We start from the raw sequence: 70,430 nt of genomic DNA on the forward strand, positions 1-70,430 counted from the left end.
TTAGATTGGGTCACATTCCGGGGGCTTGGAGGCAGGTTAGAGTTACGTTCATTCCCAAGGCTGGAAAGAGCTCGCATGTCGCGGCCAAGGATTTCAGGCCTATCAGTCTCTCCTCTTTCTTATTGAAAACTTTGGAGCGGCTGATTGATCGGTATATCAAGGGAAGGATACCAGTAGATCTTTTATCTAGCACGCAGCACGCTTACTGTAAAGGCAGGTCAGTAGACACCGCCCTACACACTGTGGTTACTTGGATAGAAAAGTCTATCGCACACAAACACTTTGCCGTGGGAACCTTTCTTGATATCGAGGGGGCTTTCAATAATGTTCTGCCGGAAGCGGTAATTGGAGCCCTGAATAGGTTCGGGGTTGAATCCAACCTTAAGCATCTCGTTTTCAGTCTGCTCTGCGAAAGAACGATCGTAGCGGACTGGGGCAGCGCGCGTGTACACCGTGCCGTTAATAGGGGAACCCCTCAAGGAGGAGTTCTCTCGCCTCTTCTCTGGATCATGGTCGTTAACGACCTGCTAGAGAAGCTTGCAGAGAGGGGCTGCCGGGTGGTAGCCTACGCTGACGACGTAGCTCTCATGGTCGAGGGGAAATTCCTAGGCACTGTGTACGAACTTACACAAAGTTATCTTGGCGTGGTATCGAAATGGGCTGCGGAATGTGGCCTTTCAGTAAATCCAAGCAAAACTGAAATGGTTCTGTTCACAAGACGGTACAAAATACCGGAAGCGCCCTTGCCATCGATGGGTGGAACTTGTCTCCGTCCAGCGGACAGAGTCAAGTACCTGGGGCTCATCCTGGATAGAAAGCTCTCATGGAAAGCTAATATAGAGGAGAGAGCTAAGAAGGCCTCGGTTGCCTTATATTGCTGCAGAGGCGCCATCGGAAAAAGATGGGGTCTCTCACCTAAGGTGGTTCTTTGGCTATATGAAACTATAGTCAAACCAATAATGTTCTATGGGATACTCGTGTGGTGGAAGTCTTTGGAAAAGACTTCACTAGTCAAAAGACTAGTAAGTGTTCAACGAGCGGCTCTCGTAAGTATGAGTGGCGCGCTCCGTACGACACCAACCTTGGCACTTAACGCCTTACTGCACATAGTACCCGTGGATATAGCTGGACGGTACTTGGCTGCGAAAGCGGCTGCTAGACTTGGGGAATCCGAGTTTTCAGGCGAGTGCGTGCCTGGGCACTCAAGTATCCTCACACACTTCAGCTTCATTCCGAGATCTCTGGATCACCTCCATGCCACCGAGCTCAGCCCGGGCAACAATTTCACTACTCTTATTCCCTCAAGGGACTTTTGGGCGGGAAGGAGTCGCTGGAGGCGAGGCGCGGTGAGCTTCTTCACGGATGGGTCGAAGTTGGCGAGAAAGGTTGGCGGGGGAGTTCACTGTCGTGAGCTCCGCATCAACCTTAGTTTCAGGCTTCCCGATTACTGCAGCGTTTTTCAAGCGGAAGTGGCTGCTATTAAAGCAGCGACGGACATATTGCTTCGAAGTGCAACAACCTTTAGGGAGGTGGAGATCCACTCGGATAGTAGAGCGGCGATACTATCTCTGAGTTCAGTGAACATGCGCTCAGGGTTGGTTAAGGAATGCCTGTCCTCACTATCGGTGGCATCGCTATACTTTTCAATCAGACTAGTCTGGGTTCCTGGCCACTGCGGAATCGCGGGGAATTGTAAGACTGATGAGCTTGCAAGGTCAGGGACGACGGACTCACTATTGGAAGCATGTAGGAGCGCCATTGTCCTACTGCGGTCTGCTATTTGACAGATGGGCTTCGGCTGAGCTGGGTAGGCGCTGGTCAGCTGCCAACACATGCGTAGTCGCAAGATCCTTCTGGCCTAAGGTTAACCGCGGTAGGTCTGCTGAACTTTTCGCCTTAAGTAAACCTCACCTCTCCTTAGTCGTAGGGATTCTTACTGGCCATTGCCCTATTGGGATCCACGCTGTAAGGTTAAAAATCTTACCGGATGCTAGCTGTAGAAGCTGCATGGAAGAGGATGAGATGGAATCGTCTCATCACTTTCTTCTGGAATGTCCCGCCTTTGCGATATCAAGAAAGAGATTTCTTGGCTCTCACTTTTTGGAGCATGCTCGCGAAATAGCGAATATAGAGGTTAAGAATCTCTGCAGATTTGTAGTAGGTTCAGGGCGCTTCGTCGACTCCTAATTTTGTTAATCTAAGGGGGATCCAGGCTTCACAAAGGACTACTTTTTAAAGTCTACGTGTGTTTTTCCATTTGGGAAACAGCCTTGCAACCTAACCTAACCTAACCTATACTATTCAATAATGTTTTTATATTAAAAACTAAATCTTTTCAGCAAAACCAAGAACACTGTACAATACTTGAACCGTCGTTTGACTCCGGTGTCAATGATCTATCATTAATGAAAACGTCTTTCGTTGAGCAAACATCTGAGGAATTGCCAATATGTTCGAAGAAAACGAAACAACCCAAAAATAATAAAACAAAATTAGATGATGCCTTGGACAAATTTATAGACATAAATAAAAGCAGCGATGTATTTGATACATTTGGCGAAATTGTTGCCTAACAAATAAGGGAATTTCCTGAAGAAGATGCCTATCAACTTATGGCGGATATTCAAGTATTATTGTCAAATCGAAAAATGGAAGTGTTGAGGAACAATAGGTTGGAAAAAGATATGCTAAAATTAAATGCTTAAATTAATAATAACAAATGCTTCTAACGTATTATTATTTATTGAGTGATTAAATATTTGAATATTTTTATATGAACATTGAATGCTTTTTTTTGTTATATATGTATATATATTTAATTAAAGCAATTGTTAAAATAACCTCTGAAATAATAAACTGAAATATTTTTAATTCAATATGTGTCCTTACCTATAAATAAACTGGTTGACTTTATATTGCTTCCAACACTTCAGGTAAGAATAAACCTATAGTGCTTCTGGAAACTATGGATAAAAACTCCATTAATTTAAAGGAATCTCCAGTAGTTTATAAACATGAATATTCTTGTTATTTTGTTAAACTGCAGTTAATTATTCTTAATTCACCACCATTTGGAATAACTTCTCAAACTTATTTAGTCATCGTCCCACACCAAATTGTCAAGTAAATGCGCCTCCAAATCGTGTTCCACCCTTTTACATAAAAAAATAGTAATACATATGTATATACAAACCTTAATAACGGTTTCGTCCAGTAAATAAAAATAACAAGTATATATAAATAAAAAAATTGTTATGTGTTTACAAACCTTGTTACTAGTAACGGTTTCAACCAGTATTTTCTTTCAACTCTTCTTTTTTCATTAAATAAATTATGTATTTCTTCTAAAACTTTCAAGGAAGGGAGTATTTTGAGCAGTTTTTTTGACGACGGCATATCTGAAAGTACATATAATATAATAAACAGCACATGTCTTTGCTTTCAATTTATGTCAATTTTGACTTGAAAGCATTTTCTTTCCCGTGTAATGGCAGTGTTAATGGCTATGCACTATTCTTTTTTCTACAAATGGCACCAGAAAAAACTAGAATTGACAATCGAAATCGATGACTTGCCAGAATGTTCGAGTGCTGAGTACAGTTAACTAATTAATAAATTTTTGGTACATTTAACTGCTTTTGTAATCAACGTACCCAAAATTATCGTAAACGCAACTAAAATTGATACTGTGATCACTGAACAGTGATTGTTACTTTCGAACTGATGTTGCTACCGAACAGTGATTGTTACTTTCGAACTGCTATTGCTACTGAACAGTGATTGTTACTTTCGAACTGATATTGCTACTGAACTGTGATTGCTACTTTCGAACTGATATTGGTACTGAACTGTTATTGCTACTTTTCGAACTGCTATTGTTACAGTGATCGAATTAGAAGAACTGAACTGCTATTGCTACAGTGATCGAATTAGAATTACTGAACTCCTATATGTACTGTGATCGAACAAAAGCACTGAATTTCTCTATAGTTACTGTGATCGAACTCAAATTACTGATCTGCAATTGCGATTATAAATCACTGCTAAAGGGTGATTTTTTAAGAGCTTGATAACTTTTTAAAAAAAAAAAACGCATAAAATTTGCAAAATCTCATCGGTTCTTTATTTGAAACGTTAGATTGGTTCATGACATTTACTTTTTGAAGATAATTTCATTTAAATGTTGACCGCGGCTGCGTCTTAGGTGGTCCATTCGGAAAGTCCAATTTTGGGCAACTTTTTCGAGCATTTCGGCCGGAATAGCCCGAATTTCTTCGGAAATGTTGTCTTCCAAAGCTGGAATAGTTGCTGGCTTATTTCTGTAGACTTTAGACTTGACGTAGCCCCACAAAAAATAGTCTAAAGGCGTTAAATCGCATGATCTTGGTGGCCAACTTACGGGTCCATTTCTTGAGATGAATTGTTCTCCGAAGTTTTCCCTCAAAATGGCCATAGAATCGCGAGCTGTGTGGCATGTAGCGCCATCTTGTTGAAACCACATGTCAACCAAGTTCAGTTCTTCCATTTTTGGCAACAAAAAGTTTGTTAGCATCGAACGATAGCGATCGCCATTCACCGTAACGTTGCGTCCAACAGCATCTTTGAAAAAATACGGTCCAATGATTCCACCAGCGTACAAACCACACCAAACAGTGCATTTTTCGGGATGCATGGGCAGTTCTTGAACGGCTTCTGGTTGCTCTTCACCCCAAATGCGGCAATTTTGCTTATTTACGTAGCCATTCAACCAGAAATGAGCCTCATCGCTGAACAAAATTTGTCGATAAAAAAGCGGATTTTCTGCCAACTTTTCTAGGGCCCATTCACTGAAAATTCGACGTTGTGGCAGATCGTTCGGCTTCAGTTCTTGCACGAGCTGTATTTTATACGGTTTTACACCAAGATCTTTGCGTAAAATCTTCCATGTGGTCGAATAACACAAACCCAATTGCTGCGAACGGCGACGAATCGACATTTCACGGTCTTCAGCCACACTCTCAGAAACAGACGCAATATTCTCTTCTGTACGCACTGTACGCATTCGTGTGGTTGGTTTAATGTCCAATAAAGTAAACTGAGTGCGAAACTTGGTCACAATCGCATTAATTGTTTGCTCACTTGGTCGATTATGTAGACCATAAATCGGACGTAAAGCGCGAAACACATTTCGAACCGAACACTGATTTTGGTAATAAAATTCAATGATTTGCAAGCGTTGCTCGTTAGTAAGTCTATTCATGATGAAATGTCAAAGCATACTGAGCATCTTTCTCTTTGACACCATGTCTGAAATCCCACGTGATCTGTCAAATACTAATGCATGAAAATCCTAACCTCAAAAAAATCACCCGTTATTTACAAAAATTGATCGCAGTTGCTATATGCGATTTTTCAATCACAGTGAAAAAATCACCGGTAGTGAAATATCGCTCATCACTAGTGCGCATCATGGCGCGAGACGATATTTCGAAAATGTAAAAAGCGATTTTGTTCAAATTTTGCACTCTTCTTTGCAATAACATTCAGCTTTATTCTAAACTTCATGTGAAACGATATTCCGAATGAAAAAACTCACACTTTTTTGTTTTTTGTATGATGAATTTTTATTTCCAAACGAAAGAAAATTTTGGTATCATGAATTTCGTGTGAATGAAAACTTATATTCGAATTTCGGCATTGTGTCACAAATAATTTTGTTTTGATATTTTGATTACTCGTATGGTAACTATAAATTAAGATTCCGATAAAGCCAATTACGCGACTGTTTTAGCATAAAGGCAAAAATTATCCACATAAAAATTTTCAGTGCTGGCCCGACTTGCATTCCCCACCACGGAAAAAGATATATATTTGAAGTGACAATTTAATAAAATAACTTGAACGGACACACATTGGACAGCTTAACAATCCCGTTCAATTTTGTAATCGATTTCGATGGTGGCCCCATGATATCCAGGGGAAGTATGTAAAAGCCTATGATTCCTCCGTGACCAGGCACCTAATAACTGGTATCGACTGAAACTAAGGATAGAAACTTTTTACCAGCCTCGGGCGCGTAGTCAGCGAGCACTTACTACCAGAGTGAATCGTCACTTCACAGAAGGATGCTACGCTTCGAAGTAATAGATCCAGTGCTATTTTTTAGCAGCCACTTGCGCTTTAAAAACAATAAAATAGTCGTGAAGCATTTTGAAGCCTCCACCACAAAAGAATCCCGCCGAATATCAATTTCACTTTGGGTTCATATAGCCAAAGAACTACTTAATATACGTAGAATTTAGTTAAAGGTTTTAATTAATTTGTTAATTTGATACTTGTTCCCAACAATTTAGTTTAGGAGTGCGCAGTCTTCAAGTCTATTTTAGCGTTTTTAAAGTGAAAGCGGCTGCTTTAAACGTAGCAGTAGATCTAATGCTTCGAAGTGTAGCGTCCTTCAGATTAATGATAATTCAGGAAATTGTAAAACTACACATGTCAGTCTTATCGATAGGAAATGGAAACAAGTAGGAGCACTACCTATCCTATTGTGATTTTCTACTGGACAGTTGGGTTTCAGCTGAGCTGCACAAACGCTAGTCAGTATCAAGATCCTTCTGACCCAAGGAAAATCTCGACATTTTACGAGTTCCTTTTTTTATTGAAACGTAATTATATATATTTTTTTACATTTCTTATGATTGTAACTAGTGAAACAAAACAAAATTGTGCTAACAAGAAATATTTTTCTAATTTTAAAAGATAAATACAATATAAGCGTTTTTTTTCAGAAACTAAATATTACGTATAATACTTTTTATTTTCGTATAAGTTCGTAGAATGTTGTTCGCTTTAGTCTACGCCTGCTATTTCTAATCTCTCCTAGTCGTCGGGCTTCTGCGTTTACGTGATTCTGCAACTTCGCTGAATGTTTCAATGCCGTTTCGTGAATAACTTCCCGGACCATTATTATATGAAGATCACGGTGTAGATCTGAATTACATGTATACCACGGGGCATTTACAAATTTGCGTAGGACAGTTGAATTCCGTATGTCCAAATAGGTTTCAACGTTTGATTATATACGAGGATTTTGTTTGATGTTGTTAGCTGCGATTAATTACCGATTAACCAGCTTATTTTGTTATATCTTAGGTTTAGTTCTACTTTTTTTGTATGTGCTCTTTCCATTTCAACTTTGCATCTAGCGTTATGCCTAGATATTTCCCATAGGTGGAGTATGGGATTACCACATTACCAATATGTAAGAGAATATATCTAGCACTTTTGTTCGTGTAGTTTACGTGTATTGATTTCGTCTCGTTTAAAGTAATGAACCATCTCTGTGTCCATTCCACTATTTTTTTAATTGAAGATTGCATTCTGTTGGCCGATTCCACTTCGTTTTTGCCTGTCGTTATGATGCAGGTATCATCAGCAAATGTGGCAATTGTACAGTTTGTGGGCGTAGGCATATCGCAAGTGAACAAGATATATAAAAGTGATCGCAGGATACTACCTTGGGGTACTCCTATTTTTATTGGTTGCAATGTGGTATGCGATTGTCCCTGCTTGATTCTGAAGTAGCGGTTGCTCAAGTAAGATTCAAGTAAGTCAAGTAGTTAGATATTGTGGTAAGAAACGTCTTAATTTATAAAGTAAACCATGGTGCCATACTCTATCGAATGCCTAAGATACGTCTAGAAAGACAGCTGTGCAAATTAGTTTATTTTCCATCGCATCTTCTATTATGTTTGTTATGCGATGTACTTGATCGATTGTGGAATGCTGAGTCCTAAAACCGAATTGATGAATTGGTATGATAACTTTTTCTTCAATTATGTTCTCAAGTCTTTTGATAATGACAGCTTCGAGTAGCTTAGACAAAATAGGCAACAATGAGATTGGACATGTGCACTTTTCCCAGGTTTTTGTACCATAATGATTTCGGATACCTTCCATGACATTGGGACGTATTTAAGATTTAAGAAGGTAATCAATGTAAGCTTTGTTAATGCTCTGGGTGTTAAATGTTTCAATACATCACTTGTAATAAAGTCGAAGCCGGGAGCCTTTTTAGGCTTTAATCTAATTTTGATGATATTTTCCACTTCTTTTTTTGTAGTTGGTTGAATTTCGCTTACGTATTGCGTTGCTTCTCGCTGCATGGTATCATGGAACGAAAATGGACTAAACGTATTAGTTAATTTCTCTGAAAAAGCTTCCACTTTTTCTTCGTCGCTTTTAGCCCAGGATCCGTTGGGCTTTCTGAGAGGAGTATTAGACAACATCGGTTTCCTGGAATTTTTACAGCTTTCCAAAGAGAATAGCCTGTATTTTTGTTTGGCGTTAATTTCTTAATATAGCTCGAAATGTTTTGATTTTCAATTTGTTTTATTTTAATATTGAGAAGCTTGATTAAATTGTTCAGCTCTTCTTTATATTGAGGAAATCGCGTGTTTTGCTTTTTTTACGCATTTTTCTCTTTTTACTTATGAGATCCAAAATATCTGCCGGGTATTTAGTATAAAATTTTTTTGCTTTAAAACAGGAGTGCTTTTCCATGCCGATTCTTGAATAACTTTCGTAAATTCATAGAGTTCATATTCCAGGATATCAGGTGTTGTTATATTTTCTGTAAGATCAATATGTTTGCCAAGCATATCTTTAAAATACTCCCAATCCATATGTTTATTAGAGATATATGGTGGTAGCTCGATTTCTTCTGATTGTCATTTAGAATGAAATACACTGGTGAGTGGTCCGAATTTATGTCTAAGCCATTGTCTACGGTAATGAAGTCCTTCGATATTTGACGAATGATAAAAAAGTCGGTCAAGTCAAGGTAATTTTCTTGTATCGGTAGGCCAGTAAGTCGGTTTACCAGTAGACACGAAATCACATCTAGTGGCCATAGCGGCTTTAAAGAGCTCTCTACCCTTTGATGTCGTAATTCTTGAGCCACATTGCGAGTGTTTAGCGTTAAAGTCAGCACCCATAATGAATTTTCCATGATGCTTTAAAATAAGCTCTGTATATAAATCATATTTAATATTATGCCTAGGTGGGCTATGTATTGCGGTAACATGTATTTTTCCAATCCCAGAGTCAACCGATATAGTCGTAGTTTGGAATTCAGGAATGCTTATATTCATTTCTTCAAAGTGGTGAATGTTACCTCGATCAATTATTGGACTCCCCCCTCTAGTGTTATTATTTGGGGGATTAGAGCAATACGTCTTGTAGTTTTTAATCTTAACAAAAGTCTGATTTGTGAAATGAGTTTCAGATATAAGACATATATGAATCTTTTCAAGATGAAGCAATGTCTCTAATTAGTCCCTATGTTTGAGTAAGCCATTAGCATTCCAGGTTATAATTTTTAGAGGTTTCATTTTTGCTTCCTATTTCCATTTTGCAGTCGCTCTAGTTGTTTAAGACGTTCGTGAATAATTTTTTTTGCTCTTCTAGCTTAATAAGCTTGTTGAGAATCAACGAAAGATTGTCGGTTACATCATCAACTACTTTCGGATTTATTTGATTTTCAGGCATTTATTGTTGCAATTTGTTCTAAGATGTCGGGAGCTCTTTGTCTTCAGTAATATTTAAGTCCCTTCGTCAAACGCTGGTCAACTACCAGTACTTGTGCAGTGGCGAGGTCCTTTTGGCCCTCTGTGGAGCGTGAGCGGTCCTTTCAACTGCTTTCTCTGGGCAAGGTCCATCTCAGCGCGATCAATGGTGTACTTACTGGAGATTGTCCAATAGGTACCCATGCGGTGAAACTTGGGATCGTGGCAGATGCAAGTTATCAAAGCTGTATGGAGGAAGGCAAGATGGAATCATCTGAGCATTTCCTTCTTCATTGTCCAGCTTTTGCCAGACTGAGGTTGAAACACCTCGAAAGGCCCTTTTTCGGCGATCCTAGAGAATTGGCAAGAATCGATATTAGCCGTCTTAAGAAATTTGTAACGGATTCTAAGCGTTTTGCTGAACCTTAAAGTCCTTTGATCCACAGGGAGTTTTATTGGTGCCGAACATTTGAGAAATTTTTGTTAAATATCTGTCAAAAATTAAAATTTTAATATTATTTTGTTCTTTCGTTCATTGACTAGATTTATTCATTTATCATCGAACTATTTTTTACTATCGAAGCAAAATTTTAAAATTATTCCTATATCGTATGGAGACGAACACATGAAAGACCACTTTCAGACATGTCAACTCCTATTGTTAATTCTCGGGCGATTCTCTTTTGCTGTCGCCCATTAAGTTCACACGAGCAATTCTTGTTCGACAACTCTGTTCGCGTCTTTCTCTCATTCTCTTTCATATCATTTTCTCAACTTCTTGTACGCATCGTTTCCAAACAAAAAAATATATTTCATTAACTATTTTTTATCGTCATTCTCCATTTTCTAACATATTTTAATTATATTATGCATATTCCTATACGTCATATATATAGTCGTCAAGAGCCAAACAATAGCAAACTGCTACAAATCGAAGTCTCTCTAATACCCGAGACACACATGTAGGAACAATACTATACTACGTACGAATACCAGATGTGTGTCACCAAATACCAGCACTTTAACATGTGATCAATGTAGTATTTTGATGGTAACAATATCAGCATTTTTTGTGGTATTTCACTAAACTCAGCTGAAAATAGGTTTGAAACCTCGGAAAGAGCTCATATACAAAGGCTTTTCAAAATATTTTGTCAAAATTACTTTTCAAAAAGAAATAAAAATGAAGAAAAAATGTTCCGTTTTGGTTTGTTACACGATTCAGAGATATAATTTAATTACTTCTGTGTTTTGTAGAGAAAAAAAGTTTTTTTCTCTTATTTTGCAATAATAAATATTAATTTCTCGGGTATAACTCGATTTTTTTTGTGGATTATTGTGATTAGAGTTAAGGAAGTTTAACTGTATTTAAAAAAAAAATTAAAAATTCCCCTGTTGTCAGCCTATTTTATTTTAGCGAAACCAACCTAACCCTTAATGGCATATAAAACTCCTACAGGAGAGAATTAAGTAAAAATCTCTATAAAATTGCGTCAAATGCGTTGCTTTCGTTTTTGTGCTTTTCATTTTTAGCGCATACATAATTACAAGCAGCGCCAAAATATCATCATCGGACGCCATGACGTCCGCTCACTTCAAAGATTGCAACGAAATGATGTATGAACAACTTGTCGCATAAGTGTATAGTGAACCGACTTGCGACTTGAAAAGCCGAATCAAAATCAGAGCATGCCTGACGAGAAGTTACGTGTACAGGCATACATATATCCAGAGTTATAACTGCAAAACCGACTTCTGCAAGCTTTTGGTCGGGTGAAACTTAAACGGCGCACTCAACAAAGCGAACTTTGCTGATATAATTGCAAACTCCGTGTGTCGGCTGTAGAAAACCAAAACGTGTGCGTGTTATTAGAGCGGAAGAATGGAGCATCTGTCTGAATCAATGCATTTTGATATCCACTTCAGAAAACGGATTCTGTTGAGCGCAAAAATGTTCATGCACAAACAATACCCGAACTATCAGCCCATTCGGCTCAAGCGCTCAAAATGGCATTCGTGAATGTTGTCGCTACTGAGCTAAATTCAGCTTAATTGCGGTAAATTCGTTTGCTTGCTGAGTTTATTCACGCTCGTGTTGAAACAGCTCTACCCAGGCGTTCGCTCATTCGGCTCAACAATGATCGTGTTGAATGAAAACAAACACACAAAAGAGCAAACTCAACGCCTATGAGCAAACTCAACACATATGAATAAACTCACTGTGCTTGAATAAATGCGCAACCAGCAGCGCTACTGGTTTTGTAAAATCCGTTGGCACACACACATGCATATATATATATAATATATATATATATACGTACATATATAATTGTACGAGTATATGTATATCAGAGAACTGCAAAACTCACTTTTTCCTTGAATCAGCTCATACGCAAAAGTCTCTATTCAATTCCAATCACTGAAGTGCTGAACACATAGACGACGACAAGCGACGAGCGACATCTGTCAAATATTAATATACACGCGTTCTTATCGGCACAGATTTTTTGACAACAGCACGACTTCACGACAAAAGGGTTGTAGTCTTCGCTGTCGCCAAATTAGAAATGTTTCTAATTTTGCCGACGACAATGGCCGCTGTAGAGCTGCCACTAACATGTGAAATGTAAAATTATTCAAAGTTCTAACAAGTATGAAGTTATTTTGCCAGCAGAAACGTAAAATAACTTTGATATATCATTTATAATAACAATCGATTATTTAAAACAAATAAATCGACAATTTTTACATTTTTTTCACAAATAATTTCACTTTAAACTAAATATGTAAATTTTATTGAAATGAAAGGTTTTAGTACGGCAACAATGAAATTGCTGTTTGATATGTCGCTGCCGTCTTCAAAATGTTCAAGACGCTGGCTTCAAAGCGACATTTGTGATCAGCCGTCGCTACGTCGTGTCGTGTCGTCGTTTTTGTGTTCAGCACTTGAGCGAAAGTGAGCTAAACATTTCGTGAAGTGAGCAAACGTGAGCAAATCATTTCGGATCGAAGGCTCACATTGTACGCGAATGAGCGGTTCGGCAACATGAGCTGATTTTTACTCAACGCTGTGCTTCGCTCAGTGATTGGAATTGAATAGAAATAGAAATGAGTTTTGCAGTTCTCTGATTCACTTGTTCGTGGTTACCCATGCGTCTATGGGATAAGATGTACATAGTTTTAAGCAAAGATTTGGTCAAAACAATTAAATTCATTTTGTTTCGAAAGATCTAATCAAAATTTTGCAAATTGTAATGTAATGGTTGTAAATCAATAGAGCAAACTAAATTTAGTGATGAAACACAAAACAATAGAACAGAATTGAATAGTTCACAAGGTTCAGAAGAAAGAACCAAGAGCAAAAACACAACGCTTGTACTCAGTTTTGCACCTTCCGTTATACGCACTTACTTTCGCTCGCCCTACTTTACTATCAGCAATAGACTTGCAGATTTACCACTATATGTTTTTTGTTCATTATTCATTGTCATAAATAGTTCAAAGTTAATTTCTTAAATTTGGAAATTAGTCTCCCACATTCCTCCTAAAAAATAAAGAAGCTATCGCCAAATACAGTAAATAATATTGTTAGCTTAACTAAAAGTGGCTATGCGAACGCATTATCACTAAGAAACTGCAATTAGTCAGTCAGTGGAGGTAAAGGTGCAAAAACAAAAAGAAACTTATGATGTCGAATATGAGGAAAGATAAGCTTTTAACACAAAAACACAATAAATGGAAATTAATAAAAACTTGAGTCGGTGGACAACTCGAAGGGCACTTGGTAGTATTGAATATGTCGCATATGTAAACAAAAATAAACCAGGTCTATCGGAGAAAAATGCTAAGGCTAGTTTAAAATTTGCAAAGGTACGTAAAAACTGGACAGTAGAAGACTGAAAACGCGTTATATGGTTTGACGAATCTAAGTTAAATCGTTTTCAGTTGGATGGAAAGCAATATTGTTGGCGCAGGCCCTGCGAAAAAATTCAAAGATAATAATGATGGTATTATGCGAAACGAAAATTATTTACATATTTTGCAAACCTATCTTCCCAATTTGTTTGGAAAAGAGTGCGTACGCCAAAAGGAAAGTCACTTTTCAACAAGATCCTAAGCATACTGCGAAAATTGTTCGCGAATGGCTGGGAATCGAAACATTTAAGTTGATGAAGTGGCCAATTGTTAAACGACGGCGGGGCAGTGTCAATTTTCCCAATCCAACCTTGACAACGTTTGGATATAAGTAAAAGTGAAGTGGAATCAAATTCCAAAAAATCGCATAAAAAATGTAATAAATAATAAGGGCCATTCGACAAAATATTAATAATATGTATATCACTTTTCTCTTTTTTCATACATAAAGTGCTTAACACAAAGACAACTCCCACAGCAGCCGGTTCTACCCACCGAAGTTGACCCGGATTTTATCCGGTCAAGGGCTGCCCTTTCGGAGATCTAACCCTGTTTGGATCGATTAGTTTTAAGTTTAGTTGTACGTCATTGGAGCAACGCCTTGCAGCAGGGTTGTTCCATATCCTCTTACTCCGGGCTGGCATCGAGTCCAATCCAGGGCCTGCGGTATTTTTCTGCAGCGTATGCGCTAAAAGGCCCCATCCAAATTCCACCTCGGTTAGGTGCAACACATGCAATGGATGGAGCCATCTTAAGACCTGTTCAGGCCTTAAGACCCATAGGGAGTGGACCACACTTTATGTGGCCCGTTGCTGTCAACGCAATACTGCGACTGTTGCCTCTACGGCAGTGCAACCTGCAACGCGCCGCCACCCTCAGGGAGTGGCCAACTTAGGGCCCCCAGGAGCTCAAGTAGACAGCATGACTCCCAGTCAGACCAATCTGACCAATCTACACAACACCGTGCAATATCGTCTTATCGAAGGTGACGAGCTCGACATATTTAATATATACATCCCCCCAGTTACAAGTTGCCCAACAGGATATCACCCGAATATTAGTGCGCTACTTCGTGGTGAAAACCGACTGGTACTTGGCGACTTTAACGCGCACCACGATCTTTGGCATTCTTGCCTGTCAAATGATCGGAGAGGGATGGAGCTGGCAGAACAGATAGATGATTCGACATTCTGCACAATGAATGACGAAGCTCCCACCAGAATTATGAGCACCTGCAGCAGCTCGCCAGACATCACCATTGCTAGCGGTGGTCTGATAAACAGCATAACATGACCTATGCATAATTATCTCTATTGAAAAACCTCCTGACTTTATTTCTGCGGACAACCGCACCTATGTCAACTTTAATAAAGCTAACTGGGACGGCTTCACGGAATTCACCGATAATGCCTTCGCCGCTCTTCCCATTCCTACGGACGTAATCGTTGGCGAACGTCAATTCCGCAAGGTGATCACCGACCGATCACGGGATCTCAATTTGGAGATTCGACAACTGGTAAATAACTATAAGCGGACGAAATGGGTAGAGCACTTGAAGTCCTATAATCTTTCCACTGGCGTGAGCAAGCTCTGGTCAACCGTCAAATCCCTGTCAAACCCGAGGAGACATGACGACAGAGTTGAAATTCAATTCGGTAGCCATGCCTCCTCGGACCCGGAGAGCTGCGCGAGCTATTTTAGCCGACAACTCATACTGCACCCCCAGGTTGACAAGGCTAAAAGACGTGTCACCAGACGGCTGCGCAAAATGCGAAATAACGGCGCACAACTTGTTTTCACCAGTGGGGAGGTTCAGAAGGTCATCAGGAAGACCAAGTCCTCCAAAGCCATTGGCCCTGACGGAATAAATTCTTTAATGTTAAAACACCTATGTAGGTTCAACGGGTTTCTCGCCAAGGTACTCAATCTGTCGCTAACCACTCTTCAAATACCCGATATGTGGAAAATCGGTAGAGTGGTTCCACTACTGAAACCTGGGAAACCCGCCAACCAAGGGGAGTCCTATCGCCCGATAACTCTCCTTTCCCCAGTAGTGAAGACACTTGCGGCCTTACTGCTCCCGACACTCACATACCACCTGAACCTATCTAAACATCAACATGGCTTCCGTAAAGTGCATAGTACCACCACAGCACTTAGCGTCATAAACGCCCAGATAGTTCATGGTCTAAATCAGAAACCACCCTGTAAGAGAAAAGTCCTAGTAGCGTCGGACCTGTCAAAAGCTTTTGACACGGTCAACCTAACAACGCTTCTAGAAGACGTCGAACAAACAACACTTTCTCCGGGGCTGAAGAGATGAATTATGAACTACTTGAGCGGTCGACAATCATCGGTACTATTTCGAGGTAAAACATCGAAACTTAGGAAAATTAAACAAGGGGTTCCACAGGGCGGTGTCCTCTCCCCGTTACTGTTTAATTTCTATATCTTCAGACTTCCTCAACCACCAGAGGGAATTTCCGTTACCTCCTACGCAGATGATTGTACGATAATGACGTCGGGCACTGACATCGATGACATGTGTTCGAAAGTGAACACTACCTCCCCGAACTTTCTCGCTTCTTCTCTGCGAGGAGCCTGACACTCGCTCCCACTAAATCCACGGCGACCCTTTTTACCAATTGGACGAAGGAGTGGAGACTAAGTCTTAACATTCATGTCGAGGGCATACCAATTCCGACAGTTAATAATCCCAAAATTTTGGGATTTTTTCACTCCACACACGACTGCGATAGTCACTAAAGTACAGAGCCGCAACAAAATCCTCAAGTCGCTAGCCGTTAGCGGTCGTAAAGGTGCATCAAGAGATCACTCCGACAACACGTCGACGAACTAAACCCTTATATCGACCAAACTGCGGACGCAAACAGTTTTAGACACGCTCTAAACGCCGTTCACAGTGGAGCTATCAACACATTCATTGACTCCCTTCCAGTGAATGGCGTCCTTGGAACCAAACCACCACCTATAGCAGAGGAAGAGCTCGAGTTGCCACGTGAAACCAGAGTGACCCTTGCGCAACTTCGATCAGGATATTGTAGCAGGTTAAACTCCTACTTATCCAGACTGAACCCCGACATACAAAATACATGTCCCGCATGCAACGAGTCCCCGCATGAATCTAACCACCTCTTTGTATGCCCAATGAACCCTACTCATCTAACACCCCTTTTCCTTTGGTCCAACCCTGTCGAAACAGCACGTTTCCTGGGCCGTTAGATGATTTCGACGACAACTACACTTATGCTCTTCTTTTCATGCAGGGATAGATAACCGCTACAACAACAACGACGACACACGAACTCTACAGATACCCATTGCCGTCGCCAAAATTAGAAAAAACTTTAATTTAGCAACAACGACCACTACAAGCCTGTTGTTGCTTAGTCGTGCTGTTGTCAGAAAATCTGTGCCCATAAGTCCACTTTCACACAGGCATCTCCTGTGGCTAATTCTCGGGCGATTCTCTTTTGCTGTCGCCCATTACGTTCACACGAGCAATTCTAGTACGACAACTCTGTTCGTGTCTTTCTCTCATTCTATTTAATATAATTTCCTCATCTTCTTGTACGCATCGTTTCCAAACAAAAATATATATTTCATTAAGTAATTTTAATCGTTATTTTCCAATTTCTAACACATTTTAATTATATTATGCATGTTTCTATATGTATTCGCAAATTACATACAAAATTAAATGATTCAATTCGAAATTTCAAACATATTGTATACATTAATTTTAAAATGTGCGCAAATGCAACACTGTTACTAGCAGCGAACTGTTATGAATAAGAACACAAACCGTGTTGCCCGAACACAGCAGACTCGGCGCGATTCTCCTCTCCTCGTCGCCCCCTCTTCTATAAAACTAAGAATTGCTGCAACAGGAATTGACTGTGTGAAAGGGGTCTAAGAACGCGTGTATTTTAATATTTGACAGATGTCGCTAGTCGCTTGTCGTCTTCTATGTGTTCAGCACATTAAATATACTAAGCTGAGTACATGCCGTATGATTTTTTTAATTGAAACTATTAGATTTTTTTCTTTTTTTATTTCATTATAAATGCATATTTGTAATAAACTAAACACAGGTTTTGGAGAAAAGTTCTTTCATTTGCCTCATGCGTTTAGGTTTTATAAGCGCTCAAACATGAAAATGTTGAGTGTATAATCACATTGTACATATAATAAACATATTAATAGCTTAAACGATTAATGGCTATTGAAGGTGATACAGATGAGACCCCTGAGTTGAAAATTGATAAAGATATTTGTACGTACATATACCCACGAAAAGTTAACTGAATTGTTGAACAAATTTTATATACAAGCTAAGTTAGTTAGTATTAGAAAAAGCGAAATCGGCCTCTTCTTCGAGAATATTTGGAACTTATTTTTCCAAAACAAACAAAAAACAACAAGCGGAACCTCATATTCGCCATTGCCTTTCAGGTTGGCAAACTTTAAAATATTTGGCACTTCTTCTCTTGTCCCATCTTATTCCTAGCTCTATCCAAAAATGTAATAGGATCTCTCAAGTAAATTTTATTCATTGATTCGCTGTCAACAGAGAATTTTGATAAAGTAACTTTATTATTCTTATTGCGATTTGATCCATTGGGGGAATCAAAGGAGGAAAAACATCGCTGTAATTGAGCCATCTTCCGACTTTAATTCATGCTTGTTTGGATGCAAAGGTGCGTTGTCAATTAGAACTAAAGCATTAATTAGAAACATTTCTAATTTGGCGACAACGACAACTACAAGCCTGTTGTCGCGTAGTTGTGCTGTTGTCAAAAAATCTGTGCCAATAAGAACGCGTGTATTTTAATATTTGGCAGATGTCGCTCGTCGCTTGTCGTCTTCTATGTGTTCAGCACTTCACGTTTGAACAATGCAGCCAAATATTTCAAAATAATTGTCAAAAATGTAAACTCAGGGCTGTTTCTGCTTATTCTTGGCAACTGAGATATATGGCTTATCGTAATAAAAAATCTAGTCTTAGTAGCCATGGGTACTAAAATGGCGATTATTCGCCAGTAGCCTTACACAATTGAGGTGTTAAGTGCCTTGGAGACGATCAAATAATTGCGTCAAACACTTTAAGTGTGTTTGTGTCGTCGGCTCTCGTCGGCTACACGTACGCTACACCGACCTGTTGTCGGCTCTGTTTGATGAAAATCAAAAATTTTTGATATTTCTATTTGACGGACGATAATTTGATCGTCTCCACTCATGTTTGACAAGCATGAGCTCATTTGCAGGTAGGGATGGCAAATTCTTTGTTTTAATCGATTAAATAATCAAATGATTAATTGCAAGATATAAAAAAATAATTGCAATTAATTGCAATTAATGTAAAAAAATCGATTAATCGATTAATTACAATGTTTTCAAATAATACTAAATTGCATAAAGACCACCACCAAGTTTCAGCGCCGAATTTTGTATTATAATGCTCTATCACAGAGTCCCAGACATATCCTAAAAGAGAAAATGGCCTATATTTGAAGTTAAGTAGCACAATGGTATTAAATTTTTCAAAATATGAACAGCAATCTCAAAGTAAAATAATTGCCTCTTGGTTGAAAGACTATATTTTGCAACTTTGCGTAAAAATAAAACCAATAAAATATAGGATAAAATAATTATTTCAAACATTGAAATTATGTTGGTATATACACAAAAACAAAAACGGAAATAATTTTATTCTCTGTTCAACCAAGTTGGTACTGAGGTACCAAGTAGATGACAATACTTTTTTGAAAGTCCGCACAGTTTTGGGTAAACGGTTTTCATTTCTTCCCAAGCATCAATATTGTTTCGAAGCTGAAGGGCTTTCATTAATTGGTTTGCTGCTGCAACTCGGCATTTCAATCATGTTGTCAGTGTCATCATCACAGGGAAACATTGTCTTTACTCCTAGATTTGTATTTATATATAACTAGAAGCAATTATAATGTAATACCGATTGCTCCAACTTACCACAAATTTGCAGGCTACTGGTGCATGCTTTAATTTTAAATACTGCAACATATTTGATGTGTTATTAGAGAATTTTAAATTTTTGCAGCAAAGTTGACATTTAACGTAGTTATTGCTTATTTTATTAAAAAATGTCCACACTTCGCTTTTAAGTGGCGCCATTGCTCTTCAAACAACTGAACGTTAAATGCGTTTGACTTAACTGTAAATGCAGTGTTACCAGACATTCATTTGTTGCTATTAAACTACGTTGACATATTAGAATTTAACTATTTTTACACCGTTTCCATTCCTTAATGACTGATGCGACCAATTTCGACCCTTGTACGCTAACTTAGATGAGCATAAAATGTATTAAATTTCAAAATGCTGTTTGCGATTATTTTGCAATTACTCGAGTAATAGTCGAGTAATTAGAAAAGGTGTTTCGATGCAATTAAATCGTAAATTGAATGAAAATAATCGATTAATTTAATCAAATGATTAATCGTTGCCATCCCTATTTGCAGGGAAGATTTCAAGCTGAGAGGGCATGGATATGTGAAGTAAAGCGATGCGGAAAAAATAAAATAAAATAAAAAAATAAAATAAAATAAAATAAATAAATAAATAATATAAAATAAAATAAAATAAAATAAAAAAATAAAATAAAATAAATAAACTAAATTAAATGAAAATAAAATAAATTAATTAAATAAAAAAAAAAAAATAAAATAATATAAAATAAAATAAAAAAAATAAAATAAAATAAATAAATAAAATAAAATAAAATAAATAAATAAATAAAATAAAATAAAATTTAATTAAAATAAATTAAAATAAATTAAATTAAATTAAATTAAATAAATTAAATAAATTAAAATAAAAAAATAAATTAAATTAAATTAAATAAAATAAATAAACTAAATTAAATAAAAATAAAATAAATTAATTAAATAAAAAAAATAAAATAGAGTAAAATAAAATAAAATAAAATAAAAAAAATAAAATAATAAATAAAATAAAATAAAAAAATAAAGTAAAATAAAATAAAATAAAATAAAAAAAATAAAATAAATAAATTTAATTAAATTAAATAAAATAAAATAAAATTAAAAAAATAAAATAAAATAAAATAAATAAATAAATAATATAAAATAAAATAAAATAAAATTAAAAAATAAATAAAAACAAAATAAATAAACTAAATTAAATAAAAATAAAATAAATTAATTAAATAAATAAAAAATAAAATAAAATAAAATAAAATGAAATAAAATAAAATAAAATAAATTAAAATAAAATAAAGTAAAATAAAATATAATAAAATAAACTAAATAATATAAAATAATACAAAAATTGAGAAATTTTTTTTCATAAGAATTGCAGCACGACAACATATATGTGTTGTTTGACGCAATTATTTGATCGTCTCCAAGGCACTTTACTTGACAAGCTGTATATATGCATGTAGACATTTCACTTATGCGATTATAGGCGAATCTATATGAGCACGCCACTCATCTCTCCTTCTTTCTGTTTGGCGCCAATTGGAAATGCCTATAGAAACCAGGTCGTTTTTCATCTGGTCTTTCCATCGGAGTGGATGTCTTCTTCCTCTGCTTCCACCAGCGGGTACTGCATCGAGCACTTCCAAAACTTTGGATTTCGAGGCTGACATTGTTGGAGTTGTTGATGCTGATTACAAGATATACAAAATTGTCTACTTCTTCAAAGTTATCACTGTCAACAGTGACATGGCATTCGTGCAATCGGCGTGTTCATTATTCTGACATTTATGGAGCCGATCACAGTTTTATACCTATTGTAATCGAAAGAATCCCTGTTAATCATTTTATTAAGTGAGTTACTAACAGAGCTAACTCATAATTTATCATTAGATGACTGAAAGCAAGTACTGGTCTCTTAAACCATCTTATAGTAAATTGGCACTTCTAATGGAAAAAATTAGTTAAAACTATAACATCAGTATGTCAAACTGAAATTATTTTTTAATTCCACAAATAGCCCTTATCGGTTGATTAAGCGTATTTATTATCTTCTCAATTACTTTTATTTTGTTTAGCATAATAAATTATTATTCTGTACTACCACAAACACCTAAATCTCAAATCTCAAAGAAGTATTCATCAACATCACTTAATTGAAAATGGTAACAAATCTATTATCTATATTCGACCATCAAGTATTTTTAATTTATCATTAAATTGAATAAGAACATTTTTAGGATTACTATTAATTCCATCAGCTTACTGACTAACTGCCTTCCCTAAATAAAAGCGGCAGCGGCAAATGACTGTCAAAAAATTCTCAATGCCCATACAATTTGTATTTTCTATTTGGACAGAGCGTTCCGAAGTAAAGTTGGCTGCGAAAAACGAAGTTTCTCTGTTCAATAAAATTTCACAACAACAATTCAAGTAAACATTTTGATATTTGACGTAAAGTTGCCGCTTTTATTTATTTTCGAGATCTAAAGTCACACTGATAAGGTCTAATCAGTTCGTTTACGGCGGGCTTTAGTCTTTCACACAACACGCTTAACTGAACCTTATATTCGGTATTGAAGAGACTTATTCCACGGTAATTGGCGCAGATTGTGGGATCTCCCTTTTTATGGATTACGCAGAGCACACTGAGATTCCAATCGTCATGCTTTCGTTTTTCCGACGATATTCTGCAAAGAAGTAGATTAATGCTTTCGTCGAAATTATCGACGTAGCCATCTCATTCAAGAAGTACCGCTCCCCAGGAACATCAAGAGGTCATTCTTACGATTCGTCGACGGCATCAAGCAATATACCGTATAGACTTTGGACATAGCCAGGATTAGACATGCCTTAAATATTAATACATTCCTGAACAATTTCCCGGTGAATGGCGTCTTTGGAGTCAAACTACAGAGTATTACAGATGACAAGCTCGAGTTTCGCGCGAAGCAAGAGATCTCGCGCAATTTCGTTCTGGATGATAGGCTTCACTTTTAGCTATCCATACTAGGAACCTGTATATACGTACAGCTATGGACAGAGATTCATTGCACTTTTTAATTGAGATATAATTTTTATTTCAATCATTTCCATTGATTTATTTTAATTCGTTTGTATTTATATTTCATTTCATATTTTTATATGGAATCTTAGCAAATATCATTAATTTTATATAATATACTTTCAGTATGAAATTGTTAAGGACACATTATTTCAACGTTTTATATTTTATTTATTTCTGAGGTTTTGATGAATGGTGAAATCAGACTTATTACTATTATTATTGTTTTTCTTTCGCTATTTTAATGCCTTCATATATACCCGTGTAATAACCACTCATATACCAGGACATTAACATAGCTGATAAATGTTCCGAATCACAAATATTTTGTGTGAGCATAGGTGGTAAAGGAGGAGGAGGTGGAACAGAATCCATTGGAATTTTTTTCTTACTACTAGCAGTATTACAGTTAATATCTCCTCTTCCTTGCGTGGTCGCTTGTTGAAACTGCAAACGGCGTGACCTTTTTCCCCATGATGGTAACAAATCCTTCAGATTAACTACTTCTTCATTATCATATCCAATGTATTTAACCAAGCATGTTCCATTGGAATTGTCCTTCGACATTATCTTAGCTTCATAATCACAACCATCGTCACCATATGTGGATCTAACATAGTCGCCAATATTAAATTCAATTGAATTATTCGAATCGTTTTCTAATATTTTTGTTGCATCGGCATTGGTGTTACTAGCAACATGTTTTGCTACTTCTTCGCTTCCAAGTTTTACACATTCACCATAGGATTTAATTAGCATACTTTCATCCCAGGCCTCAGGATCCGAACAGTTTTTTTTTATGAATTCCATTGAGCTCATATTTTTATTTTGAATTAAAAACAACTAAATCGCCACTGAAACCTCACCATACCTTGCCATCTGGAGTCATTACTGCCAATAAGCAAGCCAAATATTACAACTCGTTGTGTCCACAGACAATAGTTGTTATCTATCCAATCTTATAATAGACAATATTGACAAGGCAGACTGCATAGTCAAGTGCTGAACACAAAGGCGACGACACGACACGACGTAGCGACGGCTGATAACAAATGTCGCTTTGAAGCCAGCGTCTTGAACATTTTGAAGACGGCAGCGACATATCAAACAGCAATTTCATTGTTGCCGTACTTTCATTTCAATAAAATTTACATATTTAGTTTACAGTGAAATTATTTACGCAAAAAATGTAAACATTGGCGATTTATTTGTTTTAAATAATCGATTGTTATTATAAATGATATATCAAAGCTGTTTTACGTTTCTACTGGCAAAATGACGTCATACTTGTGAGAACTTTAAATAATTTTACATTTCACATGTTAGTGGCAGCTTTACAGCGGCCATTGTCGTCGGCAAAATTAGAAACATTTCTAATTTGGCGACAACGACAACTACAAGCCTGTTGTCGCGTAGTCGTGCTGTTGTCAAAAAATCTGTGCCTATAAGAACGCGTGTATTTTAATATTTGACAGATGTCGCTCGTCGCTTGTCGTCTTCTATGTGTTCAGCACATCACTATTAAATATTCATATGCAATACTCAAAACGAAATAATTATCTGAATGTCTAATTCTAGAAATAAAATATCTTTTTTGATAGTTCGACAGCTTCTATTTCATTAGAAAAAATTATATACAAGGCTAATTGTGTGGCTGTGGGCTATTATAATTACTATTCAGCTAAATGGCAGCTTTATATGGATAACACTGTCCAATGGAGTCATGCTAACTTATCAAGAACAACGGAATGAGGCCTTGTCGGTTCTTCTCCTACTGCAATCCTATTGAACAATCCCACTACGGTATCTGATTAAGTCTTGAGTCGATTAATGTAGGTACGCTTCAGACACGTGTGTTCTCTTCCATTTCCCACACATGAGTGTAGAATGATATATGTACGTTGTCGCGCCATCAGCATCGACTACCACTGAAAATGTCAAATAGTTTCCAGGGCGTCAACTTTATGTGTGGCGAAACTGTCAGAAACGATCTACAATAGCGATGGAGAAACATGTAGTATCAAAGGTCACGAGAGTCTTCATTACAATGGTCGGAAAATAGTTGCTGAGCTGTAATAAGACCAATATTATAAAATCGAAATTATACTGGGCAGCTGACTATTTTTATTAATTATGGATCATAATCGACTTCAGCTCATTCCAGATTTTTTTCCTTTCAAATGTTCTAAGATCTTCTAAGATAATCGAAGAAACTATCCATATGTTCAAACAAACGGGGAGCACATGTTGTGCACCTCTGCGTTACGATGTCCACATACGCATTCTCAAAAGGTGCGATACTTTCTTTGGTGGACACATAAATCTGCGCAATAAGACATTTTTGTGCCCATTAATTTAAGCAGGGTTTTTTTTTTTACATGAAAGCAGCGTCAAAATATAGCGATCAGAGAAGTGACCAATCAAAGACACCTTTTGATCGGTGTGTCGAAGTTTCTTGTGCCTTGAATGCTTTAGTTTATCATCAAAAAGTTAAATATGTAGGAAAGTTAAGAAATCATTTTCGTTTGATACTTTTTATATTAATATAGTATTATTAGTATTAGAAAATATTTTTGGTAGCCATCAACCTGTACAATGGGTGTGAGTTGCGCCACAGATTTGATCGTTAATGGCTTGGTTTAAATATGAGCCACTATTTTAATTTCCGAAAGTGTGGCAATATTGTCAAATTATCTATATCTTATTGACGAGTTATTATTTGGGTGTAAGTGAGGTTCTATATTTAATAACAAAATATTAAAAGCTTTGTAAAGAGGTTATTATGGTTACGAATAAGTGACAAAAATGTTCCGGAAAGTTTTGTGATTTGAAGATTACTGCATTCGCTTTAATAGTTGTATTTCGCATTTAATGGTTAAGTGTTTCTCTACGTATTTTAAGAAATGATTAACTAGTGCTTGTTTGATTTGGCGCATACGCTTAAAATTAGCGTATGTGTGTATTTAAATATTTATGTATGTGTTAAATGAGTCCATTTGGCTATGATGTTGTCATAGAGCAATAGTTACAAGCTTTTTGATGTTGTCATAGCTCAGAGAGGTATGTACATGTATATATGTGTATGGAATTATACACTATTATCTTCATAAAAAAAAGCGGGTGGAGCCTTTAGCTTCGACAATAGAAAATTAAATTGAGTGTGGTGTTGTGAATTATTCTTAATGTTCTTTTTTGTTTTTATTAAAACAAATATGTCGTATATATATAATCAGTGATAAATATTTTTTTAGCAATATTTTAATATATGACTTATGTACAAATCAGGTTTGTGATTTTAACTTAGCTATGTATGTATAAACATACACCATTCCTTTTTTGACATATGTATGTATGTACACACGCCAAATTAAGTCATGTTTTAATTAGGCATAGCAATTGTTAGCATTAAGTGCGAGAGAAAACCTTCGATTATATAGAACTCTTAAATATTTTTTAATGTATGTTCAAATCTGAAAATGGATGTGACATCTTCTAAAAAGGAAATATGTTCAGTTAGTTGAATAGTTCTACTTACAATTTCTGGCATACTACCAAAGAGATTGCTTATAATAGTGAGTGACGAAAGTCTATGTAAAGTCCCATATTTTTAATATTATGTTAAATGTAATAGTAATAAGGAAAAACTGATGAGCAGTATTGCTTTATTTATAGCTCATAATGAATTTAGAAAAAAAGGAATTCCAATAGTAATAAAACAAACTAACCACAAAAAACTAGAAGAAAACCTTGACAAAAATCTACGTACTTCCTATATGGTATATGTATGTACTTGTTGCAAACTAGAAAGTAGCGTTTCTTTTAAATTTGTTTTCATTCTTTGCATAAGACATTTCAAGTAGTGTATAATTGTTGCAATAGGTACTCTGAAAGAAATTTCAACTAATGTGAAAAACCTTATCGTAAAATTTAAAATTGAGAATAAAACATTGTTGGAAGTGATGGAAAAACTTAAGTTCGGAAGTTCGGAGAAAAGCAGCAAGTCTCTACTGTCAATCGTGGCAATGTCATGGTTTGGGGCGTTGTTGCTGGTGTTCGAAACTAGTATTTGTGAAGGATAACATGGATCGTTATCAATATAAGAATACAAGTTATTTGGTTTCCCCGTTTAATTGAACCGTGAGAGCGGGCAAAAACATATAGCATATGAAAGCACATGTAAATTTCTCCTGATAATTGAACCCGGTCCCACTTAGTTGGTTCAAAATATATGTCAGCAAAAAAAAAATTACTTTATCTTTCCTGTTTTTTTTCCAAAATTTAGTGTTTCCGATGTTTTTGTTAGTGAGGTATCGCACGTAATTTTCAACCTAACCTTTGTATGGGGGGGTGGGCGTGGTTATTACGCGATTTCTTTCATTTTTGGACTATATTAAGAAGTGGCTAAAAGAAACGACTGCAGAAAGTTTGGTTTATATAGTTTTATTGTTTTGCGAGATATATACATGTATTTGGGGGCGGTGCCCGCCCACTTTCTCAAAAAAGGGCGAGCCTTTGTACCAAATTTTACTTTTATAACATTATTTATGGATTAGTTATGACACTTTATGTGTTTTCGGTTTTTCCATTTTGTGGGCGTGGCAGTGGTCCTATTTTGCCCATTTTCGAAACCAATTCTCTCACGGTCCCAAGGAACATATGTGCCAAGTTTCGTCAAGATATCTCAAATTTTACTAAAGTTATCCGTTGCACGGGCAGACGGACGGACACACAGACATTCGAATTTTATATAACCCTATATCTAACTCGTTTAGTTTTATGATTTACAAACAACCGTTATGTGAAAAAAACTATAATACTCTCTTAGCAACTTTTGTTGTGAGATTATAATTACTTATTTTAAAAATCACTTAACACCCTAATAGCTAAAAAGGTTTGTGTGTTTACAATTATGTGGAAACCTAGCTTTGCCACACCTTAGGAACTATATTTAAACTATTTTGCAACACTGCGTTTTATTTATTTGCATATCATAGTTTTTTGTCGTAGTACTTTCTTTTGCATCAAATTTTCGTTAAATTAACCGGGGAATCAATTAACAGATACTCGCTTAATTGCACAATTTTTTCAATTAAAAGAATCCTGTTTAAATGAACAGTTTGTTCAATTATAGGAATCACCATTAGGTTAAGTAAGCGATTGGTAAGTAAGAAAGCGATTACGTGGGAAACAAAATTTGAAAGTTTTTTGTCTTATTAAATAGTACAATATTAAAATATTATCCAAAAGTATGAAATCGATATGATTAAAATTTCAAGAATGTAAAACTTTAAATGGATTTATCTCAAAACTGGAATTTTGAAGTCAGTGGACACTATTTCTTAAAAAGTTATGAAGCGATTCTGTTGAAAAATTCCCACACATCTTTATTACAACTATTTTTCGAGTCAGTATAAAGCGAAAATTAGACCACAAAAGTTATTCAAGAATTCTATCAAGAATTCAGTTTTTAATTTTTCTTTTTTCCTTCGTTCATTAACAACATATACAGTGGCTCACAGCTTATTTCGTGTAAGCAACATTTTTGATAATACTGATATGAAATTAATATTTTTTGCTCTGAACTAAATGAACGAATGATGCAATTATATTGATAATTTAGTTTTTAATACAAAACATGTCAACAAATTTACAAAAGTATTAAAATTCAATATTTTATTAAACAAAAACCAAAAACACTCATAATTCATGGGTCACAGCTTATTTCGTGTGTTGATTTTCGTTCATGTGATACATGGAAATAACGGATGCAGAAAACTAACGGTAAATCAAAGTGTGAACTATGAATACTTAAGAAGCAGTTTATGCTCTAAAAACAATGCAGATCAGTTGCAATTACGCGGTATATCAACATGGGTCCACGCACTTCAATTGAAAAACGCGAATTAGTTATTAAACATTTTTAAAGTGGAAAAACGCAAAAACAAATTGCTGAAATGGTTGATTTAAGTTCATGTACAGTTCAATATATAATTCAGCGCTTTGTACGTGAAAATCGCGTGCATAACAAGGGTCGAAAGGCTCCTAATAAAATGTTTAATGAAACGGATGAGAGGTGGATTTCAAAAAAATTAAAAAAGAACCAATGTTAAGTGCTCCAGCAGTGACCAAAGATGTTGAAATGTTTCTCGGCAAAAAATGTGTTTCATGTTTATGGATGAACTGTGCGCAGAATATTAAGGGATTCCCATTTTCATGGGCGAACAGCACGGAATAAGCCTTTTATAAATAAGAAAAATAAAAAGCCCGTTTACAGTTCGCAAAAGACCATTTAAGCAAGGACAATGCTTTTTGGAATACGGTTATTTTCGCCGATGAGAGCAAGTTTAATCTTTTTGCGTCAGATGGTAAAGCATACGTATGGCGGAAACCAAATACTGAGCTCCAAACAAAAAATTTACGCGCAACAGTAAAACATGGTGGCGGTCATGTAATGGTTTGGGGGTGTATGTCATCTGCAGGCGTTGGTCGATTGGAGTTCATAGACTACACTATGAATAAAGAAGTGTACCTAGACTTACTGAAGCAAAATTAGCTTCAAAGTACAGAAGACCTGGGTATGCGTGACACTTTTCGCTTCTACCAGGACAACGACCCTAAACATAAATCTGGTCTTGTACAAACTTGGCTCATTTGGAATTGTCTACACCTCGTCCAAATACCTGCACAGTCACCAGATTTGAACGTTATTGAAAATGTATGGCACATTCTGGAAATTAATATTAGAAAACACCACATTTCTAGCGTCCAAACTCTAAAAGCGGCTTTGAAGGAAGAGTGGGGTAAAATATCGCCAGATTATACAAAAAAATTGGTGGAATCAATGCAAAACCGCATGAAAGCTGTAATCGAGCAAAAAGGCTTTTCCACAAAATATTGAAATTTTATTTTGGTTTACTTTTTATAACTTTTTAGTAAGAATTTTTATACCACACGAAATAAGCTGTGACCCATGAATTATGAGTGTTTTTGGTTTTTGTTTAATAAAATATTGAATTGGAATACTTTTGTAAATTTTTTTACATGTTTTGTATTTAAAACTAAATTATCAATATAATTGCATCATTCGTTCATTTAGTTCAGAGCAAAAAATATTAATTTCATATCAGTATTATCAAAATTGTTGCTTACACGAAATAAGCTGTGAGCCACTGTATTTTTGATTTGTTGATTCGGATGAACCAATAATGAGTTATGATGTCCGCGGCAAGAACCTTTTTTTGGACACTTCATGGAAGATGAGGTACCAACGGCTAAGCTTTCGGAATTTGTAAATATAAATTTCACAAAATACTGTTTAAATATGTATCTTTATTATACTAAATGAAATATATGATTGTATACATTAAAAAAACAATTTAAATATACTCATGTTTTCAACCTCTTAAACCCACCTAACCCCTTAAAGGAGACTGCATTACCATTATAGGAAAAAATGCAATAGCAATAGTATCTGTGAATCTATTTATGTAGGTACATATGTGCATATATATACATATTTGTTATTCAAATTTATTATTAAAAAAATTATACAGTGTTGATTAGAAGATTAGTTTTTTCGACAGAGTTATTTGGTGGAATTAACTGGGGAAAGTTAAAAGGAAAAAGATTTTTGATGACACATATTTTGAATCAACTAAGCGGGAAAATCAATTAATCGAGTTCAATTATCCGAGAAAATTTACATGTGCTTTCATATGCTATATTTTTTGCCCGATGACACCGTAAAATTAAACGGCGAAACCAATTAACCATAGTGTCAATTAAACGAAAAGTACTGTATATAAAAAATCTTTCCAGGGATGTCTGAATTTTTTTCGCACCTTTCTGCATTTGCGGCCTTCAGCTGCGCTTCAAAAGGAATAATCCTGGTCGAGCTAAAACCAGGGGTGTTCGAAGTTTTTTCGCGTAGAAATCCTTTCTGCACTGGCGCTTTAAAAAAATAACCCTGGTCGAGTCAACACAAGTGTTAGCAACATAAGGGATTATCCTCGATATGATTTTTAAAAATTTATTTTGTTAAATAAAAAAGAGTAAATTTAGCAAAACAAAAGTGGAATTTCCTCTTTTTGCGAAATTCTTCATATATGGTATCTACAATGTGTCAGCGCTCGTTTTCCGTGTAATTTCAATCATATAAATCTTGGGAAGTATTCGAGTGAAAATTGATTTTTAAAATCAAAAATTATTTTTGGTTAAAATCTTTAAATAAATGTAAAATTTGAATTTCATTGAATGTTAGCAATGTAATTTGAAATATTTGATGTAAAATGTTTTAAAGTGTGTGAAACTGATTTTGACATTTTTGATTTTTTTAACTTTAATGCCGAATATCTCGAAAACTATGCGTCTGCGGTACCTTAAACCCTAAATATTTTTAATCAGGAGACTTCTTTCCAACGGTACCTTCAGATAGCGGTGCCAAAGAAAGCGGTATTGTGCTGTTTTGTTCACATAACGATTGTTTATATCAACCAAAAATGAAAGAGTTCGATTAGTATAGAGTTGGCTATATATATATATAAATGATCAGTATGACAGGATTTGAAATCCCTCTGTCTGTCCGTACACATATTCTTTGGTACCCTGATGTTGGTATTGAAATTATGAATTACATCGGACTACTGCCACACCCACAAAATGCCATAAATAAACCAATGAAAATTGAATTTGGTAAAAAAGTATGAATGGGTATATTGAGACGTAATTTTTTTTGGGGAAGTGGGCCCCGACGGAAACTCTCTAGAATCGTTTCTTTTAGGTACTAAAGTAAAAACACCAGAAACCTTAAATTTCATTATAAAGATGGTACAGAATGGCTGCACTCAAAATGGTATACAACATTTTAAATGGGCGTAGATCTGCCCACTTATGGGTCAAAAACCATATTTCCGAAAATACTCGACCAATTTCAGTGAAATTCGGTTCATAATATTTTCCTGGCATCCAAATGATATGTTGTGAAAATATGCCAAATCGGTTACAAGCACGCATAATTCTTATATTCCAGGTCTGCGAAGTCAATCTGAATCATTTACTTTACAATATATACGTTAATACGTTGCTATTGAAGATATTGGAACAGAACTTTGCATAAAACTGCATTTATAGTGTGGCATCTCCCTTCTAAAAATCGCCGAAATCATACCATAAGTTTTCAAGGCCCCATATATGGAACTTGAAGACCTCAGTGCTTCTAATAAACAAAAAAAAAATGATACTGGATCATAACTTCTCCTAACTCCAATGTACCTAGTATTAGGGTTTCCAACTCTCAATGGACTTTATAACATATGCATATGTATATGTATGCCGAATATTTGGGTCAAATTGTGTGTTATATTATATTATGTATTACACATAACTCAATTTTTAATTTCATCTGATTCCTTCACTTTATAATATATTGATTAAGAACCAATGAAGATAACGGAATAAAACTTTACAACTTGTATTTGAGGAATGGCACTACTTGTGGAAAAACTGTCGAAAAGGGACTATAACTTTTGAAGACTCCGGATATCGAACATAAAGAACTCGGTGCCTATGAGTAATTTTTCTCCGGAAATATCGGTAAATCTCTCAGATATTTTAATTTAAGTTGGACAGAATCTTTTTCTTCTAATAGTGTCTCTCTGTACAAAAAATGATTAAAATTGGGTCATAACTTCCCCAAGCTCCCATATATATATATATATATATATATATATATACATATATATATTCGGATTATCAAACTTGCTGTGGGCTTTATACCGCATATATCAGTCAATATGTGAGATATCTTAACAAAATTAAGTGGCCATATATTATTGGATATAGTGTATGTACCTTGGTGGTGAAAATTGGTGAAATCGGTTTAGGAATTACCTAAGCCCTTATATACCGTATATGATGATTTTCGTTATTTTATTGGAATTTATGCCGAATATATCGGTAAAATTGTGCGTTATCTTAATAAAACTATATCAATAAATTGCGAGAGTATAAATTGTTCGGTTGAACCCGAACTTTGGCTTTCCTTACTTGTTAAAATTTTTTTAAATATATACAATCATATATTTATTTTAAACTATTTAGCATATTAAAGATACATATGTAAACAGTATTTTGTTAAATTTGTATTTACAAATTCCGAAAGCTCAGCTGGTTCCACATTTCCCATGGGAGGTCCAAAAAAAAAAGATTCTTGCCGTGGACAGCATAACTCATTATTGGTTCATCCAAATCAATAAACCAAAAATATTTCGATAGATAATAATCTACAATCATTATTAGATCCGGGATGGCCAAAATAAATATGGATAAAGTTCGATAGAATTTAAAATTTTGACTAGTTTATATTTTCATTGTCAAAGTGCTCGCTATTACCAACTTCAATTCAATATACAAGCTATGATAGCTTATGGCAAGCCAACATAATTATGTTGGCTAATTCTTCCATACAAAATAAGCTAATAGCTTAATTTGCTGGTTAAATAAAATACGCCTAATATTGTACTATTTAATAAGGCAAAAAAAGTGTCTAATTTTGAAACCCACCCAACCCCTTAATTTTCAATGTGGCCCAATTAAGATTGATTCCTGTAATTGAACAAATTGTTCAATAAGGCAAGTATCTGTTAATTGAACGAAAATTTGTGCAAATTGAATGTGCAATTAAGCGAAAAATACTGTATATGGTACTAATTTATTAGCGCCACCGCACTTACTAATTTTATGGATACCACGGAGTTTGATCGACCAGGGATCGACCGAAACTTTGAATTTGTGGAGGAGAACGTGGATCGTTATCAATATAAGAATATATCGCTCATTTAATTGAATAGTGTCACAACTCAAAGTCGATTTTTCAGGAGAGCGATTTAAAGTTTTCAATTGTCTCTTATTTAGCAAATATAGAAAAATACCATCAGTTTATTGACAAATCTAGTGGCCTGCAATATATTAAATATAATGTTGAACATAAATGGACCAAATAGAGTGTATTAATGATTTTTCTTGGTCATAAATGTGACCCACTTTGTATTATGTTGTTATTTGTGAAAAATATAAATCAATTTCGTCGTCATAAGTCAAATGAGTCGTTTTTGCTGAAAAAAGCAATATGAAAAATATAATTATTTTTTTACCAATTTCGTTGTAATACAAAATGTGTTGTTCTTTCTGAAAAGAAAATCAAATTCACCTTTTCACAATATGTGTTGGAACACAAAATATGTCGTTATTTCGTAAAAAAAATTATAACTAATTCTGTCACAACTGAGAAGTGTCGTGATTATGGTTAAAAACTAATGCAACATAACAAGTTTAAGAACGGCACATTCCCATCGGAATGAAATTTTTATACAATAAATTAATATATATATTAACCCTTTCATGCCAAATGTTGCCCATAGGCAACATTGTACTTACCGGCTTCTAACTCTCGTTATTTAAATATTTTTGACCAGCGGTTTTTTCAATTATGTAGACTTATGTGTTGTGCAAGCTTACAGTTACATTTTTTGTAATGAGCTGTGCACGTATTCATTCAGTAGGCCTTCTCCGCAGAGTGGAATTGTCAAAATCGGTTTCGCGAAAAAGTTATACTGCAGTGTTTATACAAAAAGTACTCAAAAACATAAAAAAAAAATTGTTTTATTTTAAAACAAAGTGAACTATATAAATAAGTAAAGATAAGAGAGTTATTTAAAAAAAAATTTCACTAGAAAAGTGTTTAGTTTTTTTATAATAATCTAATTTGTGCCTATAAGCAACATCCTGTAACTAATGAACCAGGATACATAGGACTTTGAAATTTTTACCACTTCATATTTGAGTTAAGACTAATATATATCTGTCCTAAAAAAAATGTTAGCTCCGCCCATTTTAATTTTGACATGAAAGGGTTAATATACAATATTAAATTACGCACATTTCTGCATACTCAACTCAAAAATTGTGTTTTTTGAGTTATGACACTATTCAAGTAAATAAGAGATATGGTACTTATATATTAGCGCCGCCGCAGATACTAGTTTTATGGATACCACAGAGTTGCATCGAACAGAGATCGACCGAAACTTACAATTTGGGGAGGAGAACATGGATTTCGTTCATTGAACGTGGCAATGCAATGTTTTGCTCTCAGCGAACAATTCAAATGTAAATACTTGCATGACTTTTTCTCACCAAGCATTGTTGCTTCAAGACATTACTGTTGGAGAAGGCATTAAAGGCAATGACAATGAAAGGCAATGAAAATCAAGCCTATGTCAACGAATGCAACAAGACATTTTCCTAATCTATGTCAACACACATTGTTGTTATTTTTATGCTAAAATGTAAATTATTTTATAAAAAACATTAGTTTTAAGAATATTTTTACACATAAAAATACTGTTTCTCTTAATTAATTTACATGTATTATTTGCATGCATAAACATGTTTTTTCTACATAGAGAACAAGCATTTAACAGCAATTTATCATTGCCTTTCTTGCAAACGAGTAAGCAATGCATTGCATTGTCGTGAATACGAACAAGTGTTGCTTGTTTATGTCTTGTGTGTTCGCGGCTATGTAGGTTCACTGCTTATATTGTTTCAAATGTCATCAAACAAATCACATGCAATAGTTCGCACATTGTTTTGGTGATTTCAAGTGCAGTTGTGAAGCAGTTTAGTACTTAAAGTATGTCAACTAATTCTAATTTTCTGGTTAGAGTACATCATAATTAAAAAGAAAAAGCGAACCTCAAAAAATGTTGAGAAAATAAAATAAAATTTTAACAGAGAATAGGGCAGAATAAATGCAACATTTCTGTAAGAAAAAAACGTTTTAAATGGAATAGATACAGTAGTTTCCCGAAATAACGAATATTCGATTTAACGAAAACCGCTTATAACGAACAAGCTATTTTTTTACATTGAGTACCTTAAATAATGAACATACTTTTAAGCGCATCTTTTGGCTGAGTTGCTCACACTTTTGATCGCCTTCTTGCCGTGGAAAAAGTTACAAACATATAAACAAACATACATACATACAAGTGAAGCTAATTAAAGCGAATTAAAACGAGTAAGGAAGAGCTAAGTTCGGGTGTCACCGAACATTTTATACTCTCGCAATTTATTGATGTAATTTTATAATGATAACACAATTCGACCCTTATGTATATATTATAAAGTGAACGAATCAGATGGAAAATTGAGTTATATGGGAAGTAGGCGTGGTTATGAACCATTCCAGGGTCATCAGGGTCTCAAGAAAGTGTTATATACCGAATTTCATTGAAATCGGTCGAGTAGTTTTTTAACCCATAATCCAATTTTGCCAATTTTGTAAAAAAATCTGAGTGCAGCTTCCATCTGCCATTTCTTATGTAAAATTTCGTGCTTCTGACGTCTTTCGTTAGTGAGTTAACGCACTTTTAGTCATTTTCAACATAACCTTTGTATTGGAGGTGGGCGTGGTTATTATCCGATTTCTTTCATTTTTGGTTTGGTTTATATAGCTTCATTGGTTTGCAAGATATATACAAAAAACCTATTTGGGGACGGGGCCACGCCCACTTAAAAAAATAACATCCAAATGTGCCCCTCCCTAATGCGATCCTGTGTTCCAAATTTTATTTTCATAACTTTATTTATGGCTTATTTTGTCCATCTTCGAAAGCAACCTCAAGTTATCATTAAGATATCTCAATTTTTACTCAAGTTATCGCTTGCACGGACAGACGGACGGACAGACATCCGGATTTCAACTCCACACGTCATCCTGATCATTTATATATATCTAACTATTTTATTTCTGGGTGAACAAAACTATAACACAACTTGTTGCGAGAGTATAAAAATCAAATAAGATCGTGGTAAAAACATAATTACAAATATTACTTGAAAAGATTTAAAAGAAATGTAGAAATTGAACAAATTAGTAAAAAACAAGTAAGGAAGGGCTAAGTTCGGGTGCATTTTATACTCTCACAATTTATATAATTTTATTAATATAACACAGAATTTGACCCGAATTTGATATATATGGTATGGTGATAAAGTCCATTTAAAGCTGGAAAACCTAATATTAGGTATATGGGAGCTAGGTGAAGTTATAACCCGATTTCACCAATTTTTGGTACGGAGTCATATTATTAGAAGAAATATCATATTATTGTAAAGTAAACGATTCAGATAGAGTTCAAAGTTCTGGTATATAGGAAACAGGCGTGGTTGTTAACCCATTTGTCATATTTTCACAACATATCATTGAAATGCCAGGAAAATATTATAAACCGAGTTTTATTGAAATTTGTCGAGCAGTTTCGGAGATAGGCCCAATTAAAATTTTGTATACCAATTCGTGTGCTGCCTTTCTGTACCTTTTTATAATGAAATTTAAGATTTCTAGTGTTTTTCCTTACTGACTTAAGGGGTTATATACAGTTAGACGGCCGAAAAAAAGTAAATTTTCCAGAATTTTTTCTGAGAAAACTTTTTAATTTATTGATCCAAAAATTTTATAAACATATTATGGTATCTTTTATCTGTATTTTAAGACTTAGTACTAGTAAAAATATTTATTTGAAAAAGAGCTACAGCTGATCTCCAGGAGCTCCTCTTAAAAAAGACGTTTTGCGGTGACCAAAATATCTCGGAACTGGATCATTTGAAATTAAAAAACCAAACAGATTTCGTTAAAATAATGTTAAATCTAGTAATTAATCGAAGGAATAAGCAAAATAAAATTTTTTGACAAAATGGCGGTTTCTCAAAAAAAAAATCGATTCTTCACCGAAATTTCAGCCTTAAATTGTTTATAAAAAAAAATATTTATCGGAGAGAAAAAATCTTCTATTAATTACTAAAAAATATATTTAATAAGGTCGTGTTAAAATTTGAGACTAATCGGTCTAGCCGTTTTCGAGTAATGTTGGTCACCGACTTTGAAAACACCATTTTGAGAAAAACGCGCGGCCGCTCGGACCTTGTACTTCCAAGCACTCTGAAACGCCTTTTCAAATTTGCTTGTAACTTTGAAAATATTCACCGGAATGATATGAAATTTTCTGTGTGTATTCTTAAATATATGTACATTAAGAAAATGAAATAAAAAAAATTGATTTTTTGAAAATTCTAACTGTATATAACCCCTTAAAGCATTTTTAACTTTTGTACGGGAGGTGGGCACGGTTATAATCCGATTTCCTTCATTTTTGGATTGTATAAGGTAGTACACTAGAGGTAGTACTCTAAATAGTTTGGTTGATATAACTTTGATAGTTTACGAGATATGTACAAAAAACTTAATAGAGAGCGAGACCCAAATACGTCCAAATATGCCCCTTTCTAGTGCGATCATTTGTACCACATTTTGCTTTTATAGCTTTATTTATGACTTAATTATGGCACGCCATTTTGTGGGCGTGTCAGTAGACCGATTTTCCCATCTTCGAAAGCAACCTTCTTATAGTGCCAGGGAATACGCGTACCAAGTTTCGTCAATATATCTCAATTTTTACCCAAGTTATCGCTTGCACAGACTGACAGACGGACGGGCAGACAGACATCCGGATTTCCAATCTACTCATCAATATGATTACTTAGCTATAAATACATACCTAACTCGATTAGTTTTAGGTGTTACAAACAGCCGTTAGGTGAACAAAACTATTATACTCTCTTAGCAACTTTGTTGCGTTTGGTTCATCTTGGCAGAATTTAGCTGATAAATTTTGTGTGTACTCTGTTGAGCGCCGGGTATAAAAAATACAGTAGTTTTCCGAAATAACGAATATTCGTTTTAACGAAAACTGCGTATAACGAACAAGCAAATTTGTTACATTGAGCACCTTAAATAACGAACATCGGGGATTTGTAAGTACTCGGTTCATGAAGAAGACATATGAAGAAAGAGAAAAATAAATAAATAACATTAAACCAGAATTAAAAATAAAACTTGAAAAAATTCAAAAGAAATGGGCAAATTGAAAAAATGTTGAATTTTATAAAAAAGCTTAAAATTATTGATCAGCACCAATTAGAAGTATAAGTGTCAGAATTGGTCCATTTTGGAAGAATTTATTGGATTTGAATTTGTTATGGTTTTTCAGTTTTTTAACAAATAATTTAATAAAACAATTTTTTTAACCTACAATTTACGGACGTTTAAATAATTTTTATTGAGAAACCGACCTTTAAGTGAGTACTCGAATTAACGAAAAATTCGATGTAACGAACAGGCCTGACAATTAATGTGTTCGTTATTTCGGAAAACTACTGTATATGTACCCATTTATACATACATACATATGTATCGCATGATTCAATTATAAAAGGTTTGGTAAATAATTACAGTAATCTTGCGCAAAATTTTCCTCTCGAAAACTCCTAGTGTCGTCTGATGTTGACATCGTCCACGCATCTGCTCCATAAAGCAGGACGGGAATGATAAGCGACTTGAAGAGTTTTGTTTTTGTTCGTCGGGAAAGGACATTACGTTTCAATTCCATAGTAGCACTCCGCGTTGGATTTCAAGTCTGACATTATTATTGGTGATGATGCTGGTTCCTAGGTATTTAAAATTATCTATAACCTCAAAGTTATGGCTGTCAATAGTGACGTGGGAGCCAAAACGCCAGTGCACTGACTGTTTGTTTGATGGACGGAGATATTTCCTCTTGTCCTCATTCAACTCCAGACCCGTTCGCTTCGCTGCTTTATCTAGACAGGGAAAATGCAGAACTAACGGCGCGGTTGTTGCTTCCGATGATATAAATATCATCGGCGTACGCCAGCAGCTATACACCCTTATAGAAGATTGTACCTTCTCTTTTTAGCTCTACAGCTCGTATTATTTTTTCCACCATCAAATTAAAGAAGTCACACGATAGTGAGTTTGGAGTTGCTCAACGTCAGCTTACACAGCCGTATTAGTTTTACGGGAATACCAAATTCAGGCATAGTGGCTTAAAGGCAGCTCCTTTTCGTGCTGTCGAAAGCTGCTTTAAAATCGACGAAAAGGTGGTGTGTGTCGATCCTCTGTTCACGGGTTTTCTCCAAGATTTGGCGCATGCTGAATATCTGGTCAGTTGTCGATTTTCCAGGTCTAAAGCCACACTGATAAGGTCCAATCAGTTAGACTGTGGGCTTTGGTCTTTCACACAGTACGCTCGATAGAACCTTATAGGCGATATTCAGGGGGCTTATACCACGGTAATTGGCGCAGATTGTGGGGTCTCCCTTTTTCTGGATCGGGCAGATCACACTGAGATTCCAATCGTCGGTCATGTTTTCTTACGACCATATATATATATATATATTTGGCGCAGGAACCGCTTTAAGCGATTATAGCCGAATCCACCAGAGCGCGCCACTCATTCCTCCTTTTTGCTTTTTGGCGCCAACTGGAAACACCAAGTGAAGCCAGGTCACTTTGCACTTGGTCTTTCCACCGGAGTGGAGGTCGTCCTCTTCCGCGGCTTCCTCCAGCGGGTACTGCATCAAATACTTTCAGAGCTGGAGTGTTTTCTTCCATCCGTACAACATGACCTAGCCAGCGTAGCCGCTGTCTTTTTATTCGCTGAACTATGTCAATGTCGTCGTATAAATCGTACAGCTCATCGTTCCATCGTCTGCGGTATTCGCCGTTGCCAATGTTTAGAGGACCATAAATCTTGCGCAAAACCTTTCTCTCGAAAACCCCAAGAGTCGTCTCATCGGATGTTGCCATCGTCCACGCTTCAGCGCCATACATCAGGACGGGAATAATGAGCGACTTATAGAGTTTGATTTTGGTTCGTCGAGAGAGGACTTTACTTTTCAATTGCCTACTCAGTCCAAAGTAGCACCTGTTGGCAAGAGTGATTCTGCGTTGGATTTCAAGGCTGACATTGTTGGTGTTGTTAATGCTGGTTCCCAGATAAACGAAATTATCTACAACTTCAAAGTTATGACTGTCAACAGTGACGTGGGAGCCAAGACGCGAGTGCGCTGACTGTTTGTTTGATGACAGGAGATATTTCGTCTTGTCCTCATTCACCACCAGACCCATACGCTTCGCTTCTTTATCTAGTCTGGAAAACGCAGAACAAACGGCGCGGTTGTTGCTTCCGATGATATCAATATCATCGGCATACGCCAGGAGCTGTACACTCTTGTAGAAGATTGTACCCTCTCTATTTAGTTCTGCAGCTCGTATTATTTTTTCCAGCAATAGATTGAAGAAGTCGCACGATAGTGAGTCACCCTGTCTGAAGCCTCGTTTGGTATCGAAAGGCTCGGAGAGGTCCTTCCCGATCCTGACGGAGCTTTTGGTGTTGCTCAACGTCAGCTTACATAGCCGTATTAGTTTTGCAGGGATACCAAATTCAGACATCGCGGCATAAAGGCAGCTCCTTTTCGTGCTATCGAAGGCAGCTTTAAAATCGATAAAAAGATGGTGGGTATCGATTCTTCTCTCTCGGCTCTTTTCCAAGATTTGGCGCATGGTGAATATCTGGTCCATTGTAGATTTTCCAGGCCTAAAGCCACACTGATAAGGTCCAATCAGTTCGTTGACGGTGGGCTTTAGTCTTTCACACAATACGCTCGACAAAACCTTATATGCGATATTGAGGAGACTTATACCACGGTAGTTGGCGCAGATTGTGGGGTCTCCCTTCTTATGGATTGGGCAGAGCACACTAAGATTCCAATCGTCAGGCATGCTTTCTTCCGACCATATTCTACAAAGAAGCTGATGCATGCACCTTATCAGTTCTTCGCCGCCGTATTTGAATAGCTCGGCCGGTAATCCATCGGCCCCCGCCGCTTTGTTGTTCTTCAAGCGGGTAATTGCTATTCGAATTTCTTCATGGTCGGGTAATGGAACATCTATTCCATCGTCATCGATTGGGGAATCGGGTTCGCCATCTCCTGGTGTTGTACTTTCACTGCCATTGAGCAGGTCGGAGAAGTGTTCCCTCCATAATCCCAGTGTGCTCTGGACATCCGTTACCAGATTACCTTCTCGGTCCCTACATGATCACGACCATATTCTACAAAAAAGCCGCATTTCGACGCCGCATTTGAATAGTTCGACCGGTAATCTATCGGCCCCGCCGCTTTGTTGTTCTTCAAGAGGGCAATTGCTATTCGAATTTCTTCATGGTCGGGTTGTGGAACATCTGTTCCATTGTCATCGATTGGGGAATCGGGTTCGCCATCTCCTGGTGTTGCTGCCATTCAGCAGGTCGGAGAAGTGTTCCCTACATAATCCCAGTACGACCTGGACATCGGTGACCAGATTACCACATTGATTTCTGCATGAAGATGATCCGGTCTTGAAACCTTCGTTAAGTTGCTTTATTTTACATAAAATTTTCGGCCAGCTTCTCAAGCTCTTCATACTGACGCATTTCGGTCTCTTTCTTTTTTTTGTCTGCAGATGCGTCTCTCTTCTCTCATCAACTCTCGGTATTTAACCCATCCCGCACGTGTTGTGGGCATTTGCAACGTTGCGAGGTAGGCAGTGTGTTTTCTCTCCGCTGCGAGACGGCAATCCTCATCATACCAGCTCGTTTTTTGTCGTTGCCGAAATCCAATTGTTTCGACTGCAGCGCTACGCAGTGAGTTTGTCATGCCGTTCAACAGTTCCCTTATACAGAGAAGCTGTTGAGTGTTCTCAGAGAGCAGGAGTGCAAGTCGAGTAGAGTATTTTTGGGCTGTCTGTTGTGATTGCATATTTTCGAAGTCGAACCTTCCTTGTGTTTGTTGACCGGCGTTCTTTGCTGCACAGAGGCGAGTGCGTATCTTCGTTGCAACCAGATAATGATCCGAGTCTATATTTGGTTCACGAAGCGTACGCACGTCTAAAACACTGGAGACATGTTTTCCGTATATCACAACATGATCGATTTGATTACGTGTGTTTCGATCAGAATGCAGCCATGTTGCTTGATGAATTTGCTTGTGCTTGTCTGCTATTACAGACGACAGAGTAGTTAAACATAAATGGATATAACAAACAAACAATTGAAGTTATAAAATTCGGAACACATGATCTAGGTACGGAAGGGCATATATGGTTCATTGTTTGATAAATTAGCGAGAAAAAACCCAAGAGAGAGTTTTGGTATATTTATCACAAACCGCTAAAGCTGACAAAAAACTTGGAAAGTAGTTAAATAATTAGTTACTCCCTTAATAATTTCACTTTATCAAGTAGTTTTCCAAAATAGAATTTAACATACCTAATCCACAACAATGCGTGGCCCGGCCTCTAAAATATACAGTTTTTCAAGTAACAGTTTACACATTGAAATACACTTTTTTTTACACAATAAATACACTTTTTCACTTTCCGCTGCAAAATTTATTACTTTTTACTTCAGTTCAACTTTTTTTTTGAATCAGGGATGGTTACATACCGTATTTAAAGATCTTGATACGTACTCATGTCGTAGAGTGTTTTGGCGCGCAGTTTCATGAGAAATCTATATGTTGCACTCTTCCTAGAACTCTTTTGTAAGAACACACATCGAAATTTTTACAATTTGGTTAAGTTTTCAAGACATTAGGCACTGTACATGTCCACTTACATAATTATAATTTATGACCTTTTCCTCGCTTTGGTTCTAGTATTTCCTTGTTTTCCGATCAATTTTAGCCATTTAGAAGGTGAAAGAAATAATTGCTGTTACATCTCAAACATTTTTACCCCATTGGGGATTATGGGGCAATAATTGGACCTCTTCAAACTAAACTCTTTGCACGGCATATTAAAAAGACAATATTGGGTACTTTAGATATGAAAAAAGCAAAAATGAATCACCACCTAATTGACAAATTCATTGAAAAAGCCTTTACGAAGAATAGTTAACGGTAAAGTACGGTTAACTGTATAACACGTGCTTATAAATTGTGTGTATTTGTAAACTTTTGTTTTTGCATTGCTTTCGCAGCTTTTTTGCATCAATTCTAAATACAAGGAAGGTTACATCCCTGATTTAAAAAAAAGTTGAACTGAAGTAAAAAGTAAAAAAAAAATTCTGCGAAAAGTCAAAAAGTGTATTTATTTTCAATGTGTAAACTGTTTCTTGACAAACTGTATATATTTTTTCACAGTATAAATACATTATTTTGAATCAAATAAACAAAAACATTTAAAATAATTCAACGTCGTTGCAGCTTATTTCTTGTGCAAACTTTTACTGATATTGGCGCCAGTATAACAATTAGCCAGTATAACAAGATATTTAAATTAAATGATACTTTAGGTTGAATTCTAATTACAAAACTGAAAAATCAAAGAAAAAATTACAGGAAATGTGGATTCAATTATATCTTCTGTCCAATACATAATACAACGTTGTAATTGAGAAAATAGAGTTGTTGATGAACGTCGTATGGCTCCAAACTAAATTTTTAAAGAAACTGATGAAAGTTGATTGATACGTAAAATTAACAGGCGTGCAACCGAACATTTTATACTCTCGCAATTTATTGACATAGTTTTACACACAATTTGATCCATATATTCGGCATAAAGTCCAATTTAATAACGAATCAGCATATATAGTATGTGAGGACTGATGTAATTCCTGAACCGATTTCACGCATTTTCACAACCAAGGTACGCTATATCCAAGACTATACGCTCACTTAGTTTTGCTAAGATATCTCACATATTAACCTATAAATGCGGAATAAAGACCACAATATTTTTGGAAAACCTATAATTAGGTATATGGGTGCTATGGGAAGTTATGACACGAATTTAATAATTTTAGGAACAGAGACACTCATAGAAGAAAATAATTTCCTCTGAATTACATTAAAATATCTGAGAGATTTAATAATATATTCGGTGAAAAATTACCCTTAGGCACTTCATGTTCGATATCCGGGGCCTTGAAAAGTATTACAGTATGATTTTTCCGTTGAAACAATTCCTAGAAAGTCATGTAATCCTGAAAAATAAGGAGAATTCTTATATGGAACTGTCGTCATGTGATAGAAACGGCGTCAATTTAATATTTGAATATAATTCAAACCAAATGCGGCTGCGCCTCAAACGCTCCATTGACTGGATTGATTGGAACACTATTTCCAACATTTCGGCGGCTATCTCACAAATAAATGCATCAATTTTGGTTTCCAGTATTCGAAGCAGGCTTGTCGCTATATAGGCGTTAAAACGCACGATAATTTAAAAATTTAATTTTTTTTACTTACTAAATAATAGTATGTATCTCCAATCGATCTGAATAAAATTGTAAGAGATAGACCCTTTGGACCCGCCCATCAAGACTCGTCAGTTTTAATTTAAAACTTAATTTTTTCTGTCACATCTTTGGGAGGGGTTTTTTTTAAGGCCGATACATGGCGAATGTTTGATCAGAAGTGTATGAACCCGTCATATGAATAGAATAAAATATGATAAAAGTACTAAAGTTTATTAAACAGCAGATATCTTCTTCTTCTTGACTGGCGTAGAAACCGCTTACGCGGTTATAGCCGAGTCCAAAACAGCGCGCCACGTATCCCTCCTTCTGGCAGTTTGGCGCCAATTGGTTATACCAAGCGAAGCCAGGTCCCTCTCCACCTGGTCCTTACATCGGAGTGGAGGTCTCCCTCTTCCTCGGCTTCCACCAGCGGGTACTGCATCGAATACTTTCAGAGCTGGAGCACTTTCATCCATTCGAACAACATGACCTAGCCAGCGTAGCTGCTGTTTTTTTATTCGCTGTACTATGTCTATGTCGTCGAATAACACATACAGCTCATCGTTCCAACGTCTGCAGTATTCGCCGTTGCCAATGTTTAAGGGACCACAAATCTTCCGCAAAACCTTTCTCTCGAAAACTCCTAGTTACGTCTCATCGGATGTTGACATCGTCCACGCTTCTGCACCGTAAAGTAGGACGGGAATGATGAGAGACTTGTAGAGTTTGGTTTTTGGTCGTCGAAAGAGGACTTTACTTTTCAATTGCCTACTTAGTCCATAGCAGCACCTGTTGGCAAGAGTGATTCTGCGTTGGATTTCAAGGCTGACATTGTTATTGCTGTTAATGCTGGTTCCCAGGTAGACGAAACTATCTACAACCTCAAAGTTATGACTGTCAACAGTGACGTGGGAGCCAAGACGCGAATGCGCTGACTGTTTGTTTGATGACAGGAGATATTTCGTCTTGTCCTCGTTCACCACCAGACCCATTTGCTTCGCTCCCTTATCCAGGCGGGAAAAGGCAGAACTAACGGCGCGAGTGTTGTTTCCAATGATATCGATATCATCGGCGTACGCCAGTAGCTGTACACTCTTATAAAAAAATTGTACCTTCTCTGTTTATCTCTGCGGTTCGAACTATTTTTTCCAGCATCAGGTTAAAGAAGTCACACGATAGCGAGTAAACCTTGTCTGAAACCTCGATTGGTATCGGACGGCTCGGAGAGGTCCTTCCCGATCCTGACGGAGCTTTTGGTGTTGCTCAACGTCAGCTTACACAGCCGTATTAGTTTTGCGGGGATATCAAATTCAGACATTGCGGCATAAAGGCAGCACCTTTTCGTGCTGTCGAAAGCAGCTTTAAAGTCGACCAATATATGGTGTGTGTCGATCCTCTTTTCACGGGTCTTCTCTAAGATTTGGCGCATGGCGAATATCTGGTCAGTTGTTGATTTTCCAGATCTAAAGCCACACTGATAAGGTCCAATCAGTTTGTTGACGGTGGGCTTTAGTCTTTCACACAGTACACTCGATAGAACCTTGTATGCGATATTTAGGAGGCTGATCCCACGGTAATTGGCGCAGATTGTGGGATCTCCCTTTTTATGGATTGGGCAGAGCACACTGAGATTCCAATCGTCAGGCATGCTTTCTTCCGACCATATTTCGCAAAGAAGCTGATGCATGCACCTTATCAGCTCTTCGCCGCCGTATTTGAATAGCTCGGCCGGCAATCCATCGGCCCCTGCCGCCTTGTTGTTCTTCAAGCGGGTAATTGCTATTCTAATTTCTTCACGGTCGGGCAATGGAACATCTGTTCCATCGTCGTCGATTGGGGAATCGAGTTCGTCATCTCCTGGTGTTGTACTTTCACTGCCATTCAGCAGGCTGGGGAAGTGTTCCCTCCACAAACACAGTATACTCTGGTCATCAACAACTAGATCACCTCTGTGGGTCCTACAGGAGTGTGCTCCGGTCTTGAAACCTTCAGTTAGTCGCCGGATTTTTTCGTAAAATTTCAATTTCGAGCATTACCCCTGTCGGCCAGCTTGTCAAGCTCTTCATACAAACGCATTTCGGCCTCTTTCTTTTTTTGTCTGCAAATGTGTCTCGCTTTCCTCTTGAGCTCTAGGTATCTTTCTCATCCCGCTCGTGTTGCGGTCGATCGCAACATTGCGAGGTAGGCAGTCTGTTTTCTCTCCACTACGAGACGACAATCCTCATCATACCAGCTGTTTTTTTTTCTTTTCCGAAAGCCAATGGTTTCGGTTGCAGCTGTACGTAAGGAGTTTGATATGCCGTCCCACAGATCCCTTATACCGAGATGCTGATGAGTGCTCTCAGAGAGCAGGAGTGCAAGTCGAATAGAAAATCGTTCGGCTGTCGGTTGTGATTGCAGCTTCTCGATGTCGAACCTTCCTTGTGTTTGTTGACGTGTGCGCTTTTCTACACAGAGGCGGGTGCGTATCCTAGCTGCTGCAAGATAGTGGTCCGAGACGATGTTGGGACCACGAAGCGTACGCACATCAAAAACACTGGAGACATGTCGTCCATCTATTACAACATGATCGATCTGGTTGCGAGTGATTCGATCCGGGGACAGCCACGTAGCTTGATGGATTTTCTTATGCTGGAATCTAGTAATACAGACGATATCAGAATCAACAAAATTGAATGTTAATTCTAAAACATGTTTATTGATTTTAATTCTGATTTCTATAATAACTATTATATATGTATGTATATGAAGAAATGGCGTTGCGCTTAACTGGATTTCAAATATTGAAACTAGTCAATAATTTGGATTTTGTTTATTATTTTGTTATTTGCAGATTGGAAAAAACATTGCACGCGCCTAAACGAATCAAGCGGTATACTTCCGAAAATCTGATATTGCAAAACAAAATTTATAAAAGCTAATAAAATAATACACTAAATAATTCAGTTTTTATTTGTATCGATAAAATGACAAGTGTTACAACTATGCCAAATTATAATCGACAGCAAAGGTAATATAGATATTACGAAAAAAACGCTAAAAAATTAATATTTTAAACATTTATTTTAGTGCCGACTCTGGTTGGGACAACCCCTTTAGACCTGGTGGTGATTTATCTAGAGAAGCTGATGAAATAGTCAACATGATAAGAGGTATTTTTAATTTTATTTTAATAAACTATACGTGGACTAATGGGTTTTAATACGCGTTAATAATAATAATATTATGTTACGCTTATATGGCCCCCGCTTAATTATGGACCATATTTTGCTACATCGTTGTTATACTCTCGCAACAAATTTGCTATAGAGTATTATAGTTTTGTTCACATAACGGTTGTTTGTAACACCCAAAACTAAACGAGTTAGATATAGGGTTATATATACCAAAGTGATCAGGGTGAAGAGTGGAGTTCAAATAAGAATGTCTGTCTGTCCGTTCGTCCGTACGTACGTCCGTCTACGCAAGCTGTAACTTGAGTAAAAATTAAGATATCTTGATGAAACTTGGCACACTTATTTCTTGGCACCATAGGAAGGTTGCTTTCGAAAATGAGCAAAATCGAAAACACATAAAGTGCCATAAATAAAGCTATGGAAATAAAATTTGGTATGAAGGATCGCACTATGAAGGGGCATATTTGGATGTAATATTTTTGGGGAGATAGGCGTGACTCCGCCACCAATTAGATTTTTTGTACATATCTCGGAAACCAATAGAGCTATATAAACCAAACTTTCTGCAGTCGTTTTTTGTAGCCACTCCTTAATATAGTCCAAAAATGAAAGAAATCGGATAATAACCACCCCCACCTCCCATACAAAGGTTAGGTTGAAAATTACTAAAAGGGTTAACTCACTAACGAAAAACGTCAGAAACACTAAATTTCACATAAGAAATGGCAGATGGAAGCTGCACTCAGATTTTTTTACAAAATGGAAAATGGGTGTGGCGTCGCCCACTTATGGGTCAAAAACCATATCTCAGGAACTACTCGACCGATTTCAATGACACTTGGTTTGTAATAGTTTCCTTACATCCCAATGATATGTTGTGAAAATAGGCCAAATCGCTTTACAACCACGCCTTCTTCCTATATACCAGGACTTTGAAAACGATCTGAATCGTTTACATTACAATATATAAATTAAGCACTAGTTAAGATATCGGTGCAGAACTTTGCACAAATACTATGTTTATAGTGTGGCAGCCCCACAAATAAAATCGCCGAAATCGGACCATAGGTTTTTAAGGCCCCATATATCGAACACGAGGACTTCGGTGCTTCTAACCTAATATTACGGTTTCCAACTTTCAATGAACTTTATACAATATATATGACGAATATGTGGGTCAAATTGTGTATTATATAATATAAATAAAGTTAAATAAATAAATTGCGAGAGTATAAAATGTTCGGTTACACCCGAACTTAGCCCTTCCTTACTTGTTTTTTATCTAAATTTACATATGAAATTCCCCGCTTAAGTGCCTTTCCCGCTTAAATGCATGTAATATTTAAGCCACAAATACAAAATTGTTTGCAATTTTCATCTTCTAAGTGCCTTTTCATAGTTTTGACATTTAATGCGCTGAGAATTGTCAGAAGGAAAGCATATACATACATAGTTTTGTAATCTTTTTTTTTCATAGTTATTGTTATTAATAAGTATTTTTGTTATTAATAAGAAATAAATGTGACTTTCATTCCAAAAGAAAAAAATTTAAGATCGAAGTGTTTGAGAAAAAGCTTGGTAAGTACCTCGAGGGACTTAAGCGGGATTTCTTTAAGTGCCTTTCCCGCTTAAGTGTCTCAAAAGTCTTGCATGTTAAGAAGGGGCATTTAAGCGGGGATTACTGTATTTAATATTTTGTCTATCTAACTTGTATGTAACAAAATAGACTAGGAAGTTCAATTTAGGTTTTCTTCTGATATTAAAAAATTTCGAAAAACGCATTAAATATACTAAATATTATATACAAATGATTACAGTTTTTTTCGGTTTTATTATTTACATATATTACAAAGCTTATTTGTATATTAAGATTATATCAACCCGTTTTTTATATATATATATACATATATCTTTATATATAAAATTCTTCTGTACAAGTATATGTTTATCTTTTTGTATTAATAGTTTATAATTATTTTAATTATATTTATTTGTTGATTATTTGGTTGTATTTGTTTTCAACAAAAGTGTTTAACAAACTCTTAAAACAAGTAAGGAAGGGCTAAGTTCGAGTGTAACCAAATATTTTATACTTTCGCAATTTACTGATGCAATATTATTAAGATAACACATGATTTGATTCGGAATAAAGATTAGCGGAATAAAGTGTTTTTGAAAAACCTATAATTATGTATATGGGATATAGGAGAAGTTAGGACCCAATTTTAACCATTTTTGGTAGAGAGACACACTATTAGAAGAAAGAGATTCCCTATAAACTACACTAAAATATCTGAGATATTTACCAATATTTTCGTTGAAAAATTACCCTTAGGTACTGAGCTCTTCATATTTGATATGCAGGACTTTGAAAATTTATAGTCCGATTTTGACAATTTTTCCCAAAAGTGATGCCACACAAGTTTCATTCCACTATCTTTCTTGGTTCCTAATTTACCTATACTATTGTATGTATGTTTGTAAGGAATATGGAATGGAAGAACCAGATGGAGAAGGACCTGTCTTCACTTGGTATTATCAATTGGCACCAAACTTCCAAAAGGGGAGATGCGTGTGTCTACGCCAGTCAAGAAGAAGAAGAATGGGGTATGACACTTTATAGGTTTTCTGTTTTCGACATTGTGTGGGGGTGGCAGTAGTCCGATCTCGCCCATTTACGAAAGCAATCTTATGTTGCCAAAAAAACACGTGTACCAAGTTTCATCAAGATATCTCAAGTAATCGCGTGCTCGGATGGACGGACAGATAGACATCCGGATTTCAAATCTACTATACTATACATAACTAAGCTATAAACGTGAGATTCGGTACAGGAGATCACTATAAGTTAGGGTATCTACAATTGAATTTATTTGGTAAGTGGGCGTGCCCCGCCCCTTATCAGTTTTTTGTATATATGATGTCGCAAGGTACTAAAGTTATATAAACCAAACTTACTGGACACATTTCATCATTACACAATTAAAATGGTACCAATCGGATAAAATCACGCCCACCCCAAAATATCTAAACTAGCACTAAATTTTATAGAAAAAATAGTTCACAAGAGCTGCACTCAGATTGGTATAAATATTTAAATTTGGTGTGGCGTCACTTTATGGTCCATAATCATATCGCAGGAACTACTCGATCAATTCCAGCCAAATTTTATTTATAATATTTTCTTGACACCCTGATATTAGCGGTAGAAATCGCTTTACAACCACGCCTACTTCCCATATTCCTCATTTTGAAAATACATCTTATTCGTTCACTTTACAATATATAAATCAAAAACCAACAAAGATAATGGAATGCAAATTACTACATTTAAAAGTTGTCCAAATCGAATTACTACTTTTCAAGTCCCTGGATACCGAACATGAGGACCTCAGTAGCTATGTAAAATTTTTTATCGAAAATATCGCTAAATCTCTCAGATATTTTAACTAAATTCAAATTTTATATATAATATTTTCCTGACACCCTGATATTATCGGTAGAAATCGCTTTACAACCACGCCTACTTCCCATATACCACATTTTGAAAATACATCTTATTCGTTCACTTTACAATATACATACATATAAATCAAAAAACAACCAAGATAATGGAATACAAATTACTACATTTAAAACTTGTCCAAATCGAACTACTACTTTTCAAGACCCTAGAGAACGAACATGAGGGCCTCAGTAGCTATGTATAATTTTTTATCGAAAATATCGCCAAATCTCTCAGATATTTTAATTAAATTCATACAGAATCTTTTTCTTATATTAATAAATGGCGAGAATATAAAATTTTTATATTCTTGCATCGGTTATTTATAACACCTAAAACTATTAGATATACATACAGTGACCAAAAAAAACTTAAACGGGGATCACTGTACATAAAATGATTTTGGAAAAAGGAAAATATATACATAGTTTTGTAATGTTTTTTTTTTCATATTTATTGTTATTAATAAGAAATAAATGTGACTTTCATTCTAAAAGAAAAAATGTAAGATCGAAGTATTTGAGAAAAAGCTTGGTAAGTACCTCGAGGCACTTAAGCGGTATGTATATGTACATAATAAGGTCGGGAACTTTTTATTATTAGTTTAAATAGATGCATCATTACATTCAAATGTAAAGAAAACTTCGATCAGAAATGTATAGTTTTTCTAAAACATAATTTCTTGGTCTCTCCCTCGAATAGGTTTAATGTACTCATTACCCTTTAATAAAAGTACGATATCTCGCCAGTACCATTGAATTTTGTTGTAAATATGGCTAACAGGAATTAGCCAGGAAATAGGAAATTAGACAGGAAATAGGATATAATATTTAATAAAATTAAAATCAACTTAATTAAGCAAATGCGGAAAGCACCAACAGCTATTTTTACATATGCTCTGACGCTCTCTTCTGTTAGTTTTTTTTTGTTAAGAAACTCTTTTCCTGCAGAAACTGGGCTAGTTACTAATAGTTAGCAGAGTGCTTACTTCCTGATGTGTGGTCAGCGTATTGGCGTATAATTGTTAATGAGCAGAAATTCATCATCTTACATTTTCATTAAGACCACAAATCTGGTCAATCATGCAATTAAAATGAGCAATATAGCGAACGAAGTAACTTTTCTTGGGATTCACCAGGACAGACGGCTGACGCGGAGAAAACATATAATGAGTAAAATACTTTGCATTAACATAAGAACAGCAAATTTAAGCAGCATTCTACTGTCCCCAGTAGAATGAAATACAGCGGAACTTCCATAACTCAAACTTCTATAACTCGAAGATCTCCATAACTGGAACACTTGAATTGGCAATAGCATTAAGAAGTCAAATTTCATACAAAGTTTCTTCCCTAACTAGAATTTCTATAACTCGAAGTTCTCCATAACTTGAACTCTTGAAGTGGCAATAGAAGGCAACTTTCATACAAATTTCCTTCCATAAATCCAACTTTTCGACCAGGGTATAATATAATACAAAATTTAAAATTTTATTATCGATGCAGAATTTTCAAAGAGTATGATATTACACTTATGGATTGCATAAATCATCTAACCCAAGGCATGGGATACAGACGTCAAGAGCCAAACCATAGCAAAGTGCAGCAAACAAAATTACAGAATACTCGTTTAATGTACTTTTTGCGAAGTAAATAACTAAAACTGTGGGTAAATCTATATTTTACATCATTGAGAAAATTTATATCGCTCATTTACTTGAATAGTGTCACAACTCAAAAAATACGAATTTTGAGTTGAGTATGCAGAAATGTGCGCAATTTCAGCGTCCATATTGTATAAGAATGTGCCGTTATTAAACTTGTTGTGTTGCATTATTTTTTAATCAAGATAACGACACTTCTCAGTTGTGCCAGAATTAGGCATGAATTTTTTTCTGAAAGAGAGACATATTTTGTGATACATAGATTGTCATAGAGTGAATTTGGTTTTCTTTTCAGAAAGAACGACATATTTTGTATATTTAATATATTCTACTGGAGATTTGTTAATAAACTTATGGAATTTTTCTATATATGCTAAATAAGAGACTATTAAAAAACTTTAAATCGCTCTCCTGAAAAGTCGACTTTTTTGAGTTGTGACACTATTCAAGTAAATGATATTATGTTTTAATGAAAATTCTATAACTCGAAGTCTCTCTAGCTCGAAGTTTTTTTTTTGTGGATTATGGTGATTCGAGTTAGAAAAGTTCCACTGTATATACATAAATTCGATGATTAATTACTAATCTGGGACTACCAAGAACTTTAACCCCATTGCATGAAAACCATTGTTTTGGCAATATGCTAGGGGTCATTGTCATATATATCTAAATTTGAGCTCTTGCTATTCGACTAATCGACTAACCGAATTAACCGGATAGGGCATTATTCGAATAATTATATTCGGTTTGCAGTAACGGCAGCGTAAGAACGGTTACAAACCGTATATTCGAATAATCGGTTTTAAGGTTATTTGAATAATTTTAAGAGCTATAATCTAAATATTCCACCAAATCGCATTGTTTGACAAAACATTATACATACATTAATTTCGAACACTAATATTCTTGTCGATTCACGTCCATATCCAGTCGTCAGACGGCTGACGCGGAGAATACATATAATGAGTAAAATAACGTTCATTAAGATAAGAACAGAGGGGTCAGTAGAATGAAATAAATACTTAAATTCGATGATTATCCAAACACTCTGGAAATTAAAATTTAATTTTTAAATAATATATTCCAATAAAACTAAGCGGGTAGGTTTATATTAGAAACGGCCATATTGTAGTAAATTTTATGAAAATATGATCCAGTTTTCAGTTCTTTTAACCATATCTAATTCGATTAGTTTTAAGTGTTACCGTTACCAGCAAACGGTTACGATCAGGTGAATTAAACTTAGTACAACATGCTCGAATGATAATATTAGCAAATTTAATTGGAGTTATTTATTAATTTGTATCCTATTCTTATTTTTCAGGTGGAAAGCCCATAACTCCAACTGAAGAGGATATTGTTAGAAACGGAGAACCAAAACATGAAGATGATCGCAGCAATACTGTAATAGAAGCCGTTTCTGATCAAATAAAGGTTTGTTAAAAAACATGTACATTTCGGTTAATTGAATAGATTTATCCACTGCTTTATTCGAATTGTATATAAAGTTACAAATGTCTCGTTCCAGAGTGTAAAAGACTCTTCGCTTAGCATTTAAAATAAAAATTTAGATTTTTCAATGAAACAATCTATGTATCACTATATAACGCGAAATTAAGTATGCAAAGTGATATATCCCATCGTACGAATCAGTTCTACAATAGAATTATGGCCGAATTTATTGATTTTGAAACTGCTCGATCGGCTCGACTCAAACTTATTTCACATAATTCTCACAACTCCTGGCTTATGTAGTGAACACATAAACGACAACAGGCGACAGGCAGCATCTGTCAAATATTAAAATACACTCGTTCTTAGGGGCACAAATATTTAGACAACATCACGACTTAACGGCAGCAGGCTTGCAGTAGTCGCTGTCGCCAAATTACAAATGTTTCTAATTTTGTCGACGACAATGGAAAGCTGTAGAGCTGCCACTAATATGGGAAATGTAATATTATTCAAAGATCTATGTAACAAGCATAACGATATTTTGCCAGCAGAAGCGTAAAATAGCTTTGATATATCATTTGTAATAACAATCGATTATTTAATACAAATAAATCGACTATTTATACATTTTTTGCGCAAAAAATTTCACGAGAATGTGATCCCGCCTCCTAATAAGTTGTTCAACGTCCACCATGAAAATGGTTGAAATCGGATAATAACCACGCCCACCCCAAAGGATATGTTGGGAATTACTACAAGTACTATACTAAACTCACTAACGCTAAACGCCTGCAGCACTAAATTCTACATGAAGATGGTACAGAAATGCGCGCTCACATTGGTATAAAACTGGACAATGGGCTTAGCACTACATACTTATAATTTAAAAACTATATCCCAGGAACAATTCGTAAAATTTTGGTACATAATGCTTATTCTTCTGAAATGTATCGTTTTAAAACAGTCTGAGCAAGCTTTATTGGGTTTAATTCTGGGGACTTCCAAGAACTTTAACTCCATTGCATGTAAACCATTGTTTTTGCAGTATGGTAGGGGTCATTGTCCTATATATCTAAATACTCCACCAAATCGCATTGTTTGACAAACATTATACAATAATTTCGAATACTAATATTCTTATAGATTCACGTACATATATTTCCATCTGACCCTATCCAGTCATCAACGGTAAAATTTTCCTTATTTTCAAGGAATTTTAAACAGGCGGGTTACTCAATATTTTATTTTTTATTACCGCTCGTCGTTTTTTTATGTTTTCTTCAAAGAGTATATTTATCAGACATCAATTGCATGAACCTCCTTAAAGAATTAATGGTCTTTACCATTACAATGCAACTAAAATTTTGAAATCAAAATGTAATATATCTTTCCTTCAAACAACTAAAGATATATTATTTACATATTTTCTCGCAAAAAACGCATTTCTTTTAATTAAGCACCGAAATGAGATAAGAGGTTTATTACTTGAGAAACGTTTATTGATAATATTAACACTCGCAATAGACAAATATTACCTGATTGAAGTCATATCCATGAAATATTATTGTATAACTTTTTTCATATATTCGTGAACAGTTTAGTCCACTTTAATGAAGATATCCTCATATTATAAAAATATGACCAATTCATATACACTTTCTTTTTCTATTTTTTAGGTTACTCAAAATCAGGCGGCACAAAATGGTACAAAATCAAGCAGTGTGCAAGCTGCTGTTGCTGTAAAACCTTCAATACCCACAGATAGCAATGGAACATCTTCGACTCAAGTCTCAAAAAAGGTAGTACCTGGTCCATCTTCGGCTAGTCATATCATAATTGACGAAAAGAAAAATACAAAGAAGGGATGCTGCTCAATACAATAAAAACTTGCTTTCGGTCTATACCAGTCAATCTTAATGACTTCTTTTAAATATTGCACTTGTTGATTAGATATTTAATGTATTTCAGGAAAGCTTAAATTCACGCCGTGAGAACCATGCTATAACGCATTCGAGTATATTTATTTATTTTTTTTTTGTTTTTGGTAATTACACATCACAAGTTGTACCAGTCTATCATTATAAAAGTATTTATGTATACACTTTTATAACAATGAACATTTAGTATAAACTAATCGTGTGTAATCGATTGTAGTAATATGATTGTCCGATATTATATTAAGGTATTTATTTAACACAATTAAATAATAAACGCCTAATTAATGCTTATAAAATATATGAAAGATGTTTTTACAACAAGTTAATTTATTCGAACTGTCAATAATAAGTGCCTTTTGCTTCTGTGGAAAAACCCGTTATAAAATTACATACATATATCATTAATTTTTAATAGATAATATATATGTATATCTATCATATCTTTAAATAACTTGAGCACAGCAATGTGTTATAATATTATGTAGTATTTTTTCCAAAGTGAGGAACCTGCAATTATTTCTTTGAACATTTGTCTACAGGGAATCCGAATATCATGACGATTGAAAGTTTCTTTCGAGCTGATGTATATAATATTCCGCCATATTCATTTCCGGGTCTCATATAATTACAGCTTTTCAATTCAATTACGTTGCAAATGAAATGGATTCAAACCTTATATTATTGCATTATCTTATATTACTTTTGTTGTTATTTTTATACAAAGAGAAAAATTGTGAACATGGTGATGGACCGCGTTATTCAGAGGCTTTTATATTAAGATGTTTGTTTTTCCTTTCTTGTATAAAATAAATGAAGAAAATGAAGGTAACTTTGTCGAAATTGTTTTCCATATATAGCATACGATTACAGCTTATCAAATTTTTGGCAACAAATGACAAAGTTTAGATTTTCGTAGTCCCCAAGGAACTTTTCTGAAGCTAAGCATAACAACCAACTAAATCAAAATTGCATTCCAAATATTTTTAAATCTATACTAATATAAAGCTGAAGAGTTTGTTTGCTTGTTTGAACGCGCTAATCTCCGAAACTACTGGTTCGAATTGAATAATTCTTTTTGTGTTGGATAGTCCATTTATCGAGGAAGGCTATAGGCTATATAGATAGGATGCGAGGAAACAGTGGTAAATGTGTAAAAAACGGGAAAATTATTTATCTTTGAGAAAATAAGCGAAAGCGGTTCAAGATACATAAAAGTTATGTATGAAAGAATTCATATGTTTGTAGTTGTTTTCTATATATTAGATATTTTTTTGTTTTAGTATATTGCTTTGTTTCTAATAGTTTCACAGTAATTAATACTTTTTTTGTTTTCATGTAGATTATTAATTAAATAATTAGTTTAGTTGAGTATAAATTTGAGAGTCGAATTGCAGGAAGACCAGTCTGGAGAAGTGTTTTCCAAACAACTGCTCGATATTGGTAATGGTATTATTGCTGTTGATACATCATCTGGATACATTACATTCCCTACCAATTTTTGTAAATTCTGTGAATCAAAGACCGAACTCATGGAGATGGTTTTCCCAAACATTGCTCAAAATTACGTAAATCACGTTTGGTTAAGCGAACGTGTTATATTGGCCGCAAAAAATGTTGATGTGAATGAAATGAATTTTCAGATTCAAGAGAAAATAGCTGGCGAATTGAAAAATTACATATTAGTTGATCCCATTACTAAAGAAGATGAAGTTGTCAATTATCCAACAGAATTTTTAAATTCGCTGGAATTGTCCGGCTTACCACCTCATAATCTACAATTAAAAATCGGATCAGTTATTATTATGCTACGGAACATAAACCAGCCACGTCTGTGTAATGGCACCCGGCTTGCGGAGAAGAAATTATTGAACAACGTCATCGAAGCCACAATTTTGAAAGGGAAGTACGAAGATGTTTTAATACCACGCATCCCTATAATACCGAACGATATGCCATTCAGTTTTAAACGTTTATAGTTTCCAGTGCGGCTTGCATTTGCAATGTCAATAAATAAATCGCAAGGGTAGTCGCTAAGTGTATGTGGCATCAACCTAGAAAATCAATATTTTTCATATTGCCAATTATATGTCGCCTGTTCCCGTGTCGGAAAACCATCAACATTATTTATATACGCTCCAGAACATAAAACTAAAAATTTAGTTGATCAAAAAGCGTTAGAATAGAGAGAAGCAGTGAATGGTATAAAGGCTATTGTTGCTTTCTAGAGCGCGCGTGATTTTGAGCTCAGTGTTTACTTCAAAATGCCCAGTTGTTCAATAGCGATTTGTAAAAAGATAAGTGAAATTATTGAACCCTATGGAATAAACACTATTATGAAAATATATATTTTGGTTTTTTGTTTAACAAAATTAGTAAAGTCCTTTTTAGGTATGACGAGACCAGGTAAATAGGTATTCATTTTTATATGGAGGATATATAGATTCCAGTGCAAATTGAATAGATACGCATATATGTATGTATAAGATAGCTCAGCTATACAAAATAAAGTAGTGCATCAAATTTACGCTAAGGCGCTACGAAGTTCGCCAGGTCAGCTAGTCTATTATAAAGGACCGATGTATGTGTATTATATTATATAATATTCTATTGTTCCGCGAGGGAGCAAAAGACTCCAGGGGATGTGAGATCGAAAAGTATATATTCGCACTCGATATAAGCCCCTGCCATCCGATTATCAACCTCATATACGCGCGGCACCCTCTGTGTGGTTAGCAAACGAGGTTCTGGCAACCGAGTAAAGGACGTATAACCTTATCATCTGTGTAACCTTATTATCTGTATCCATAATAATATGAGTTGGGGACAAGGACCTCTTTGCCTGCGAAAACGCGGCACTCAAGAATGATAGAAGACAAGATTACGACAGGCTGAAGCGTTCACGACCCACGAATGGGAAGAGGCAATAGAAGAATTGTCAAATGGAAAACGGAAATGTGAAACGTAGTGAACCAAATTGAATAATGTGCAGATAAAATATCACAATGAACGTAGTTCTTAAAATCTTCATTTATAAAATGATCCAATATAATCATGCATATTTATAATTAAATTTATATGTTTTCTTACAAAAAGTTCGCCATTTTGCCAACTTTTTTGTCGAGAAATTATTTCAGCTTTTATTTTATTTGGCAATGAACGTAACACAAACGAGAAAAGGAAAATTTTAGGGAATCACAGTAATTCGCGTTACACTCAAAAAAAGTCTGAAGGGGTATTTATTTTTATGTAAAAGTGACAATGTTTGACCACTTATTAAATATTATTTTAAATTATATAACCCTTTCATGCCCAATGTTGATGACGACCACTGCAAACGTTTTAAGCATAATGATTTAAGGGCATGCACTTGGAATGTCCGGACCCTTAATTGGGAAAGTGCCTCTGCCCAGCTGTTGATTCCGTCGCCGAATCATGGCATTCACCCCGGTGGATGAACGTCTTGCCACAATCCGCATCAAAGCGAGGTTCTTCAACATATCGCTGATTTGCGCCCACGCACGGTGGTTCCTCCCATACGACAAAAATTAAAAAGTCTATGTTTATATATTGGGCTTGTTGCTAAATAAATAGTTGCATATGCCATCAAATTTATGTATTTTGAGTTTGTTTTGATTATTTCTAACGGAACTTCTTGAGTGAAAGCAACATATGTACGGCCTTGCACAGAAGTAAATAGTTGACAAAAATAAAAGCGAAAGCAACGTGTACATTCAACTGCAAAAGTTTAATTTAAAAAAGTGTCTAAATAAAAATACTGAAAATGGAAATTAAAGTAGATGGTAATAGTATTATTTTTCAGTAATAACAAGTTTTTAAATTGTGCTGTTGTTTTTAAAATAACAAATTTTAATGAAGTGTCTTTTTGATTCAGTTTTGTTGTTCTTTGTTAAATGTATTTGGAGATTTAGTAACTTTGTCAATCGAATGCAGTGATCGGATTAGTGTGTAAATGTTGATATAAGTATATAGTTTAAAATAATATTAAGTTCATGTGCAGGGATTTGCAGGTTTCTAAATAAAGTTCATTAAACTAACCTAACTTTTTAGTTTCAAAGTGTATTTTGTACATCAAATGTGCGTGTTCATTGGTTTTTGCAAGTAATGTCAATAAACAAATGTAGAATTAGTTGTTGTTGTCTCACTCTCTCTCTCTGATAATTTTATTATTTACATTTCTTATCGTAGGAACGTCTCAACAATGCATATTTTCTATATTTTTGAAATTTGGTGCTCCAAAAATGGATCAAATACGACGAAAGGTCAGGAAGTTTTTGAAGATATAGTCAGAAAAACAGGTTTTGAAGGTGACGAACACCCGTTTGATGATATACTGAAATGTGTAAAATATTTATGCAGACGCATTGGGGTGATGTGGAAACAAAACCATCGCGTCAAGTCAGACGTGTTAAGAAACTACTCGGATTGGCTCTCTTACAAAGAGGTTGCTACCTTAAGTCTCGAAACTCTATCTTTGCCATCTGAAAAAGATGAAGCAAAAGCGAGTAAACGTGGTCGCCCAACTGCTGATTTCTCTGCATGCTCCAAACGGACTAAGCAACGTAGAATAGCAAAATTGGCAGAAATTGATAAGTCCGTAGCGGATACCTTACGTGAAGTACATTTGGAATCAAATCCACTTTTTCAGGAAGTAAATGTCACCGAAGTTCTTTCACTAATAATTGATACAAACTTAACAAAACATCAGTACTTAAAAATCAGTGATTTTATAAACTCTAAACTTTCGTACAAAGTTTTGCCCAGCTATAAAAGGTTTTAAGTGAAAAGAAAAAAAGTTATCCAGATGCAGAATCGGTTAGCGTGAGTGAATCACAGGCTGAAGTGGAGCTACAAAGTTTACTTGGCCATACAGCTTCACGTATATTAGATCCCCAAACCGAAGTGTTGAACGTCATACCCGATGTAAATATAAGCAATCTTGTTTTGATAGGCAAGTGGGGATTTGATGGTAGCTCCGAATACAGTGAATATAAATAACGTGTTTGTAACAATACTCTACAAGACAATAGTTTATTTGTAACATCCTATGTGCCCCTTAAATGAGTTACTAAATCTTCGACACTACAAGATACTAAAGTTATATGGAAAAATCCTCGACCGTCGTCCACTCGATACTGCAGACCAATACGATTTAGTTTTTGTTGGAAGACTAATTACGTAAAGGAATTTTTTATTGAGGTTTACAACGTCCTTATTTTTCTTCCAAATTAATAAAATTTGTATTTGAACCGTAAAAAATAAATTGTTTAATTTTATAAAATTAAATGGCACATCTGTTTTCCTTTCTATTTATTAATAATAAATCCGGGAATTGGAACAAAATTTATCACATGCTCAGGTATTTTAACGTTAGAATTATATATGTAGAATATGAAAAGTGGGCGTTATACAATTGCGATTTTTTTCGGAATATCGTACTTGCATGAACAGAAATATGCTGTGTATATTGCAGGTCAGTATCTGTATTCTAACTATTTTTGTCGCTATCCTCCATACAAATGGAACCACTGTGCCACGCCCCAACGGAAGAGAAGGACGATGTGACCAAAGATGCTTTCTATGAGCGCCTAGACACCTATGAACGCTGCCCTCGACACGATGTCAAAATCGTGCTTGGCTATTTTAACGCCAGGGTGGATAAAGAAGGTGTCTTTGGCGAAACATCGTCAAACGGACTGAGGCTGATTGACTTCGCTGGGGCCCGAAATATGGTTGTCTGTAGTATAAGATTCAAGCATAAGAAAATTCTTCAAGCAACGTGGCTGTCCCCTGATCGAAACACGCGCCATCAAATCGATCATGTTGTGATAGACGGAAGACATGTCGAAAAGCTGCAATTGTAACAGACAGCCAAGAAATACTCTATTCGACTTGCACTCCTGCTCTCTGAGAGCACTTTTCAGTATCTCGATATCGCATCTCAAACTAATTGCATACCGCTGCAGCCGAAACAATTGGTCTTCGGCAACGCCAAAAAACCAGTTGGTACGGTGAGAATTGTCGTTTCGCAGTGGAGAGAAAATAGACTGCCTACCTTGCAACGTTGCGATCGACTTCAACACGTTCGGGGTGGGATAGATATCGAGAACTGAAGAGGGAAGCGAGACGCATTTGCAGACGTAAAAAGAAAGAGGCCGAAATTCGTGAGTATGATAAGCTTGAAAAGATGGCCGACATGGGTAACGCTCGAAAATTTTATGAAAAGATGAGGCGATTTACAGAAGGTTTTAAGACGGAAGCATTATCATGTAGGGACCGAGGAGGTAATCTGGTAAAAAAGCAGCGGGGCCGAGGGTTTACCGGCCGATATATTCAAATACAGCGGCGAAGAACTGATAAGGTGCATGCATCAGCTTCTTTGTAGAATATATATTTTTTTATGCATATTTCTTTATTTATTGAATCTGCTTTGTTTAAAGCCTAACAATAAGTAATAAAATCTTAAATCTATTTACTACTTAAAAAGCATATTGATATCATCGGAAGCAACAACGGCGCCGTGTGTTCTGCTTTTTCCAGACTGGATAAGGAAGCGAAGCGTATGGGTCTGGTGGTGAATGAGGACAAGACGAGACATCTCCTGTCATCAAACAAACTTGAAAGTCGTAGATACCTTGGTCTACTTGGGAACCAGCGTTAACAACACCAACAATGTCAGCCTCGAAACCCAACGCAGAATCACTACTGCCAACAGGCGCAAATTTGGACTGAGTAGGCAATTGAAAAGTAAAGTCCTCTCTCGACGAAGCAAAATCAAACTCTATAAGTCGCTGATTATTCCCGTCCTGATGTATGGCGATGAAGCGTTGACGATGACAATATCCGATGAGACGACTCTTTGGGTTTTCGAGAGAGAGGTTAGTACCCGCTGAAGGAAGCCGCGGAAGAGGACGACCTCCACTCCAATGGATGGACCAAGTGGAAAGTGACCTGGCTTAACTTGGTGTTTCCAGTTGGCGCCAAAAAGGAAAAAGGAGGAACGAGTGGCGCGCACAGGTGGATTCGGCTATAATCGCTTAAAGCGGTTCCTACGCCAAATATATATATATATATATATTATTATATATATACATATATATAATAATTTCAAATGTCCTGTCGGAACTGAAAAAAAGGATGATGAAATAATATGTGTGAGGTGAAGTCGAGGTCGACCACACGCGACGAATGAACAAAGGTGAAAAACGCGATTGAACTAACGGTGCCACTTTCAATAGCGAAAACGGTAAATTAAATACGTTGCCAACGAGTTTTCGATGCTTTTGCTGAATAAAGGCTAAAGTCTCCAATGTAACATTAGGATATGTCACTTGAAAATGTACATATTTAAGTGTATATATATGTTGTTTAATTTTTATGTAAAAAGTTAGATATTTCCATGATCTAATCTGTATTCCCTATTTTGTGAACTTCTTAGAAATGTTCGATTTATTCCGTTGAATTCAGAGAAGAGAGTTGTCAAGCAAAGTGTAAACAAGTTATAAGTTAGAGTTGTAAAGTAGAGTATTGAGTAATAAAGTGTTAGGTTATAAGGATTTAGAAATAAAGATTAGTGAATAGCCATTAAAGTGTGACTTATTTGACAATCCAGTGATCAAACTCAGGGTAGAGTTTCAGCGTTAACGACAGATTTTGGAAATCCGTTACAATAGTTTACACGTCATTTTCAATGACAACGATAAGAAAAGCAGAAACTACATAGCTCGCGAATTCGAATGCGAACGTTTAATAGTTGAGTTGAATACACATATTCTTATGAGATCAGTTATATAGCTTTCATGTTTTTCGCAACCAATGGTCGGAAATTCGAACACCGATTCGAAGACGCATAGAAGTTGAAAATTTCCAACTTTCATGCGCTAACAAAGCAACCTCCACCTTCTTAAGAATAACAACCAACACTTGTTACTTACTATCTTGTGTGTTTTAATTATTTAAGCTCGTTTTCTTCGCTAGAATATAAGTATTTTGGGAAATATAATATTTATTAATTCATTAATAATATATTTATGAAGTATTTAAAGTAATTTTTAATGATAAGGGGTGATAAAGTTTTAATAAACAAGGTAGCATGGTAGCAAGTTTAAATTTTTTTTCCTTTGCTTAAATCGAGGTATTATATGTACACTGCTTATAAAAATCACTAAAAATTGAAAACCGCCGTCCGTGTTATTTAGTTCGTTTTTAAACTCGCAAATAAAAAGTGTATCACCTTGTACACAGCTGTCAACGCATTCAAAAGCGGATTTATGGAAGTGATCGAAATATACGCAGTCAAGCGAATATTTTCGCTTTAGCATACGCAAGCTAGTTTTAGCTAAACTGAACAACTTTGCCGCCTCGAAAGACCATGTAACGCAATGTTAGACAGAAAACGACGGCATAAATCATCACTTATGAACGTAGGGCTCGAAAATACTTGTCTGGATTTCTCTTGCAAAGAGAAGTACACATAAACATTTTCTCGAAACTCTACAGTCGAATTACAATTCAAAATCTCTCGTCAATTCTGCAAAAGAATCATCAGCAATCTAGCAGACTTTAACCCCAAAACGATGTATTGCACGGACACACAGGGTAACTTGAAGAAGTAGAAGAAACTACTTCGCACTTTCCAATATTCTACAGGAATGATTTTGCCCACACGTGAGCCAAATTGTGGGTGATGACCAAGCATGGTTTAAAACTGGAAGAGCCAATCAGATATTTATCCTAGGCCTTATATGGGAGATGGGGTCACGCAAGTGAGGAAAGTTTCTGATTGCCATTCACTTGGGAGTGCCCAGGAACGATTCTTTTACATATGACTCAAGCAGTTCACGACTTCAAGATATTCACCATGCGCCAAATCTTGGAAAAGACCGGAGACTCACCACCTTTTCATCGATTTTAAAGCTGCCTTCGATAGCACGAAAAGGAGCTACATTTATGCCGCGATGTCTGAATTTGGTATACCTGCCAAACTAATACGGCTATGTAAACTGACGTTGAGCAACACCAAAAGCTGCGTCAGGATCGGGAAGGACCTCTCCGAGCTGTTCGATACCAAACGAGGCGATATCGTGCGACTTCTTCAATCTATTACTGGAAAAAATAATACGAGCTGCAGAGCTAAATAGAAAAGGTACAATCTTCTACAAGAGTGTACAGCTGTTGGCGTATGCTGATGCTATTGATATCATCGGAAGCAACAACCGCGCCGTTTGTTCTGCTTTTCCCCGACTAAATAAAGAAGCGAAGCGTATGGGTCTGGTGGTGAATGAGGACAAGACGAAATATTTCCTGTCATCAAACAAACAGTCAGCGCACTCGCATCTTGGCTCCCACGTCACTGTTGACAGTCATACCTTTGAAGTAGTAGATAGTTTCGCCTACTTGGGAACCAGCGTTAACAACACCAACAATGTCAGCCTTGAAATCCAACGCAGAATCACTCTTGCCAACAGGTGTTACTTTGGACTGAGTAGGCAATTGCAAAGTAAAGTCCTCTCACGACAAACAAAAATCAAACTCTACAAGTCGCTCATTATTCCCGTCCTGATGTATGGCGCCGAAGCGTGGACGATGACAACATCCGATGAGACGACTCTTGGGGTTTTCGACAGAAAGGTTTTGCGTAAGATTTATGGTCCTCTGAACATTGGCAACGGCGAACACCGCAGACGATGGAACGATGAGCTGTACGATTTATACGACGACATTGACATAGTTCAGCGAATAAAAAGACAGCGGCTACGCTGGCTAGGTCATGTTGTACGAATGGATGAAAACACTCCAGCTCTGAAAGTGTTCGATGCAGTACCAGCTGGAGGAAGCCACGGAAGTGGAAAGACCAAGTGCGAAGTGACCTGGCTTCACTCGGTGTTTCCAGTTGGCGCCAAAAAGGAAAAAGGAGGAACGAGAGGCGCACACTGGTGTATTCGGCTATAATCGCTTAAAGAGGTTTATACGCCAAATATATTGTAACAACACAACTACTTGTAACGAATTAATTTGTAAAGTATTTTAAGTCTACTATTGTGAATTATCGCTTTTATGAATTATTGCTTCGCCTCGGTGTCCTCTGCTGTAAGACAGCGATCGCAATTCACTCGATTTCCAATCACCGAAGAGAATGGCTGAGACACTGCGGTAAGTTAGCTAAATTATATCTAAGCTTGTATTATAATTACTTCTTTATAGAAATAAATTATGATTTATCGTATCGCCAGCCAGGGAATCGAGACATATATCGAGATATATATATATATATATTATATGAGATTGGTAAGTATATAAATAAATCTCGTTTAAGCCACAATGGCGAATTTATTTCCAAAAACGACCTACAGCAATGGTATGGACTTTCATGCCTACTATTCAATCTTGCGCTTGAAAATGTGATAAGGGATTCTGGAGTAAATATCAAAGGCACAATATTTTTCAAGTCTACTCAAATGTTGGTCTACACTGAAGATATATAATATATGTATGTACATACATCATTTCGAGATATATAGGTGATTTAAAAATCACGTTTATGCGAAAGGCTGCCAAGATTATAGGTTTTACAAAAAATGAAGAGAAAACCAAATTAATGTCCTCAACGGCGAAATCAGTGCACAATAGTATCGGACAAAGCTTAAGCGTTGGTAAACATAACTTTGAAGTAATTGACGAATTTAAATACCTCGGAAGTAGATGCAGAAATAGCAAAAGCAGGGTGAGACTAAAACTTAGATGGATTGATGGTGTGGACCAGGACACTGCAGCGCTGGAACTACGATGCATGAGAACTTAAGCAGGAGATAGAAATTATTTGAGTATTATGATGATGATACGATATTAAGTCCACCGGAAATTTGGAAATTAGTATATGAGGCTATAGAAATATTGAAACACACCTCCTTTGAATTTCTATAGAATATCTGAGAGATTTACCGATATAATTCGGTTAAAATTTTAGACGGACATACTAGAAATACAGTATTTGTACAAAGATTTTTTCATATATCTTCACTGTTGTTTAATTTATATATTGTAAAGTGATAGACTCTTTGTGGTATAAGGAAAGTGAGCATGGTTGTGAAACTATTTCGCTCATTTTCAATATATTGGGATACCAAAGCAATGTTATGAACCGAATTTAGTTGAAAATATTCAAATAGTTCCTGAGATAGGGTTTTGATCTGTAAGTGGCGGCGCCACTCCCATTTAAAATGTTGTTTACTAAAGCAGCATTTACTGTGCCATCTTTACTATAAAACGTAGAGTTTCTGTTGTTTTTCCTTACTGAATTGAAGCGTTTTTAGTATCTTTCAACATAACTTTTATATGGGAAGTGAGCGTGGTTAGAATTCGATTTCATCCATTTTCATGCTACATATTGAAGTGAATAAAGGAAATGACTTCAGAAAGTTTAGAGTCTCCGCTCTACCATGGAGTCTCATGGTGTATGACCTCTTAGTGCTGTTAACGGAGAATGGAATCTGATCTCAAGGATATTCAGATGACATAGTGTTATTAAATTTGAAAATACCATTTGCGACATTATTCAAATAGGATTAAGTCCGGCGAACAGATGGTGACCTATAATGATATTGATTTTTCTAGAGAAGTGAAATAACTAGAGCTTGTACTGGATTCTTCCGATCGTTGAAATATGCATGTGAACGATGCGGTAGCGAAGGCTACCAAGGCACACATGGTGTCTGACTGGCAGGACAGGGGATGCATCCCACACATCGTTAGATGGATGTAAACCATGATAATGAGGCCTATAATCACATACGTAGTGGTGGTTTTGGCGGCTAAGACTTCCCTTGCCGTACCTCCCAATCCTGAACCTCGCCCTACTGCATATAGTGATTAAGCACCAAACCATTCTGCAAATTACTGCATGGAGATCAATTAGGAGCTTCTAAAACATGATGGAGATCAATTAGAAGCTCCCTATAGCTATCCTTCCTACCAATCATAAGACAAATTTTACCAGTAATTTCAAGGTCAATTTAGAAATTATCAAGATCCTAAAAGAGCTAAATCCGAAAAAGTCTTCAGGACACGATAATATTACTCCAAAAATGTTAATTGAGTTGCCAAATATTGCTATATCAGTGCTCTCTTTGCTCTTTAATGCAATTCTTGGTTTCGGGTACTATCCAATTTCCTGGAAAAGACTTAACACAACCGTCTTCCTACAGACCAATAAGTCTCTTACCCTGTATTTCCAAAATATTCGAAAAAGTTTTACTATCAAAAATGTCTCCTTTCCTCCACGAAAATAATATAATACCAACCCACCAATTCGGGTTTCGTGCTAAACATGGCACAGCAGAGCAAGTGAATAGAATTACAAACGAAATCAGGAAGGCATTTGAGCACAGAGAGTACTGTTCGGCTATTTTTCTCGATGTAGCTCAGGCGTTCGATAAGGTCTGGCATGAAGGCCTTTTATGGAAAATCAAAAACGTTTTACCTTACGAATTGCATAAAACATTGGAGTCATATTTAAGAAATAGGAAATTTACAGTTAAAGTAGAAGATTTTATATCAGAAGAACGAGCAATAAGGGCCGGTGTACCTCAGGGCAGTGTATTAGGCCCTACTCTGTACATAATATATACAGCAGACATTCCAATAGCAAATAACGTATTGACATCCACCTTTGCGGATGACACAGCCATAGTAAGCCGAAACAAATGCCCCATTAGAGCATCAAGAGTATTAGAGGAGCACTTAACTTGTGTCGAAGAATGGCTAGCCAACTGGCGTATAAAAATTAATGAGCAAAAATGCAAGCATGTTACATTTTCTCTAAGACCAGAAACATGTCGGACAGTTAAAATAAACAATGTATTAGTACCCCAAGCGAATGAAGTAACTTATCTTGGGATTCATCTGGATCGAAGGCTTACGTGGCGGAAACATATAGCTAGTAAAGTAACTTGCATGAAGCAACAAATTTAAATTGGCTTCTAAACAAAAATTCTAAACTTAGCCTAGACAACAAAGTCCTGTTATACAATGTAATCATAAAACCGATTTGGATGTATGGTATTCAACTGTGGGGTACGACCTGTGCAACCAACATTGATATAATTCAGAGATTCCAATCTAAAATGCTTAGAACAATAACGGGTTCACCATGGTGCATGCGTAATGAAAATATCCATAAGGATCTTGACATTCCTATGGTAAAGAAGGAAATAGAGGACAGCAGAAAGAAATATATTTCTAAACTTCGTGAACATCCAAACCCATTGGCAAATGCCTTGGTACATTCCAATCAAACTCGTTTAAAAAGAAGAGATCTACCTGCCTAGTAAAGAGCAACGTTCTGCCAAAAAGCCCAAACACATTCTTGAGCTTACTTAGTTGTAAATAGATTTAAGATTTTAATACTTATTGTTAGGCTTTAAACAAAGCAGATTCAATAAATAAAGAAACATTGAATAAAAAAAAAAATTTAGGGAATGCTGTGACACTAGAATGTGTAACACTTCACAGAAGCATTTTAAGGCACACTATCCCAAATGACGGGCACATCGACTCTCTTACTCCCAGCGATATTCTGGAATTCATCAGGATGTTGGGACTAATAGCAGTGACAGATGAGAAAACTAAATTCTAGGGTGACAGATGGCAAAGGAGATTCTCCAGATTAAGAAAATAAGACCTATTATTTTTTTAGATATTCGCGTTTAAAATTAAAAACTTGGTAAATTTAAAATTTAAAATACGTATTTTCTCGATATATATCGAATTTTGAATTTATATTTTCACTTCACTACATTTTTTCTGCGTTTTTATTTTCTATTAAGTATTTCAAAATTTGATTCAAATAAGCATTTTAATTTTTATTAAATTCTATCAATTCACACAATAACAAAAGGGTTGCATGCTGTCAAAAAAAAAAGAAACAAGAAAAGAGTGCGTGGAGTCCCAACGCGCG

General features: G+C 35.7%; 2 protein-coding genes across 6 annotated transcripts; one reads left to right on the forward strand and one right to left on the reverse strand.

Moving 5' to 3' along the window:
- Nucleotides 1-21,896: 21,896 nt before the first annotated feature.
- On the reverse strand, nucleotides 21,897-23,499 carry LOC105215035 (survival motor neuron protein). Its single transcript, XM_011188777.3, has one exon. It carries the CDS (start codon nucleotides 23,337-23,339, stop codon nucleotides 22,740-22,742), a length of 600 nt encoding a protein of 199 aa, XP_011187079.1. The 5' UTR covers nucleotides 23,340-23,499; the 3' UTR covers nucleotides 21,897-22,739.
- A 1,601-nt stretch (nucleotides 23,500-25,100) lies between these two features.
- On the forward strand, nucleotides 25,101-56,572 carry LOC105215036 (uncharacterized). 5 transcript variants are annotated; one of them, XM_054230453.1, is made up of 5 exons: nucleotides 25,101-25,245; nucleotides 47,556-47,732; nucleotides 47,792-47,874; nucleotides 54,391-54,500; nucleotides 56,198-56,572. In XM_054230453.1, exons 2-5 carry the CDS (start codon nucleotides 47,689-47,691, stop codon nucleotides 56,402-56,404), a joined length of 444 nt encoding a protein of 147 aa, XP_054086428.1. In that variant the 5' UTR covers nucleotides 25,101-25,245; nucleotides 47,556-47,688; the 3' UTR covers nucleotides 56,405-56,572. The 5 variants fall into 5 exon arrangements, with proteins under 5 accessions (XP_054086428.1, XP_054086425.1, XP_054086427.1 ...); XM_054230450.1 differs by lacking the exon at nucleotides 25,101-25,245 and adding an exon at nucleotides 25,252-25,394; XM_054230452.1 differs by lacking the exon at nucleotides 25,101-25,245 and adding an exon at nucleotides 25,401-25,580.
- The last annotated feature ends 13,858 nt before the right edge of the window (nucleotides 56,573-70,430 follow it).

Source organism: Zeugodacus cucurbitae, chromosome 5 (assembly GCF_028554725.1).
Source record: "Zeugodacus cucurbitae isolate PBARC_wt_2022May chromosome 5, idZeuCucr1.2, whole genome shotgun sequence".
Classification (NCBI taxonomy): domain Eukaryota; kingdom Metazoa; phylum Arthropoda; class Insecta; order Diptera; family Tephritidae; genus Zeugodacus; species Zeugodacus cucurbitae.

Excerpts from the sequence above, each read along its gene's own strand:
- LOC105215035 (XM_011188777.3), bottom strand. The coding sequence starts at position 23,339 with ATGAGCTCAATGGAATTCATAAAAAAAAACTGTTCGGATCCTGAGGCC.
- LOC105215036 (XM_054230453.1), top strand. The coding sequence starts at position 47,689 with ATGACAAGTGTTACAACTATGCCAAATTATAATCGACAGCAAAG. Across the intron at positions 47,733-47,791 it reads AATTATAATCGACAGCAAAG|TGCCGACTCTGGTTGGGACA; the intron begins GTAATATAGATA and ends CATTTATTTTAG. Across the intron at positions 54,501-56,197 it reads CCGTTTCTGATCAAATAAAG|GTTACTCAAAATCAGGCGGC; the intron begins GTTTGTTAAAAA and ends TCTATTTTTTAG.